The 72,089-nt window shown below is 42.9% G+C and overlaps 1 long non-coding RNA gene across 3 annotated transcripts; it reads right to left on the bottom strand.

Moving 5' to 3' along the window:
• Positions 1–35,606: 35,606 nt before the first annotated feature.
• LOC310682797 lies at positions 35,607–64,327 on the bottom strand. 3 transcript variants are annotated; one of them, XR_014514169.1, is made up of 4 exons: positions 64,171–64,327; positions 41,831–41,894; positions 36,532–36,588; positions 35,607–36,261 (listed from the first exon to the last, which is right to left on the bottom strand). It is a non-coding gene; the product is annotated as an uncharacterized lncRNA (long non-coding RNA). The 3 variants fall into 3 exon arrangements; XR_014514170.1 differs by having other exon boundaries at positions 41,835–41,894; XR_014514168.1 differs by lacking the exon at positions 41,831–41,894 and having other exon boundaries at positions 63,921–64,327.
• Positions 64,328–72,089: the final 7,762 nt, after the last annotated feature.

Below are 72,089 nucleotides of genomic sequence, written 5' to 3'. Positions count from 1 at the left end.
CCAGCCTGTTTTGAGTATTTTACTCTTTTATTTTCAGGACTGGTGTTCAAAGAGGCTCAAGAGACATTGCCGGGAACAGGAAAAGGAGAAAAAATTCCCAGAGACGGAGGCGACATGAGCCACATTCACACCATACTTTAAAAAAGCACTATTATACCACTTTAAACCATCATAGCTAACCCCAAAGAATTCTGGGAGCTGTAGTTTGTGAAGGGTACTGAGAGTTGTTAGGACACCCCTATTGCCCCTCAGAAACTGACAATTCCTAGAATTGCATGTGAAGAAAAATTAATTGTTAAATCGCTCTAGAAATTCTAGCTTTGCTAACGACTCTCAGCACTTGTAACAAACTATGACTCCCATAATTCTTTGGGGTGCTTTTATCATAGTGCTTTAAATGTAGTGAGAATGGGACCATGAGCTACAACACTGTTGTTGTTGTTGTTGTTTTAATGAATATCACCTTCCTTTTAAAAATGCCCTCTGAATCTCTGTTGGGTTGGTTGTTTTTTTTAAGTACTAGTAGTTCCAAATTAGTGTGAATTTATGAACGCAAAGAAGGATGTGCTTGCAACTAAAAGTGGCTCATTGGGTGGGGCAGAGTTACTGCACTAATTTCCCAGCAGGTGGGGAGCTGCAACTTACCAAGAGGGAGAATAGCAAGGCAGCACAGTGCAAACACACCAATGGAGCCAATTCAGTGTTCCTGCCAGTGTGTTTGCACCACACCCACTCAGAGAGAGTGGTGTTATGCCTCTGAAAGTATTGGGAGAACATAGCCTTATCTTCTATGAATTTGTCTCAACTTCTATGCTAGCTGATGACCATCACTACATTTTGCAGGAGCGAATTCTACAGTTTACCTATGTGAATAAGTGCTTCCTTTTGAGCAGTATGATTCTGAAAGCTAGTTATTAGAAATCACAAATGTGGAGAGTGATGTTGCGCTCAGGTCCTGCTTGTGGGCTTCCCATGGGCATGTAGTTAGCCACTGTGAGAACAGGTCCCAGCTTCAGTCTCTGACATCTATGGTTAAGGGTGGGAAGGTCTCCTGTCTGAAGCCCTGGAGAGCCACTGCCAGTCAGAGTAGACAGTATCAAACTAGATGGACCCATGGTCTGATGATATAAGGTAGCTCCCAACCTTTCCTAATGTTGACGTTCTTCAGTGTCTTCCTTCTCCTCAAGGATCTCTAGAAGATAAATATCTTGGTGAGTGGGTGGGTCTTGTCTCTAAACACATGTGGATGAACATTAAGTTCTGACATGCATGGCACCTCTGTGAGATTTGTGACATTTCACACCTTGGTGAGATTAATGTGCATAAGGGATGCCCCTCCACGTGGCCATAGAAGGTTTGTACTGTACTTGCTTCCTAGCCCACACTGGAAGTTCAGTAAATGTTCACTGAAAATACACGTGCAAATAAATAAATCCAGAAGCAGCTAAAGTTCCTGAGACAGATATCGTTCCCTTAGACAATTTGGTTAATTCTTTGATTATATCAGGGAAACATAAGCCGTTCACTTGCTGATTGAATCCAGGCAAAGCTCTCTCCACAAAACCCTTGACTCATTTTTAAATTGCCATTAAGCTTACATTTCAGCACATGCCGCAGAACTCAAAACTCATCCCTCCCCCTTGACAGCTTTCCACCCCCAGTGACATGGCCAGTGACAAGGCCTTTCTTCAGGAAAGAGTGTCTATTCCCAGGCATATGTACCATATTTAGCAACCCCTCATCATCCATTTAGTCGGCACCGGATCCATCATTTCTGCCAAGTTTGGGTTCCCTCACCCTCTCCATTGCATGCAGTTCACAGGGCAAGTGTGCCTCCTGATATTCATGATGGTGACCAGATCCCTTCTTATAAGCTGAGAATCATGTCATTGTGGTTAGTGGTTCCACCGTCAGTGGCAGCATTGGATATGCCAGCTTTTCTCAACAGAACCTTTGTGTCGGAGCTGTCTGCAGCAACTAATGGTGACTCTGAAGTTTTGGTACTTCTGATTCAGGACTGAAGACTGCATTGGACCCCAGATCATTAATTGGGAGTCGTAGTTTGTTTCTAGAGGGGGAGCATGCAGTGGTCTGTTGCAGTGAAAGCAACAAATAGTACCATTTATAGAACAGAGGTAGAGAATCTACTTCAGCCTAAGGGTCAAATTCCCTTCTGAGTAATTTTCAGAGGTCCACATGCAAGTGATACATGCGGCCAAGGCCAAAGTGGACAGAAGAACTGAGGTGGAAATGGGGCGCACTGAATTTTAGATGAAATCAGCGAGAACCTGAAAGCAACCAAAATGCTCAATCATCCATCCATATCCCAGAGTGGCTCCTGACCAACATTAAGTGAAGGAGCATTTAAGGTCTCAAACATAGGGCAAAGGATGCTGAGAAACCATAACGTAAACTCACCAAACAGAATCGCAACAAGTCCCTTGTTGGGGGGGGAAAGGGAACGAAATAATGGTCACCTCCAAACATTTACTTCTGCGAAGCAGGGGATTCCAGTGCCTACTGGGAAATTTAGGTTTCTGCAATAGTCGTCAGCTGCTGTAGCACATTATTACAATTTTTTTTAAAAAAGGAATGGACTAGCAAAGTGATGGGGACATGCACTGGAAAATGTGTGGAACGAACAAATGATTTATGGGAAGATGTCTAAATACCCTGCAAGCAAATCCTGTAATCCCTCTGAGAACAAATAAGAAGAAACACTCAGTAGAAAATGGACACAATATAACCTCCATGTAAACTCTTGAGAGTCCCATGGACTGCAAGAAGATCAAACCTATCAATTCTTAAGGAAATCAGTCCTGAGTGCTCACTGGAAGGACAGATCCTGAAGCTGAGACTCCAATACTTTGGCCACCTCATGAGAAGAGAAGACTCCCTCGAAAAGACCATGATGTTGGGAAAGATGGAGGGCACAAGGAGAAGGGGACGACAGAGGATGAGATGGTTGGACAGTGTTCTCGAAGCTACCAGCATGAGTTTGACTAAACTGTGGGAGGCAGTGGAAGACAGGAGTGCCTGGCGTGCTCTGGTCCATGGGGTCAAGAAGAGTCGGACACAACTAAACGACTAAACAACAACAACAAACTTAGTGCAAGCAATTCAGGGCGAACGCCCAATGAATAGGAGCCCAGAATCTTGCCTATAAAGTGGAGCACAATCCTTACTGAAATGCAGCTGAGGGGAGGTAGAGTTAAGGGGACTCACACAGAACACTTCTCCCTAGAACTCTCCTCCCTCCTGAAATGAGAGCGGCAGATGGATTAAAGGTGAGGGGTGCTCATTGCTGGATGTGTTCCTAATGATACAGGACACAGTGGCGGCAGCCAGAGGGAGCATTAAGGGCTGAACGGCTGAAAGCCTCCGTTGCTGAGGTTAATTTGGTTGACATTCTCCAGAACCTGCCATCTCCAGGAGTAATGGGATGCATAGCAGTAGCGCTGGCTATTAACTTCAAATTTAGAGGTTTCACCTTTTCTTCTTCTTCTTCATTCTGCCCGATGACAAATCCTACATCTACAGAAGGGATTGAAAGGGCTGTTTGTTTTTTCAGCTGACTCGTTGGAACTGAGCACGTCTGTTGGATGCACCATAAATGGCTGAGGTTTATGAACTGCAAAACACTGAGGAAGTTTTCCAGGAAACCATGTTAAAAAAATAATAATAATCCGTAGGCTTGACAATCTACCTGAAAAATAAAATATTACTATTTGGAGGGAGATAGCAACATGCAAAGATTTGCGCTACATTCTGTTAGGGACTTGGTAACCAAAGAACTGGCTATTGGATTCAAACTGATATTTGAAATTAAATGCACCCTTCAGCACACACATACATTGCCCCCTCATTGTCTCTTGTTGAAATCTTTAACAGCAGCCTGATACAGGTGTGGCATTTCCAGGCATAGAGATACATGTTAGGAAAAGCTTCAGCTGCATAACTGATCTCCTTCATCGATCAACTCCGGCTGCTGTTTCTCAGCCTACTCCACATGTACCCCGTTTCATCCAAAAACTTACATGCTACCTGTGGTCTCCCTTTCATATCTTATTCCTTACTGCTGGAAGTTTTACTTCCAGCCAAACTGACAACTTCCCCATGCCTCATTCAAACTGAGCTGTGCATTTTCTGGTACTGTAAGCTTTGTTCCCTGAACTGATGACATCACAGCAGCACAGCCAATCAGAGATTTTGCTGCCAGAAGCAAAGTTATTTAATTAATAATAATAATAATAATAATAATAATAATAATAATTTATTATTTGTGCCCATCTGGCTGGGCCTCCCAGCCACTCTGGGCGGCCTACAACAAAGATGAAAAATACACTAAAATGTCACATATTAAAAACTTCCCTGAACAGGGCTGCCTTCAGATGTCTTCTGAATGTCAGGTAGTTGTTTATCGCTTTGACATCTCATGGGAGGGCGTTCCACAGGGCGGGCGCCACTACCGAGAAGGCCCTCTGCCTGGTTCCCTGTAACTTGGCCTCTCGCAGTGAGGGAACCGCCAGAAGGCCCTCGGAGCTGGACCTCAGTGTCCAGGCAGAACGATGGGGGAGGAGACGCTCCTTCAGATATACTGGACCAAGGCCGTTTAGGGCTTTAAAGGTCAGCACCAACACTTTGAATTGTGCTCGGAAACGTACTGGGAGCCAATGTAGGTCTTTCAAGACCAGTGTTATATGGTCTCGGCGGCCGCTCCCAGTCACCAGTCTAGCTGCTGCATTCTGGATTAGTTGTAGTTTCCGGGTCACCTTCAAAGGTAGCCCCATGTAGAGCGCATTGCAGTAGTCCAAGCGGGAGATAACCAGAGCATGCACCACTCTGGCGAGACAGTCTGCAGGCAGATAGGGTCTCAGCCTACATACCAGATGGAGCTGGTAAACAGCTGCCCTGGATACAGATTTGACCTGTGCCTCCATGGACAGCTGTGAGTCCAAAATGACTCCCAGGCTGCACACCTGGTCCTTCAGGGGCACAGTTACCCCATTCAGGACCAGGGAATCCACCACACCTGCCCTCCTCCTGTCCCCCCAAAACAGTACTTCTGTCTTGTCAGGATTCAACCTCAATCTGTTAGCCGCCATCCATCCTCCAACTGCCTCCAGACACTCACGCAGGACCTTCACCACCTTCACTGGTTCTGATTTAAAAGAGAGGTAGAGCTGGGTATCATCCGCATACTGATGAACACCCAGCCCAAACCTCCTGATGATCTCTCCCAGTGGCTGCATGTAAATGTTGAAAAGCATGGGGGAGAGGACAGAACCCTGAGGCACCCCACAAGTGAGAGCCCAAGGGTCTGAACACTCATCCCCCACCACCACTTTCTGAACTTGGCCCAGGAGGAAGGAGCGGAACCACTGTATGACAGTGCCCCCAGCTCCCAACCCCTCAAGACGGTCCAGAAGGATGTTATGGTCGATGGTATCAAACGCCGCTGAGAGATCCAGCAGAACTAGGAAACTTCCTACTATCTGAATGCCTTGTTTATTTTTTTCTTAGATCCAAAAGAAATTAATTTCACTAATTCATCCTTAGCAGGGGGAAACCCTTTGCACTAAAGTGTCTCGCATAGGCTGGGACAAAGATGTAGCTGAGCAATAGGGCTCAATCAGAATAATGCAGGTGCATTGCATAGGAGTGCAGTGGCCTTTTAATGTTCATATGAAGCATCCATTCTGGGTGGGCAACTTTCCTTTCCTTTTGGCCCCCAGGGATGGGAAAATAAGCCCAGGATGGTTCTCCCTAAGGGTTTGTCTTTAACTGCACACATCTGGCTTTCATAGCTGGAGAAATAAATATCAGACCTAATTAATCCTTTGTGGCTCCCTAGCCCTTGAACAAAGCAGCTTCTAATTACAGTTTCAACCAGGCATGGTGACAGAACAAGCTTGCTACGGCCGTACTCTTGATTTTGAAGTAGTATATTTCATCCCTGGAAACATAAAGGGGGGAAAGAAAAGAAGAGGAAGCTCTGAAGGTGGGATGGAACTGGGCAGAACACGGAATAAAATGTCAGACTAAATGACTAAAGACAATCAACCAAACACTGAAAAATTCGGATCAGGTATTTTAAAGGGAAGGAAATATTTTAGAGTGGCAGGACAAGGTCAAGGGTTGCTTCCAACTAAGTACTACTCAGAGCAGACCCACTAAAATTAATGGACATGTCTAACTCGTATCCATTCATATCAATGGGTTTCCTCCAAGTAGCACTAAAGTCATGTGCACACCATATATTTAAACCACTAAGATACCACTTTAATCAGTCATGGCTTCCCCCAAAGAATTATGGGAGCTGTAGTTTAAGATTCCCTCACACAACTACAGTTCTCAAAGTGGTTAAATAGTCCATTCCTCTTCTAACAGAACCCTGTGACTTTCTTTGTAAATGCATGACACTTCACAATAATTAGTCATGATCAGGGTTGTCACCCAATTACAGGAATTCTGTTTGATGAGTTTTGGTCGATTACATATGCTTACCTTTGCATATAGGTAAACTCAATAGTTCTGAAGCAAGACGTGTGCTGCCTTTGTCTTCAGATAATGCCTTGTTGCAGGCATCATCTTGTCAGTGTGTTGATAAAAGATAAAAGAAAGGACTTCTTCATGCAGTGCGTAGCTGAACTATGGAACTCATTCTCACAGGAGGCAATGGTGGCAACCCAATTGGATAGCCTCAAAAGGAGGATTAGACAACTTCATGGAAAATAAGGATATCAATGGCTACTAGTCATGATGGCTATGCTCTGCCTCCATAGTCAGAGGCAGTAGTGCTTCTGAATACCTGTTCCTGGAAACCACAGGAGGAAAGGGTACTCTTGTGCTTGGGTCCTGCTGGACAGTTTCAACTCAACTCAGCTCTTCTTGTGTACTGCATGCTTCTTGCCTACATGGAGGTCTACCCTACACCTAGGGAAAGAATAATAAGAGACACACGTTCCATTTTTAATGTTCTAAATTTCCTTTGCCTTTGCTACTCTTAACAGAGATTTTTGTGGTTTGGTTTTATTCCTTTGCTGGATTTTTTTTATGGTACCAATAAAGCACCAGGGGGAAAAAAAGTTCATTGGAAATGCCTGAAATGTTTCTCCACTGGAAAAATAATATCCTGTAATATATGGAGAGCCGTGTAAATGCTCTTTTGCCTAACACAACAGAGCCCTTGTCCGCAATGATGGATGGGATGGCGGGGGAGGGGAGGGAGAAGGGAACTGACTTCATGTTCCATACACACACACACACACATCTTGCCTTTGGAGGCCCTGCCCAAAGACCTCCTTTTGGATCTGAGGGACAAGATCTCTTGGATGCAAGAAGGTTCAGGAAGGGTAGCTGTAGAGGACAGGCATAAGGACATAAGAAGAGGCTGTTGGATCAGGCCAAGCGCCCACCTAGGCCAGCATATGAGACTCACAGTGACCCCCCAAATACCTGTGGGAAACCGTTGACAGAATACAAGAGCACACTCCCCTCCCATGGTTTCCAGCAACTAGTAATCAGAAGCATGTGGAAGGGCCATGTACCCATCATAGCTAGTAGCCATTGATAGGCTTCTCCTCCACAAATGTGTCCAGTGCTCTTTCAAAGCCATCCAAGCTGCTGGCCATCATTGCCCCCTGTGGGAGCCACTTCCATTGCTTAGCCATGCACTATGTGAATAGGTACTTTCTATCATCTGTCCTGAATATTCCAACCAGGTGATTCCTTTGTAATTTCTTTTTTTTTACTGACGTTTCATATTTTATTGTACTTGTAAATGTCCTTGTGCACTGCCCTGATATTTTATATAAAGGGTGGTCCATAAATACGTGTTATACATGAATAAATAAAATACGCAAAACACCCACCTTGCAGACGTTCATTCATTCATTTAACAAACTTTAACAAAATGTAAACATCTAAGTGGTCTATAAAAATATAAAAACAAACCATTAAAATGCTTGATTTTTAAAAAGCACTTAAAAAGAGGTCTTTAGAAATATGCAAAATATGATTCAGATCAGCAACAATCTGAAACAAGATTAAAGCACATGTAACTTGTACCTGTCTGGATAGGCTTGTCTCAACAAAAAATGTTTTAAGCAGGTGATTTCTTACAAGTGCAGAACAAGTATTATATGACACCTGTAGCTACTCTGGTTCCTCAGACTGAAGTTGTTGCATGGGCATATATGGGTAAGGTGATGCCATAAGTAAACTGATCCATCTCACCAAGCAAGAGAGATTATTCTAGGCAAAGGCATATATTCCAGCCAGCAAAAGAGCACTCAAGGAAGCAGGGCATGTGAAGAGTGTTGGTGGTTTGGGTTGGCCTGCATAGAGCGTCAAGGGCCAGACAGCAACTCCTGAAGGGCCAACACTCAGCTCCCAAACCTGAAGCCTCCATCTCCTGATCTGCACACCCTCTATGTTCAGCGATGTGCTCCCATTTCCCCCACAAAGAAGATCATTGACTCAAACCATAGTACGATGACACAATCTCACTGAAGCATCAAATCACAGAATTTGATTCCAGTGGAAGTTAGTCAGGCCTCAACCATTTCAGCAGACCTCGATGCATGTCCTCTTCCCTAAGGCCTTGATTCATGGAGAGGGTTATCAGTTAGGGCTGTTATGCTGAGGTCTCACTGAGTGTTGCTCTATTATGTTTCATTTTACTTCTGTCTGAGCTGCTAGGTTTTTAGCATTGCCATGAAATGGATCTTTCAATGGTTAAGAAATTGACATTTTACACACGCACACACACACACACACACACACACACACACACAGAGTATTGTAACTGGACTTAGGTTTTATATACAGTATTGTCGCAAGCCCCTTTTGTGCAGCCTGCTTATCAAATAAAATAAACAAACATTTCCCTATAGAAGATAGTAGCTGAATCTTAGCTACTGGATTCAGATGCTGCACAGATGTAGAGTGTGGGACAAAGTTATATATACAAATCTCTGAGAGGGCCCAAACACAGGCCTGCCTAGAGTTGGTCCTAGACAATGGCCAGCCCCAGAAGTACAAGATTAATGCCATTCTATCCTGGAGATATTGCATTGCCACCCTCTGACTCAGAAGCCATTGCAGAAACCTGAACACAACTAGAGTCTTGCCTTGCCTCAACTCAGAGCCTGACACTCAGTGAGAGCTTTTAAAATTGTAATTTAAGAGAAAATTACAGTAGAAAAGCACCTCTGAAATGGTTCATGGTAGCTACCCTCTCCCCACCCACTCTGGTGTTGAAACGGGGAGGGCCATTTCACATCATGCCTAGTCTGCATTCAACACATTCTCTCTGCAAACAACAACCAAAAAGTGTTGGTAGCCTCAGCACTAACTCTGTTCATGCCAACATCATGGCATGAGATTGCCTTTCTATCCTTTAGGCTTGAAATAGCAGGTATCTGGAACATGTGTGGTCTCCTGAACTTGGACTATTGAAGTGAATTCAGGCTGCATCCAGATGTCAAATATTTAATTCATGTATTAACGATTCTATAAACAGTTTCCCAGCAGGGCTTCTCCTACTCTTAAGGAAGAGAAGGGGAAGGGAAGGTAGAGGCTGGCTTCTCCTTGAGGGACAGTTATTGTGCTTGAACACAACATAGACACAATACCTGCCCTCACTCAGTTCAGTCCAAAGCCCTTCAAGAAGAATTACAGACTACAAAACCCATGATGGAGTACAACTGTGAGTGAAATGCTTATACTGTACACAAAAATGTCAGATCCATGCATGGGAATGCCTGGGGCCTTTAATATTACTAGAATGACAGGATAAACCGAACTGGTTTGAAATTTTAATCAGGAACCAGAGGTTCCCATGGCAATCAGTTCCTCAGGTTGGATAAACATATAATTCAATAAAGGAATTTCTCCAGTGATTCTCATACATGCTCAGAGTCCATCTTTTCATAGAGTTCCATCAATTCCCACTCTTAACAGATTAAATAATTAGAACACAAGGGTCTTTAGGAGAATGCATTGGGGTCACAATTTCCATTAATTTGTGGCATCTTTCAGCATTCAGGAATGAGGGAACCAAGTCTTGTTTGAGTGAAGGAGAATCTTAGGATCCAAGTAGACAAACGAGAGAAATCAGATCTGTTGTTTCTTTAAAATATGGGTGGGAAAGTAGCCATTGACCCTGAATCAGATTGAGACAGAGGCACCATGTGGGGGGCTGTCAACCCTTTCTGCAGTATTAACCTAAAACACACACACCCTGCCCAAACTGCTGTTTTACACTGTTAATATGGGTACAAAAAGTTTTCCTTAAAGGGAGGGAATTTTTCTTCAAAAAATGGCGTGGCAGAAAAGCATGAATCCCGCCCCTCAAGTGCCACAGTACCAGCTTGAATCATCCCACCTCCGCCACAACATCTTTCTACCAAATTGTAAAGACACATGTGAGCCATTGTATTTCCAGACTGTTGCTATTCAATGACATACCAGCAAATTCAGGTTGCACAACTATAGTAAACTGAGAGGTCTTTTGCAACAAATCCAATTCCCCAAAAGATACTTTTTTGTTATGCATAAGGAAAGTGATGGGGAAATGAAGGGGGAAATGTGAAAAAACACTTGCTGTGGTGCAATGCCATCTAACCACCCCACAAACATATCAGAATGCATGCTTCTTTAAATAGCCAACATTGTCTAACCTCCATGGAAACAAATCAGGACGAATGCTCAAAAACAGGTCATCTGGAAATGCCTCTAATTACGGATCTCTGCTGCCTGGTGTGGTTAGACCTTTAGATGCATCATCACCATCATTGACAACAAGTATATTCCACCTTTACCTCCAAGGAGCTCAAGGTGGTGTATATGATTCTCACCAAGTTGTGACTGCTTCGAGGTCACCCAGTGAGCTTTCCTAGCTGAGTGTGGATTTGAACCCTGGTCTCCTGTGCCCTAGTCTGACACTCCAGCCACTACATCACACTGGCTCTCAATACAAGGCAGATTTTAGAGCTCACCCTCTGTATCTGAAAATATACATAATTGTTGCTTATGCTAGGAGTTGCATATGGTGGTGAAAATCTCTTAGGGCTTAGGCCATCCTCTTTAACAGCTTCCTCACTTCAGAAGTGCAAACAGAAAGCTCAGCCACAAAAGGCTACTGCAGAAAAGGTCATTGGCAGGAAATCCATAAAACACCATTAGTTTTCCTTGGGCAATCCTTCTCAGATGATAAGACTCCTATTAGATCCTTAAGTCAAGTTTTGTTTACACTGCTAGCTCTAAGTGGCCACTTAGACACTTTGCTGCTTGTATTTTTCTTCTGTGTTTTTCTTCTTCTTTCTTTCTTTCTTTCTTTCTTTTTTTTAAATCCTGTTCCTCTCTAATTTGGCAAGCAGAGTCTGGCCTGATATTGTAGTGATAGGAAAGCTGGTGGAGAGAATCTATGTTCAGGAGAGAAACACAATTCAGTTTGTGAACCTGCCAAAGTCACACTTCGCAAAACAATGTACAAGCAGAAGAACAGCTGTCCTTCAAAATCTGCACTTTCCCGAATTTTGCCATGCCTTTCTTCAGCCAAGTAATGCACATAATAGGGTTAAACGTGCATAAAATGTGTGCATTGGTAGAAATATACACAAGTGTATAATATTAAGGGACATTGCTTTGCAGAAATGTGTATGTTGGGCAAACTACAAGTAACGCAGAATACAAATAATCAGTGCTCTTTTTTTCTAGAAATAGAGGTGCCGGTACTCACCATGAAGTTGTTACAGTAAATGCCACACTTTTAAGAGAGAGGGGGGGTGCTGGTACTGCGTGCCCTTAAGTACCCCCAGGGGAGAAGGCACTGCAAATAATACAAACTACACAGACATGTGTACATACTGGGAGAAACTGGAACTAAAATGCTGCTGAATTTTCAAGAAGGCTTTTTTTAAAAAAAGAAAAAGGCAATCAAACACAAACTTATGTGAAAATGTGAAGAACTGATTTTTAAAATGAGGTTGTGCAGTGCAGTGAATGTTTTGATTCTGTAGTTGGGAGTAAGTGGGTGGAAGTAGTCCTATACCCTGTAAGATGACAGCCTGCTCTGGTACAGATCTGGGCCCCTCTCAGGTGAGAGATAGGAGAGGCCAGATGGTCCAGTGGGGATAGGGGCATGAGTCTATTAGTGCAAGGATATTAGCAGTGTATCTTAGATGTGCATGCTTGGCAGTGACCCGGTGTATGTGGCGTGCAATCACAAAAACATTAGATCAACTGCAATACAGGAATCACAGCTAAAGAATTCTTTGCATATGGCCACTTAACCTCTGTTTAAAAATCTCCCATGAAGGAGACTCCACCTGAAGGAGCAGGTTGCAGTTGGGCAGTGCTTCTGGATCCAGCTCTCTGATTGGCAGCTCAGGTAGCCTCAGTGGCTGGAAGTGCTTTTTACCACCTGCGATTGGTTTGACAGCTGCAGCTATTCCTGAACTGAGTGAGGAAGCCTTGCCACAGAAGTTCACGCTCTGTGTTAGTTCAAGACTGCATTACTGCCACATCTGCTCTATGTGGGGCTTTCCTCATGCTTGATCTGGAAGCTGCACTTACTGCAGAATGCTGCAGAACAATTGCTGACAGGAGAGATGCCTTGGCAGCATAGAACACCTGTGCGAAGAGATCTGCCATGGTTGTCAATTTGCTACCAGGTCAAGTTCAAGGTGCTAGCATTAGTATATAAAGCCCTTAATCACTTGGAACCAGTTTACCTATAAGATCACCTTAACCACTTTGATTGGTGGAATTGTTATTATTACAGGTGCCACATAATACTGTATTTGTAAGAACTCAGTTGTTTAGTGTGGCAGTGCATATACTTTGTAACTCATTGCCGATTGAGATGAAGCAAGTGCCTTCATTGTAGTCTTTTCAGCATCTGCTAAAAACATTCTTGTTTAGACAAGCCTACCCAGATGCTTAGAAAACTGAGGCAATTTTAATCTGCTTCACTATTTTAACTTTTGTATGCTTTAAAATATGGTTGTGATTTTTTCTTGATTTTCTTGTGCTATCTTTTGCAAACTGAGAGTTCGGAGGTTGTTGTTTTTTTTACATTTAAGCAGTATATCTACTTTTTATGAAATAGATACATAAAATAACTGTACAGCCAGTGATGTGCAGCCTCCCTGCCTGCCTTTGCTTTATGATCTGGCGGTATAGGAGGACCCATGATGTTTCCCCCTGTGCTTTAATTCAAGTGTAGGCATCTAGGTAGGCTGTAATGTGCATAACCACTGCTGAGTCTATTTGCAGAATGAAAGGAAGGACCTTCACAGACACCCCTTGGCACTCTCAAAATTAAGGTAAGATGGACAAACCTTGCCCTCCACCCACAATTTTTTTAATCAAAATCCCCCCTCCCCTTTGATTATTTTCAAATGCAACTGATGCGAAATGGTCGGGGGGAAATGCAGGTGAATTTTTTTTGGCAAAGCACTACTCTCAAGTAAGCATGTATAACATGGCAGCTGTAGGGTTCCCATTCCACCCATTCCTAGAAAAACGTGATTGTCTTTTCTGGGGTGTGTGTGTGGAAAGTGTATCTATTTGGACTTCAAACGGGAAGCCGTTTTCCATGTATTCAAGCTCCTCCTCCTCAAAACTGTGAGGGCAGAGGGTGGATCTAGTGGGGGGAAGAGCAGAGCTTGAGCAGGAGTTTGTGTGGGCAGAGGGTGGGACCATGAGGAAGGGATCCAAGAGTGAAAGAGGTATTGCAGGACGCAGCAGAGGATGGGCTGGGGTTGGGAGGAAGAGTCTGAGAGAGAGATCTTTTGCGCAGGCAGAGGTTGGGTTGCAGAGAGTGAGAGAGGGAGTTTACACAGGCCTGGTCCATCCGGTGGAGAGTGGGGGCGGGGGGGGGAGCTTTTGTGAGAGTAGAGGTGTCTGTGTGTGTGTTGAAGAGTGAGAGGGGAGGTTTACACTTTGCACAGACCTCGTCTGTCCAGTCTGGTGCAGAGTTTGCACAGGCAGCAAAGAGGGAAGAACAAGATCGGAAGAAAAAGAAATGACAGCGCAGTGTAGCAGCTACAATGCAAGGGCACTTGCCCCCCAAAGTCCTTTATTGTAAAGGTGGTGGTGAAGGTGATGAAGGTCAAATTTTTGCTCTCTGATTGTATTTATGACATTTCTTTTGGAAAATGAGATTTTTGTAGAGCATAATAGTTTCATTTCCAGTGTGGCAATGCTTTTAAATACACTCTCGGACCTGTCCCATATTTTGCCCCAACTGTCCTTTATTTTCCCTGACCAGAGGTGGCAACCCTAGATGACCGACCATACAGAAGGTTCCTGGTGGTGAAATCCTACCATGGTTTCGTCCTACCCTGCAGTATCCCGATTCTCCTTGGGCATCACTTCCAAAAGATTTGAGGCCCATCCAACATGGAGAATTCCATCGAAAGCTCCAGCTTGAAATGCATCCATTCCACAGGTCTTCTGGTCCTTGGCAATATTTTCCCCTTAACCTTTTGGCTGCGCTCAAGGACTCAGCAGAGGTGTGCGGCACGCAGCATTTCACAGACTGTGTCCTTTGGCACCAAGGAGCGATTGCTTCAGCGGTCAAAAAAAGACTTCCAAGATCCTCTCTGGCTTTGCTTTCTGGGCCATGTAACATTCAAGTGTGGCTTTTGGATCTCTCTTACCCCGTCCGTCCCCCCCCCCCCTCCACCGCACCTCTGCATGCAGACCAAACTGAGTGCTGCCGCCGTCTTTTATGACTGGCAGAAAATTGATTGTTAAGCTCCAGGGAGTTTCCAGCACAGCTGTAAACTTTCAGAAATACTCGGTGACGGCTGAGAAACCTATAGAGTGCTGTTTCAATTCACAATACCCCCTTTTCATTCCTCAGTGCTAAGGAGAGGGAAGGATGTGAGGAGGTGGGGGGGAGAAATCCCACCAGGATTTCTGCTGTGGTATTAGCCAGGTTTCAGAAAGAAATATGTTGCTCTGTGTTGTGTGTGCTCCCAGAAAGAGATGGCATGTTCTTCCAGGCCTATTAAGAGTGGGACTATAAGAAGACGATGCGTGCCTCAGGAACAGGTGTTTGGAAGCCCTCCTTCTGATGTCCCAAACGGGACAACTGTTGTGTCTCCAGATGACTCTCATGCGGTTGGCCAGTAGTTGGCTCTGTTTCTATGGCTAGGGCTTCTGCCAAAGCTGCCTGCCCCATCAGGTCTCTGGCACACCTGGTTGGAACATCAGCCCAAGTGACATTCCAACCTCGCAGATCAGCATCGGCTAATCGGCCAAACTGTAATCCTACCCCAAGACTCGGGGCAAACAACCCCCCCCCCTTGCCTCAGTGGACTGTGTTAAAAAAACACACCCCAAAACCCACACAGACCTGTCCTTCCAAGGTTTGGCTAGACATTCTCGATTTTAAAATAGGCACGGAAATGTTCAAGTGAGGGCCGTCTGTCTAGGTCTTATGATTGTCTATTTGGAAGCGACAAATAGTAGTTTAAATACACATACACACAGAAAGAGAGAGAGGGAGAGAGGGAGAGAGAGGGGGAGGGAGGTCTTGTACCTAGTCTCTTTTGCTCACTATTTTCTTGGGCTTCCTTTATTCACTGCTACAAGGGCATCTACATGTTAGGAACGAGGCACTGCTTGCTAGGTAGAGCACATGCTACATAGCCGCCAACATAAACCTTGTTCATTACGCTGAACAAGACATCTCTACACACACATATCTTTGGGGGAAAGACACTGCAGCTCATATATTATGTACACAGGGCAAACGGACTATACATTTGTGAGTCGTTGCACATGAATGACCATGCAAGTGTGCAGCTCAACAATTTGAGTGCATAGGGACACATATTGTACACTCTGTGGATACAATGGGTGAGTGTCCCATTTGTGCTCATGTAAATGGTACACACTGAATGTGACACATGGAGTCTCCCCTATGGTGTCATGATTAAAGCAAGGCGGGGGCAACCTGTGGACCATGCTCTCATTTCATGTGGCCCTTGGATCAACTTCAAAAACCCTCTGCAAACAGTTGTATCAGATCTCTGGCAAGAATGCTCTGCCTCCTCCTGGCAGGATGCATTGAAAATGTTAGGATGCAACTCAGCTTATACTGAAAGCTGCTGGATTTCTATGGTAAGAAAGGACAGAGAGGGAGGGAGGGAGGAAGAGCAGGATGTGTTAATGTCAATATTGGAGGCTTTCCTCTAGGTGTCCCCTCCATCTGCAGTGGGACCAGGATTAAGACCTTTAAAGGCCTTAAAACACTGGGGGGGGGGTTCTCCCCCCATATGTTATTAAAAATAAAAGCAGCACCAACCCATAAAATAAAATTTTATTGTTTGAAATGACAAAAAAACCCTTACATGTATGTTGAAATTAAAATAGCTTATTTCCAGATTTTCTAGATGACAACTTCAGTGGGTTAAAATAATAATAATGTGAAATTCTTTTAAAAATCAAATGTGAAATTATTTTTAAAAAACATCTTCCTTCCTTCCTTTTTTGGTACCCTTGCTTTGCTTGTGCTCTAAGAATGTTCTTAGTCTGCCTATTGGGAATGCAGCACTGAGTGGGGCATGGATTAACAGCAGTACCTGACACCATTGGATAGATGCTAGCACCCCAGCACACATCCCATCCAGTGGTGTTGACATCTACCCTGCTCAGTGGACACTTTTTAGGTTTCCCTCCCAGTCTCCAGTCACTGCCACCAGGTTAAAGGTAAAGGTAAAGGGACCCCTGACCGTTAGGTCCAGTTGCGGACAACTCTTAGGTTGCACGCTCATCTTTCTCTATAGGCCAAGGGAGCCAGGCTAGCCCTCAGGAAAAGCAGGCTAAATTGGATTTCCTGGTGTCAATATAATGCTTGCTTGCTTTCCTCTGTATGACTGGTGGCAGCAGTATCAACAATGGGGGGGGGGGAGTACTGAATTTGTATAAGTAATACTGGTGGCAGGAGACAGGTGTACTTATCTAACAGGGCTGGTTTAGTGCAGTTTCTTGGAGTAAGTGAAGTAACTCACAATATCATCTAAAGCAGTGGTCTTCAACTGGTGGGTCAGAACCCACAAGTGAGTCATGGCCTGATTCAAAGTGGGTCACAACAGGAGCACTGCCACCAGGAAAATTATCTGGTAAAAGATTAATAAATTGGGTCCTCACTTAAAGAGGGCACATATTGCGGTGAGACCTGGACAACCGACACCCCTGTGTTGTGGGTGGGTACAATTGGTCAGCCACAACACCCGATTGGTAGGTCCCTCAAAGCTGGGTGCAATCTGGCCAATGGGACGCAGTCCAAACAATTCAAGGGACCTATTTATGCCCATGCCCGTGACCCAGAACTTCCTCTTTTGGCGCATGCATTCAGAACACCCGCCCACCTCTCCCTAATTTTAGGGCTTGCGCTTGACCTTGCTATGCCGTCGTGTGTCATCTGTTGTTGGGACAGGGGCATGGCAGGAATTTTCCCCACTTGGCTGATTGGCTGTTGCCATTTGGGTTTCGCCTGCCGCAGAGCAAATCGTCACAACTTGTAAGGTTGCAGATAGACTCTGGTTCAGGTGATAGGGATGGGAGAACGCTCTCGCCATCCCTATGTGAAGGGTATTCTGTTAAAGGAATCCAGGGACTCAATGGTTTGGTCAACCCCTGAGAGGGGGTTGTGCCCATGCCTGAGTCCAGGGGGACATTTGGGTGGCGGAGTTAGCCCGTTCCCAGCTTTCTGCTTAGCCAGGTGTTCACCCTTGGCTGACCTATGCTGGAACCCTGGGTCAGCACTACCTGCATGGCAGGGAGCTAGTTGAACCAGAGCCTATGCAACCAGTCACTTTCTGTAATCAATAAAGTTATGGCCTAAATTCTGCCAAAAACCAAACCAAAATTTGGGTCATGTGTGAATTTATTTAGGGGGGAGGTTTCTGGCTTTGAACACGCAAATGCATGTTTGGATTAAAAGTGGGTTCTGGGACTGGAAAGGTTGAAGACTGCTGATCTAAAGAGCTCCACACACCTTAAGACCACAAAAACCAGAAGAGGCAGAAGACCAGCAAATCCAGAATCTAAATGCCACCCCAAGTGTTCCACTGTGAGTCTGAGTTGGGTTGCAAATTCAGAGGAAGGCCTACAAGTCTTGGGATTCCTTAAAACACATACACACACACACCAGTTAGCCAGCAAGTCTCTGTAACTCAAGATACTGCCATCCGCCCACGTGCAAAATTCCTGAAACTCTGCACATTTTCATACTTGGATAGTTGAGCATGGCTTTTGCTCTGCCTGAGCTGAAACCAGCTTGGCCGCCACTGAATCCCAGATCATCCAAGTGGAGTGGATTCTGACTCTTTGCCCAGGAACCATATTTGAAACATTTCTCAATTAATCACCCAAAGTAACTAACCTTGTTGCCTTCCCAACAAAAACCACTAGTTTAAAGTCTTGCGCATGTTGCATCTTATGAAAGAGCGATTATATAGCCATCTCTTTCCGGCAGGTGGAGAATACGGCAAAGGACGGGTCAGCTGCAGGTTAATATTATACTTTTTTTTTTTGTTAAGTATATTCATTCTTCTTTTCCTGAGAGAGAATTAATATATTTAACAAAAAGGTATAAAGGGAAGGGGGAAACTTCTCCAACCTTTCAAGTCGCCCGCTTTAAGGCACATGGTAGAAGATGGAGGTGGGAAACCATTAGGATACAATTTCAAATATTAAATTCAAATGTAGGATTAAATGAGATTTATTTCAAAGCCCCAGCGATTGTCTGGAATTGAGACTTTCAGAATTTTGACATCAGGCACAACCAGATGCTGGGCACAATTTGGATCCGTTCAGTACGAAAGTAGCACCTTGAAAGTGAAACATCCCAAGTCTGTTTTGTAGGGTGAACATTTCATCTTTTTCCAAAAAAAGAAAAAGAAAGAGAAGATTTTCTTTCCAAAAGCTGTTTCGTTGCCAGAGAAGCTGAAAGGGAATCATTGTATAATAGAGCGGCTTTTGTTAATAGCAATGTCACGGGAATTCAACGCGCCTGAGTTCTGAAGAATAATAAAAAAATACCATGGTTTTTTCAAGGCAGCAGAAAGCCCACAAGTATTTCACCAGCAGCCCACTCAACCCCCCCTTTGAATATCCATCTTGTTCCGTCAGATCTTGGCTTTTCTTGCTCTCTGAACAGTTTGGCTTATATTGTGCTGCTATGTAGGGCATGTAATTTCATATGAATATGAAAATCTGTGACACAGATTTGCATACCATATGCCTATGCTGATTTAGATATATCGTTTTATACATGCAAAATTGGTTTACTCATAAGATTTCTTACCCACCCTTCAACATAAGGCCCCAGCATGGGTTACAACAACATAATCATGCAATTAAGAAACAAGTCCAATGGTTTATACAATTATAAAGAAGCAAGCAAAAGAGCTCTGAACAAAGATGACAGGGCATAGGTAGAACAAAACAGAAGAAATGGGTCTCACTAAAATATCTTAGCTGTCAAAGGCCAGGGCAATGGTGGTGTGTGGCACATCGTGGTGGGAAATGAATTCTTCATTTTAAGGCAAGGAAGGGGAACCTGTGGCCCTCCAGATGTTGCTGAACTGTAACTCCCATCATCCCTGGCCATTGGCTATGCTTTCTTTCCTAGAGGTAGAAAAGATAAGGTGGACCATGCTGCATCAGTTCAATGTCTCATCTGGTCCAGCATCCTGTTCTCACAGCAGCCAATCAGAGAACAAGCAGGACCTAAACACAACAATCCGCTCCTGAGGTTTACAGCAACTGATATTCAGAAGCATTACTGCCTCCGACAATGGAGATACAACAAAGTCACTGTTAACCATGAATCCATCAATATTTCTCCTACTGCAATGCTGCTTTTCCTCAGCTGTCCAGCTATTCACTGAATACTCTTTGAATAGCACGAACAGGGCTATAGTGTGATGGTGAATGACCAACAGCAGCCTTCACCCGTCTTTCTTTTTGTAGCAATCAGCATAAACGGGATCCTGGGTTTTGGGGTTTTTTTTCCTGAAAGGAGCTAAGACAGAAGACCTTCAGATAATCTACCCAAACCTGCAATCTCAATTTGAAAGATTCCAAGCATAGCTAGGAAATTAAAGGGTGGAGGGGGAAGAGAAACCTGACTTTTTAATTCTCCCGATTTCTGGCTTCCATCAAATAGACCCACCAGCATCCATAAATGGAATGAAAACTTGTGGAATTGCCTTGTTAAATAGCTTGATTGCTTCAACGTTCACATCACCTACATAGACCATTAGCTGAAACCTGAAGAGGGCAATCAGTTGAGTGGGTGACGGGGCAGACCTCAAAAGGTTTGGACATGTGTCTCCATCTCTCACTTAAAAAAAAAAAGCAGAGAATTTAAAGCTTTCATTGGGCAGAAAATCTTGCAAGAAAAGCAAGTGTTTCCCCTCAGAGAGATTTATGTTCTCTTCCAAAAAAATTAAATGTCACAGAAATTGCCTCTCTGTAGTTTCTACTTCTGTTGCTGGCTGTAAGCTTAAGCAGAACATTTCAGGAGTCAACATCAACATTTTCAAAAGTACATTAAAAAAACAAACCGAGTCTCATCTGAGCATCCTGGAGGTGAGAGCATCCATAGATAAGCTGCATTGTCAAACTGTGAAAGACTATTGTGATTTTGAGGAGTTTCAGGTGTTGTCCAGCTATGCTCCTTTGAGGTTAAGAAATCCAGGGGGCTTTAAAGGATCAGTCCCTCTCTCTCTCTCTCTCTCTCTCTCTCTCTCTCTCTCTCTCACACACACACACACACACACACACACACACAATTAGTTTCTCACAGCTAGTTATATGTTGAGATACCATTGCATGGAAATCTTAATATCTGAGATAAGCTCCTGTTGATCTCACACTGGCACCTGGAATAAGGAGTACTGGCTAGTCTTAAAAGTTATCTGTGTGGGTTGCCTGCCAAGCATGAACCAGTCTTTCACTTAAGTTGGATGATACGTGTCACCCAGCACTCAATATGGCTTATGCAACCCCAACAACATCTAAACTTCAAGATCAGCTCTGCTAGACAGGGCCTCAGTGTACACCCTAGACTGCAGAAAATGCTGCACACCAGCCAAGCTCTCCCTGAAGCTTCAGGAGTATATCTGTTACTGATGGGGTCCCCTGCGACCACAGGGATATAAGCATAACTGTACTGATTTGTAGTTTTCTTTTAGTCCACTTAATAGAATCTTTAGCCTGCACCCCATTTCTGTTTTCATTGTGTTCTGCATCCAAAGAGAATATTGGCCCCAAGGCAGAACACAAGCATCAATTTGCCACCATATGGGGGGCAGAACAGAAGAAGGTTTAGCTAGAAGGAGCTACAGCACTTTTATAATACTCATTTATACACTAGGATAATATTGGGGGTTTTTTTTGCACATCATTGTTTACTTATCTAAAAACATTCTTTAAATCACGCTTTTCAGCCAAAAATAGAAAAAGCTCCCAGAGTGACTAACAAGTCATAGAAACATAAAAGTCCCTGCCCTTAGCTTTACAATCTAAAAAGACCCAACATAAAAGGAAAATGGATTGTGAAGGAGGAGGAAACAAGCAAACTTAGATTCAAGTTCTTAGTTGCAAGTTGTTCTAATGACCAGGTGGGAAGGGAAAAGATTGCCTCACCCATTATATGCCCTGTTCTCCACAGCAGATAGCATGTTCTTATTATCTGTGTGGTGTTTGGTTTATTGGAGTTAAGCCAGACTTTTGACAAGGGTGAAAGTGAGGGTTTGAAGGAGGAAAGAGGGGCATTGCTTGTGAAAAGTCTTGAGGACCAAACTAAGAGGCTTGGTTTAGTTTCCAGGCCTAAGGTTCTCTATGCCCAATCTGACCCAATCCAATCCCAGTGGCACCCACAAACCAGTTTGGTTGCATAGTGTTATGACATCATCACATCCAGTATTTGGAGTGGGTTGGATGAAAACGATAGTCACCAAAGCAGCCCTGAAGGGAGAAAAGGTACTGTGAACAGAAGGATTTTGTGGTGGTTTTTTGGGAGTAGGTGTGTGTCTTCGAAACACGGCTTCCTTGCTGAAAAGAAAACTCGGATAACCTTCTGTTAACCCCTAGAACAAACAATCCCTATACGTGTCTGTGGAAGTTTTCTTGCCAGCCAATTTTTCTATCCCCACACAATCTCACCCATGACATCAACTCATTTTACTAGGGTTCTGTCAGTCATGTAAGGCCTTCACCATAACTATACATTGCAAAAGAGCTGTTTTATTATCCTAGGAGGAGCTGACCTGGAAATATCATTGGCACAAATACAGCACTCTCTATAGCCTGCCCAAGAGGTAATTGGGTATTGATGTGTTTGTTCAAGGAGGTCTCATGGTAGCAGAGCCACCATCCATATTCCATAGCTCAATCCACCGGGTCCATCGGAAGCTGAGCAGAGTAGCAATTGTTGTGTTGACAGCTTTATGGCCTCCCTACCTCAGCTATTCAAAGAACCACATTATGTCTATGACGTTACCAAATCTTCCCATTTGGAAGTCATGTCATTGTTATTTGGAAAGGGCTAGGCAGCCTCACTGGAAATGCCTTTTGATGGGGGCTGGAGAGATTTTTATTTTTGCATTGTCAAATAATCTGTTAGGAGTCAGCATTATGTGCAGAGGAGTAAATTGAAAAGGAAATGCTTCTCGGACTTTCAGCATGTGAGGTGAAGAGGAAAGGAGAAGTTATTTAGCTCAACATACCAAAGGGGGAAATCATTTGCTGTTGAGCTCAATTGTGGTTTTCAAAGGTCAGCGGGGAAGACCTTTGCCTGGTGACCTTCCCATTCCAGCTCATCTCTCACTAGGGACGCAACAAACCCAGAGTGCTGCATCCCAGGGGTCTCCAGCCTTTTCAGACCCAGGGACACATTCTGAAATCTGTTGTGGGCACCGCTACAAAATGGCTCAATGATAAGCCTCTTTTCCTGTTGGTTTGAAACAATGGTTTGAATTATATTTATTTAAATCAATCCAGGCTGCCGGACACAAAGGTAGAAGAAAAACAACAACACCCAAAAGTATTTCTTAAAAAATAGGACGGACAAGAGGCCTCAATTTGCACAGGAGGCACCATGGTGCCCACAATCTTCATTTTGAGGACCCCAACACTAGACCATACAAGCACCATTTTTATGTCTTCTCCCAAGGCACTGTGATTGGAGTGCCCTGGGAAAACAATTAACCCTGTTTAAAAGCTAGACCTGCCCATCGAAACAAAAGATCCCCTCCCCTCTCGAGCTCTGAGTGTTTCCCCAGACAGGTTGGTTTCAGTTCTTTTGGTGAGGATCTAACAAATCTGCTTTGTTTGGAGAGCTGAAGTCACAGCACTACTTGGAAGCCTAAGGTCCCTGAGATGCCTTGAAGCACCTTGTAGATGTTACAACCTGATCTGGAAAGGTGAAAAACTTTCCTGAATCATCCTCATTCATCTCATAATTTGGGGTACACCCAGAGCTGATACACCCCCATTATTAGTCCACAACCAATGCTCACCCCTAATAATAAATGAATGTTGTTATTTTAAAACTGAGCTGTTATTTTAAAACAGACCCAGAAAGGTCTCCAAGTGACTTACAATATATTTTAAAAATAAACGTTGCGTAAAAGCACATAATAATGTAAGCACACACAACAACACAGGCAATACATAGAAAAAAAGCCACAAAGCAACTCAGCCCATTACAGCAGCAGAAAGTTTTGGTGCACCAATACAGCAGCAAAAGAACATTATCATAGTTCATCTAAAGCCTGTGGGGAAAGAGAATGTTGGATAAGGCACCAGGCAGAGCTCATGAAATTCTCTTTCATTCCTTGCTGGAGCTAAACAAGACATAGCTATACAAATTAGGAGGCTTTGCTGCCTTGTACTGAAAGAACATTGGTCCATCTAGCTCAGTAGGGACTGGCAATGGCTCTCTGGGGTGTCAGGCAGGCATCCCTCCCAGCCCTACCTGGAGATGTTGAGGATTGAATCGGATGCCTTCTGCATGCAAAGGAGATGCTCTGCTGCTGAGCTATGGTCCTTCCCCACATGAGCCTATGCAAACAGAGTTGTCTCCTTTGCATTTGTGGTAAGCAGCTAAAGTACATAAGAAAGGTTAGCTGCACTAACTATAAGCAATGGGTGAACTTGCTGGACAGAGGCTTGCTGAGCAGAGATCCGAGTGCTGTTTAGCCCCTAGGAGCAGTATGCATCAGAGAAGTCTGGTCCATCACCCCCCCACACAAATACACTCAGTCAACTAGCACTGAGCTGATTAGCTAAGGGGCAGAGCATGTCACAGTCAGACTGCAATTAGCCATGCTAATCTTGCCATTCGCTCCTGTCTCTCCTCTTAGCCCTGGGACATAAGTGGGTCATTCCCTAATTCTGAGCAGATGAGCATAGGATTCCATGGTGATCTTTGCTGCAACAGGAGTGCTACAGGCATGCTCATATTGTTATCTATGGCATGCTGAAGGGGACGCAAAGCGCACTTGCCCAGCCCTTAGGCTGCTCCCTTAGGTCATGGGTAGGCAAACTAAGGCCCGGGAGCTGGATACGGCCTAATCGCCTTCTAAATCTGGCCCACAGACGGTCCGGGAATCAGCATGTTTTTACATGAGTAGAATGTGTTCTTTTATTTAAAATGCATCTCTGGGTTATTTGTGGGGCATAGGAATTTCTTTTTCTTTCTTCCAAAATATAGTCCGAGCCCACAAGGTCTGAGAGATAGTGGACCGGCCTCCTGCTGAAAAAAGTTTGCTGAGCCCTGCCTTACGCGGTGCTTCTCCCCGACACTAGAGCTAGTATTGATCACGTGATCCAACAGATCCTGGAGCTCGGCCCGGTCTCAAATGAAAACCTGGTTTCAGAAAGGTTTCACAAAAGGACAGGCCAAATGACAGAGGATGGAGAGACTCCCCTATGAGGAAAAACGCTGCAGTATTTGGGAGTTTCTAGTTTAAAGAAAAGGCAAGTAAGAGATGAGATGATAGAAGTTTATAAAATTATGCATGGCATGGGAAGAGTGGCTAGAGAATAGTTTTCTCCCCCTCTCCTAACATTAGAGTGGGCACCCAAACGAAGCTGAATGTTGGCAGATTTGGAGAAGATAAAAGAAAGAATTTCTTCACGCAACTCATAGTTAAACTATGGAACTCATTCCCACAGGAGGTCATGATGGACTTCACCTGGGGTGACTTTAAAAGAGGATGGGACAAATACATGGAAGAGGAGACTATCAGTGACTACAAGCCATGATGGCAATGCTCTGTCTCCGCTCTCAGAGGCATTATGCCTCTGATTACCAGTTGCTGGAAATCATGGGTGGGCAGACTGCTGTTGTACTCGGGTCCTGCTTGAGGGCTCCCCACAGACAACTGGGTGGCCACTGTGGGAACAGGAGGGTGGATTAGAGGGTCATTGGTCTGATCCAGAAGGCTCTTCTTATGTTCTGACCTGGAGCCCCCTTCCACTTCCAGCTCTCCCTCTCTCTTTTTCCAAATCTGGCTTAGCTGGCTTCTCAAGCCAGCCGTGGGTGGGACTTGGAGAAAGGAAAAGAGGTTGCTGTGAATGGGAAATGAATTTTCCATGAGAATCCACTTCAACTTCTCAGTAATAAGATATTTGATTCACTCATTGTGTCGCTGCTTGTTTTCGTTTCACAAGTTTTCACTGCCTAGCCATGAAGCTAAGATTGAAAGCCAGGGCGTTTGGTAATTAAAGACGGGCCCAGCAATCCAAAAGTTGCACTCCTTCCCAATGCCAAGTAGTAAATCCTTTAATGCTTCTGGATTTTACACTCCAGTTTGGAATTTCCCAATGGTATTTAGTAATATGCTTATTGTATTGGTTTTAATTCCAGGGTCAATGGAGTTTTCACCAAAAACGCTAACTCCGTACAGTAGCTGACATTGATTGGAAAGAATGCTGGGTTGTATTTACAAAACCTTTCTTTTTCTAGCAGAAGTTCCATGTAGAAGCTGATGGCCCCAGGTTCAGATGACCCCATATTTTCTGTTGATTATAAATGAGTGTCACCCAGAAGAAGGCAAAGTCTTGTCCCCTACTGTCCTAGTAGATTTAGGCTAAGCATTTAGGTGCCTTCACTATATTCCCCCCCTCCCCCCCGCACCTGCTAAAAGCATTCTTGGGAAGACAAGTCTACACAGATGCTTAGAAAGTTTAGGTAATTTCAATCTGTTTTCTTATTTTAACTTTCATATGTTTTAAAGTAAGGTTGTGGTGTCCCCCCCCCCACCTTGGTTTTACTGTTTTATCTTTTGTAAAACACTTTGAGGTGTGTGGTTTTTTTAAGAAAATCAAGTGGTGTATAAATTTTATGAAATAAATAAAAATAATAATTTAACAGTAAGAGCACTTTGACTGCCCAGACTCAACTCGACAACTTCAGTGAGAAGTACTTCACTGAAATGACATGCTCATGTTTAATATCTCACATGATGGCATAGATGCCTTGTGACTCTGTCGGAATGTTAGCCATTCTTTCCCCCAATGAGCAGCAAGCTTTCTTGTTTATTGGGGAAGCAAAAGTTCAAATTTTAATTCAAGATTTGTATAGTGGCAAGTTCCTTACTGGTCCATTAAAGCTTGACTTCGTAAGATGGCAAGATGTACCCAAAAGTTTAGCTGTGGGGGGATGCACACTGGCTTCTAGCTTTCACAAGTGAACTGAAACCTCAGCAGATAGCAACTATAGCCCTCTGGATCATGTTCCATGCATATGGACCATTCGAAGCTGCTGTCTACCATTGGTCCATCAAGCTCAACATTGTCTACACCAGTCATCCCTAAACTGGTGCTCTACAGATGTTGTTGGACAGCATCTCCCAACCATTTAGCTCACGACTTGCTTGCAGGCTTCCAGTTGGGGCAACTGGTTCAACACAATGAGAACAGGATTCTGGATGATGCTGGGCTCTCCTTAACAAGGGAGCTCACACCTATGACTGTATTACACTGAAGTTAGTACCATTTGGTTCTCATGAGGTGGCATGCACCCTAATGAGACCATTTGGCCTTTGTGGGGGGGAGGCAGTCAAGGCAGCAGCAGTGCAATGCTTGTGAAAAGCAACACCCAGAGGTGTTCCATCCCTTAAGCATTTTGAGCTTTTTTTGGTAGTTTCTCTCAGGGGGTATATATGCGTGTGTGCGTGTAGTCCTTCTGAAAGGTTTAACAAGTCAGGCTATTGCAGCCCCCAAGCACTTGTTGTCCCTTAGACAAATTGGCAGAAAAGGAGGCAGGCAAAGAGGTGTTTTTTTTTTGCAAGTGACATTCCATCAAAGCAATATGGAAGTGTTTAAAGGGAAAGGGCTGGCACATGGGGGTGGGGGGAGTCGAGATCTGAACCTTTAAATTACAGCCATTCCCGGCCTAATGATAAGTAAATAAACAGTTCACAGCTGCACAGGGACCAAACAGAGAAACACATCGATCTCTTGGAGGCGTGATTGGCGAGCAAGTAATTAAGTGTGAAATGTGAGCCCTCCATCATGTCAGCAGGAGATGCTGGAGGTCTCCAGTTGGACAACCCCCTAGGATTAACCCTTCGAGCACCCTTGGGTGAACTGCAGAACACTGATCCAGAAGAAAAGAAAGACACTTGGAGCCGCAGAAAGCTCCCTCTGAATAAGGGAGGGAGTTGCTTGTATGAGACCATTGGGAATGGTGTCTGTTTTTAGCTGTAGCTTTTCAAAGATCGTGAGGGCTGGAGAAGGTGGAGTGGTTAAGGCAGAGGGAGTCAACCTGGTGCCCTGCAGATACTGCTGGACTCCAACTCCCATCAGGCCCAGCGAGTGGTCAGTGGTCAGAGATGATGGGATTTGGAGTCCAGCGACATCTGGAGAGTTGCCATATTGGATATCTATGGGCTAAGTGGTGTCCAAACGTTTTTCAAAGAGGGCCAGATTTAATGAAGTGAAGGGCCATGAGGTTGTTGAGCTGTTTTTATTATTTTACTCCAAAGTTGTTGAGCTTTGTTTAGGATTTTACCCCAGGAATTAAACTGCCACAGGGGCCAAATTAAACCAACTGGCGAACCGGATTATGCCCCCAAAATGGACTTTGCCCATGCCTGGAGGGATGAGCTACAAATAAGAAAGACCCAGATTCAAATATTGCCTTTGCCGTGCACTCTCTGGGTGGCCTTAGTCAAATCACTCTCTGTTAGCAACATCTGCAGTATATAGATAATAATAGTGGCCTGCCTTACAGGACTCTTGTAAGAGTGCAACTCTATAATGTAAATGAACCTTCAAAAGCACTGTATTATTATTATTATCATTATGTCCAGACCTGGTTTTTAGGGTCAGTTATTACTGAGCTCCCTCACATCAAATGTATGGTGTGGCAATTAACCTTTGACGTGCTCCCCCACAACCAAAGTGTGGCATGCATCTTAAGCATCCACAAATGGGCAGGTTCCTTTTGTTCATGGTCAGGAAGACTGAGGTCCAGTGGAGGATTCTGCCAGCAGAAAGAGGGGAGGCGATTTTCACTGATTTTCCCTGCAGCCCCTTGCACAGTTTTTCAAGCTGCTCCAGGGGGTCCCCCAGTCCTCAGAACAGATTGGTTGTGGGGTGGTTGTTGTTTTTTGGGAGGGGGTACAAAAGACTGCAGAGGGAAGGGGAAATGGATGGGGAAAAACATACCCCCTTTCCACTCTAGTAAACGTCCTGTGTGGAACCCTGTTCAGGGGGTGCTTCCATAAGTAGAGACCTAGGTAAAATTTATGGTCCTGTGCGTAGAAATCTTGTGTATCAAGGAGCAAACTTGGCTGTTGCCCTTCTCCATAATATTCACCTTTTAAAAAACATGGAGAGTTAAAAAATATATATGTAGGAACATTTAAATGAACACCCTCTATTTGATTCTGCAATCCCAGCATGAATTTGCCATGTGATATTTCTGATTGTGTAGTTCTAGTTGCTGTAGGGGAAATGCTGCAGAGATCACAAAGTGATCGCCATGATTTTTCAGTTCACACATTTTATATGACCAGGTGTACACCTTGAATCCCCTTCCACCCCCACCCACCCGTCTCTCTTAAATGCAGCTGCCTCTGGGGTGAGATCCATCAGCTACTTAAGGAGCTCGCAGCATTACACCCCTGCAGGTCAGGCTCTCACGGAAAATGTCATTGCCAGCTGTAGCTGTCAGGGAAATCAGATCAGTCCAATTAAATTACCCAGATTCCTGGAATTTGGTTGGGAGACAAGATTAACACCAATCCCCTTTCAAATTGGGGTATGACCTCGAAATAGCACCGAGCTACTCAATCTGACGTTCAGCATTCACTCTGCATTTATGGTTGTGTTGGCAAGGCATGAGTGAGAATGTGTTTAAACAAAAACATTGCGAGATGAAACATTTCAGATCATAACATCGGAGAGGGATTTGCATTAACAAGCCAGGAATATTAAAGGATATATATATAAAAACACACACACGTAGGACAAGGCATAAATAATGTCCAAGCTAAAACTGTGCTCTGTTGCAGGCAAGATGGATTTTTATTTTATTTTATTTTATTTGCAGGAAAAGGGTGGAAGCAGGGTTGGGAAGGAGGTGGAACTAACTGGATGAGAGGAACTGCCAGTTTTAGTATCTGGTGAGGAGGAAAGAAAGCAATTACCACAAGTGAAGAATTCCCAAGGCAAGAAGTGCTGACTTTTGGAAAGAAACTCATATCCTCCACAATGTCTCTGTCTAAGTTTTGTCCACTCACTCTGTTCTATTTTAGGTTGAATACACACCATACCTGTAAAGCACGTTCAAAGCACACACCTTTCCCCAGAGAATCCAGGGAACTGCAGTTTACCTTTGAAGAGCTACAATTCTGAGCATCCTTAACAATTTACAGTTCCTAGGATTCTTTGGGGGAGAGGAAATGTGTGTTAAAGGTTTGGTATCTATCCTATCCTATCCTATCCTATCCTATCCTATCCTATCCTATTCTACTCTATTCTATTCTGGTGAGAAATGCTTTTAACAAGCAACAGGTGAAACAAATCTGATGGGTAGAACCTTGTCCTGCAGCTGAAATGATCCAGTGTTAGAGTCATGCTGAATCGGACCAAAGGTACAATATAGCTGAGCATTCTGCCCCCAACTGCTTTGATTTATTGCATTTCTATGCCACGTTTTGGGATGCAGGTGGCGCTGTGGGTTAAACCACAGAGCCTAGGACTTGCCGATCAGAAGGTCAGCGGTTCGAATCCCCGCGACGGGGTGAGCTCCCGTTGCTCGGTCCCTGCTCCTGCCAACCTAGCAGTTTGAAAGCACGTCAAAGTGCAAGTAGATAAATAGGTACCACTCCGGTGGGAAGGTAAATGGCGTTTCCGTGCGCTGCTCTGGTTTGCCAGAAGTGGCTTAGTCATGCTAGCCACATGACCTGGAAGCTGTACGCCAGCTCCCTCGGCCAATAAAGTGAGATGAGCGCCACAGCCCCAGAGTCGCTCATGACTGGACCTAATGGTCAGGGGTCCCTTTACCTTTTACCTTTATGCCACTTTTCATTCAAACGAACCTCAAAGCAGCTTGCAAACAAGAAATAGCAATAACAGAACAAAGCATAACAGAACATTGCAGCTACAGCATAATCACAGAAAATAATTACCAAATCATCAGTAAGACAACCGCAATCTATAAAACACTATTAACAAAACAGCGACTAACAAATGAGCTAAACATTACAATTACAGCAAAAGCCATATTATGTGATTAAGAAATGAACACAGCATTTAGAATCTATGAAACAATATTAACAACATTAACAAAACACCAGATTAAAATTATAAATGGCCAGCCAGAAGCTACCAGGAAGCCCACAGAGCTGGGCATGAAGTCAGCAGTCCCCGTCCCCCCTGCTGCTGTTATTCAGAAGCAGGCCACTGCCTCTTAACATGGAGGTCTGTTTGGCCACCATTCCTTCTAACACTCATGTCCAGAGGTGTGTGCTGGTGCTTGCTTAGCCAAAATGTCATCACTCACACTTAATACATACGTATAGCAACAGGCTTGGGAGGACCTCAACATTTTCATAAGTTATTAGAAATAAAATAAAATACCTCACTCATTAGTCCAGTTAGTAGAGCACGTGACTCTTAATCTCAGGGTTGTGGGTTCAAGTCCCACATGAGGCAAAATAAAAAATAAATGCAGCATTGCAGGGAGTTGGACTAGACACCCTTGGGGTCCCTTCCAACTCTACAATTCTATGATTCTATTATTTTTAGAGAGCGGGGTAATACCTAACTGGGGCTTGCAGTGGGGTCAGGGACTCCTTAAACACTCCAATGAGGAATGATGATGTTTGGTGGTCAAGGACTGCTGCCTACCTGTCGCACGACTGGTGGAAGCATGGAAAGTCCAGGTTGGGAGGAGGTTGGATTGGAATATTTTGAAAGAGAGCATGGCAGACTGAACACTGAACAGGAGGAATTCCATGATGCAACATTCCATTTCAGGTCCAACCTATCAGGACTATTAATCACGGATGGACTATTTGTTAATAGGCTATCCATTGCTAGGCCAATCATCATGAATTTGTCTGACTTAAAATCACCTCGGTTTGTGGCCATCCCTGCATCTTGTGGCGGTGAGTTCCACTGTGTGGTGCGAACTTTGGCCACACCCACCTTGGCATGTGTCCCCCTACGCAAGGGCGGGCCATGGGTCAATGCAGCTTTCAGTCCAGAAATGGTTGCTCACCACCGCTCTACCCGAAAGCAATAAAATCTCAGCATGTGCAATGTCAGGGGTTGGGGGACGGGGGGTTCTACTCAGTGAAGACCAAGCCCCTCTTGTCTCCATTTGTTGTATGCAGCAGTACTAACACCTGAATGGGCTGGTGATGACTTCTGGGGCAGTTCACAGATTTATTTGTTTATTTTTTAAAAATATGCATTTACATTCTGGTTTGTGTTCTGCCAAAAAGAAAGAAGGTACCAGGTCATGCTCAGCTTTTATCTCCGTACTTTCTTAGCTTATGCCAAATTAGGGGCCAGGTGATCCTCTGTCTTGCCACTCGAGGGGTGTGGGGCTCTTAAGTAACATGCCTAACATTTCACTCTGTGGGCTGGATTTAATCACGGACAAATGAATTTAGGCGAGATCGTAAAGGGTCGCGCCCAGCACCTCCAGCCAAAACAGTTTTCGTTGGGTTTGCCCTTGCTCTTTGAAACGTTTGCAAATTCCTCAACATATTAATAACAAAATCTTACTGTAGGCAAAGATTTTGAAGGGGTGGGGGAATCGTTGCAGTTGGGTTATAAAGGGCAGCAGCACAATGGAAAGTGCGTTTCAGTTTCATAGGCTTGGAAGGGGTTCAGCAGCAAATACATGATCAGAAACACATTGAATGTAACTGATATTAGATGCTTACATGAAATGTCACTATTAAGATAATACATATTAATTCCTTATTTGTACAATGGGCTAAAGAATAGGCCATACCTTAAAAAAGAAAAGAAAAAAGAGTTGTGGGACAATGCTACTCCTACTCAGAGTAGACCCATTGAAACGAATATTTCAGTGGTTCTACTCTGTGTAGCATAAGATAGAACACCAAAATTCCTGACCCTGATTGCTGTTTGTGGTTTGGCTTGGGAGCAGTTCCTGTGAAACCTTCTTCTAAAAATGTGGCAGTAGAATCAGAGAGTCAGAGGCGTGGTTGAAAGTCATCAAGCTCACCCCTGGACCTGAAGCAAGTAGCCCAGAGTTAGAGTATCTCCCACAGATGACCCCCCAGCCCTTGTTTGAAGAACTCCAGAGAGGGCTATCTTCCACCCAGTGATAGCTGAGGCCCAATGGGACTGGTAGGGCAGAAGACAAGGAGGTCAACAGTAGGGGGAGCCAGAGCAAATGATAAGCAGAGCCAAGTAATCCCAGTTTTGTCCCCAACCTGCTCCCTGCTGAGTTCTATGAGGACAACATGGATGTAAGCAAGAAGGCACACAGGTCAGGGTTGGCTGAGAATTGTTAGGAGACTCCTATTCCCTTCTATAATTCTCAGAGCAGTTTAACAACCGATCTCTCTTCCCAGGGATCTCTGGGAACTGTAGCTCCATGAGAGGAGTAATGGCCTCTTTACAACTCTTAGCAAACTAAACTTCCCAGGATTCTTGGGGGCTGGGGGGAGGCATGACTGTTTAAAATGGCATGATACTTCTTTAAACCTATAGTGCTGAAGTTTCTGAGGGTGGCCTTTGACACCTGGAAGATATGTTTGTAGCACCCACCCTGCTATTGCAGCTGTAATTTGTTTTAAACTATTTTTAATGCTAAAAATTTTAATGGCTGTAACCTGCCCTGGAATCTTACAGCGAAGGGTGGGTAAGAAATTGAAACAACAACGAGAACTGGCAAGTCTGCCAGGGACCTTCTGTGTGTGCAAAGAGACACTCTGACACTGAGCTATGCCCTTTCCCCTTGACACGGGATCAGATCTTTATTTCTTTTTTAAACAGATCTCTCTTTTTTTAAGCCTGTTTGCTACTAAATCGGAATGCTTGCCGTCAAATTAATAAACGTGTTGTTTTATATGCAGCATATTTCTCAGTGTCTTGTCTGTTGCCATTAAGTTCTGGTCTCCCCCTCCCCTGTTTGTTGTCTAACATTTATGTATATTTCTATGTATTTTCAATGCATCTGATTCTTCTGGATCAGACTTCGGTTCATCTGGTTCAGAGATGGGCAAGGCTGTAAATGATGGTGCCTCTCAGTTTCTCATTTCTCTGCTTTCAGTCTTAAATTCAGTTCTCCATATTTCTGCATCAATTTGTGACACCCCCCCCCCAAAAAAAATTCCTTACAAAACTTTATCAGCATTTTAGTATTTCTCTTAATGCCTTTTTGCCCAATGTACACATTTTTATAAGCAATCTTCTCTGTTATAATGCACTTAGGGATGTCATTTTCACAAAAATATATGTGCATTCCCCTCCCCCGCACCATTTCCCCTAATATGCAGACTTTTGCAAACTATTTTGCTTGGACAACTGAATCTCAAAATTCAGGGCAGTGTGAATTTTGAAGGTGGCCTGTGTTTCCATTTGGGCATTGTTCTGGGAAGTGTGAATAAAACGGGTTCACATGAAAATGCAAACCAAACCAAATTTCTTCCCATCCCTAATTCTGATAGCCTGTTCCCCACAGTGGCCAACTAGAAGCTCTGGGAATCCCACAAGCAAAACTGAAAGGAGTATTTTTCATAAAGTGATTGTTCCCCCCACTGCCCTTTGGTGTTCACGGGTATATTCAATGGTGAATTTATGGTCTGTGTGGCCTTGAACACAGCCCTCTTTTTGTGTGTGCACAAGTAAGCATGAATGTGTCTGAAAATAGGTCAGAGCTAAATGCATAAGAATGAGTTAATAACACAAGTAATCTTTCTTTACTATTATATTATTAAACTGTGCTTTTTGTTTCTCATTAGTGATATGTATACATAGAGAGCTATAAAAAGAAAACACCACCTTCTGTCAGAAAACTAACTTTATTTAAGGGAACAAAATGGTTGAAAATTAAAAGACTTTTGTAAACTATTCACAGGTAGTCACAAAATATACGTGTGTGTTTTTCTGGCATTTCCTTTTGCACAAACCGGTCGAGGAACTTGCCGTAATTTACGTCTTGCAATGCAGAACTTCAGAGGGCTGAAGTTTATTATTTGTTTTATTTATTACATTTACATCCAACCTTTTCTCCAGTGAACTCAGGGTTTACTTACGTGGTGCTCTCCCTCCTCATTTAATTCCCTGCATAATAGGCTAGGCTGGAAAGTGAGTAGCTGACTAGGGTCACCAATGGCAGAGAGTCGATTCAAACCCTGGTCTCCCAGGACTTAGTCCAACACTCTAACTTTTGCAGTACTCTAGCTTTCTAAATGACTTTAAATTGCCGAACTCATGAAATGCTCTTGAAAGATATTATAACACAGGGAGGGGTCTCTCAGCTGCATGGGCCCTTCTACATATACCTATAAGTATATATACATATATGTATATGTATATGTATATATATGTATATGTGTACCTATAAATGTACCATTGGATAAACTGCTTATGAACATGGAGGCTCTATTTAACTGTCAGGGCCAATAAGCACCAATAAACATATTCTCCATTTAATTCCATGTAAAGTAAGTGACCACTGATGCTTCTTTTTGCAGAAAATTCCACACATGAATGATGTGTTATTTGGGGAAATGGTCTCTTTTTGTATATTTGAGAACCCGTTTGTTCTCCCTTATTTAATAAGGGATGGTCAAAAGCAGAAGTCAGAAGTGCCAGTTGCTTCTCGTAAATCTCCTCCACCTTAACCAAACAAAACAGAATGTGCCAACTCACAGACAACCCTATTATTTGACTTGCTGAAGAGCTTCTCCCAAAATTAGTTTTCGCTGAATGGGTTGGGGTGGGGTATGAACTCAAGACACTTCAGAAAGTGCATTGGAAAAACTAGCTGGTTTTTATATATAAATATATATATATATGTATATAAATAACCAGACTTTTGAGAAAATAATGTAAGTCCATGAACGAAGAGGGAAAGTTATATATTGAGAGCTCATCTAAAGGAAAACAACACATGACACAGAATACAGTTAGTTGGTGGTGGCTTTTAACTGATTTAATATTTGATTATGACAATGTTTAATTGCTGTAACCCACCCTGAGGTCTTTGGGCAAACAAGAAGATATAAATAATATAAGCAGATAAATCTTTGCATCTCATGTGGGGGTTTTTTTTTAATTTTAAAAAACCCCTGCCGCCTCAGTGCAAATACGAGATTTAACGTTAGGGCTAATTTGCCCCTAAGACGTCAATCATGAACAGAAACTCTCCATTCCGCAGAATGGCACTAGGATAAATAAAAGACAGCAAGACTTTGATTTAAGTTGGCTGCGACCTTTGAAACAACGTAAATTAGAAATCTTTACAGGTCTATGAATAATAATCCAGCAACTGAAAATGCCACAAGATTTGACATTTTTGGCAGAGCCCAGCAATATACACCTTGGATAAAACACTAGGCTGAATTTGTTCCTTTTTAATATTTCAGTTGTTGTTTGTAGTCGGGTTCATATAGCAACACAGTGTAAGTTTGTTGGCGTTTCTGCCGCTCATTTGACTTGTTATTCCCCCTGCTGACACCAGCGATCCCAAACATGTCAGGAAATAGGAAGGGAAATCTGTGGTGAATGAAGAGGAATAGGTCATGATTAGTGGAGAGAAGACAATGTATCAGTTAAAGATCAAGTTGTGAAGCTGAATTAGCCAGAGAATAATTAACTGCTTTTTAAAATGTAAATCTGAACAAGTTTAATCTGACAGTCTCATTTGTTGCTTATTTAAGCAATCTAACACCAACCAAAGAAGAAATCTGGACTTTAAAAAAACCCCAAATAAATTTAAAAGTTAATGCAGCAAATACGTGCATATGAAAAGAAATTGTATCATACCTATGAAAATCACTCTGGGAATTTAGTTATGCAGCCCACAAGACTTAACTCTCCCTGCTGCAGAAAGAACAAAACACAAAATGAATACATTTCACATTCATAGGTATATATGTTTGCTAATCTGGCATGGGGGTAGAAAGATGTCTTTTATTACCATTACATGCAGCAAATTTTATGTTTCTTTCATTTTAATATGCTCTGTTATGATTGTGCAGTATTGACATGAGTCTAAGTCGCTTTTATTTCAAGGGAACTAGCTTCCGAGTGAACATGCTTAGGGTTTATGGGGCTGCTGCAAGTTTAAACATTTTCCCTAAGGGAAAAATGTTGAACATATTTAGAAGAATTATTTACAGTCTGGGGTGATATACTTGGGCTGCAATCCTACACTCCCTTCCTCTGGGAAGAAATGCCGTGGAACTTAATGAGGCTTACTTCTGAGTAGACATGTCTAGGATCACACAACTGATCAATCTATTGTTGCAGTGCTGAACTGATTTAATAAGTGAGTAATGATCCCTGTTTTCCTCCAGTAATACGTTCAATATTCTTTTTATCTGATGTAATATTGATAGGGAATCGAATGAAATTCCTATGGGTTGCATCAGTCTAAATACCGTTCAGAGTAAACTCATTTGAATTAATGAACCTGTTAGTCAAGAGCATTGATTTTGGCGGGTCTACTCCTGAGCAGGCCTAACACTGGACACAACCCCAAATTTTGGTTGTTTTACAAACTGTGTTAAGCTTCCATTAGAGATGGGAAGTCTAGCTGTTTGACACTTGCATTGCTTCCCTGAGCAATGAGTGGTGTGCCTGGTGCTTTGGTTGTTAAATTCAAGCCTAATAAATTTACAAACTCTTTTTTTCAGAAAACATTCTTGACAAAGTCCTATGCAGTATTATTTTTTGACTGCACTTTTTCCTCCAAGGAGCTCAAGGTGGCATACAGGGTTCTCTATCTCTCCCCCCCCCCCCCAATTTAATCCTTACAACCTTGTAAGGAAGCATCGGCTGAAAGGCAGTGACTGGCCCCAGGTCACCCGATGAGCTTGATGTCCAAGTGGGGATCTGAACCCTGGTCACTCAGGTCCTAATCCAACCCTCTAACCACTACAGCACATTGGCTCTCGGTAATAAAAATGACCAATGCAAATACCATTGAAATGCACTGAAAGAAGAGTAAGCCAGCACAGTCCTGTTAGCCAGATGTTGCTGGACTACATCTCCCAGCAGCCCTGAACATTGTCCATCTTGCCTGGGACTGATGGGTTCTAGAGTCCTGCAGGATCTGGAGGGCCCTGTTACCACAGCTCTAAAACAGCCACGCTTTGTAATGATCTAAAAAAATCAGCTCCAAAACAGTCAAAAAGCCCAGGATAAATTCAGTAACCTATCAGCAATTTAAAACATCTCCACAGCCGAGATTACATCAAGGACTGAAAGCTCAGAGGGGGGCAGAAATTTCTTTTTTCTTTCTTGGATTTTATTTCCAGTTTCTAAACTACCTTGCTCACCTCTGTGGAAGGTGCATATACAATGGCCAAGAGAATCACGTTGATATATAAAGGATGACCAAAATGACCACCCTTCCTCTTTAAAATATGTTCAGAGTCGTTTATCATCATAATCGTCATCAATTTATTCATCTCCTCAGCCACCATCTCAAGGTGATTTACATAACAGGTAAAAAAAAAAAAAGGTAAAAGCACAGCAACAAATACATTTAAAACAAGACTGAAACCCTAACAAGTGGACAATTTGAAATAAAATATTCATTTTCATTTTATTATCAAATATATGTAGTCTCCAGGTGGCATACAAGGTTATCCCCCTCCTTAATCTATCCTCACAACAACCCTGTGAGGTAGGTTAGGATGAGAAACTAGTTTTCAAAATCACTCAGTAAATTTTTTAACCCCAAGTCTCTTGGGTACTGGTTCTACGCTCTAACCACTACACCAGACTGGCTCTTTCCAGAAATCTATTCAGAAGGGTGTCCCATTGAATTCAATAACACCTACTCCAAGGTAAGTGGGTATAAGATTGTAGCCTCTCTAGCTGGCATTTGCTGGCATTTTATTCTAGTAGGCTTTTGCCTGCTAAGGTTTAAAAAAGGAGGTTCTTTTTATCGTGATCCTGCCATTGTTGCTTTTGAATAGATTTCTTTCTAAAAAAGTTGTGTACTTTATATTTTGTGAATTTTACCTTGTTTTATTCTTTGTATTGTAATGTATATTGAATATACTGTGATTTTAAAATGCTGTCATCTGACCTGAGTGATGCATTGACACTAGACGGATGTGGTAGAAATTTTTACAAAAATAAAAATAAAATATTTCATTAGTAAGAATTTGGAATAACAGTGTTTGCCATTCATTGGTCCACAATACGCTCCTTGAACAAACTGATGTTGCTCCATTAACTTCATCCCTGAGAGCCAGTGCTTCCCACTTCCCCTAGAAATCTAATCATTAAACACCTTAACCTTTTAATATGGGATAAATGCTGTATTAAATGAATCACCGGAGGAAAATGTGGATCAGTCAAAAAGAAAGGAACAAGCAAAAACCTTGAATTGCGCCCTGCTAGACTAATTAATTATGGTTTGCAAATAGACAGCCAGTTTTCCTCTCTCCATACTGGAAGTCTGAACAACCTTTGATGCACCAACGCTTGAAGTCACAAATAGCAACAAGAATGGCTCTTTTAACTATTAAACGATGGTTTTACACCAAATTAGTGTTCTGAGCAGCTAAACAGAGATGATGAGGTCGAATCTGCTTTAAATTGTCAGGTTCTCGGAATCTTGAAGGTTTTTTTCCTCCCCTGGTTTGATCTGCAGAAGTAGCAATGCCCCCTAATGGATGAAGATGGAACTCCTTTCCTAACCAGCTCAGCAGGCTTCCTCCTGATAAAGATCTTTACCCAGACTTTAAATCCTTTAAAACAGATTTACAAAGCAAAAGTTTATCTGGAAGAATAACAAAATGCTGAGGTGGAGGCTTGAAAAATATTTGGATTTCTTTGCTGCACGCCAGTACTTGAAAGAGGGTGGCTCCCGAATTTCAGCAACACCAAAATTCAAGTTGAATTCTGCGGTTTTCAGTTTTGATCTGAAAATTCATGCCCATTCATTTGGGAAGTATTTAAGCACTTTCAAAGCAGCACTTACAAGCACCCAGACAATAGGTTAACCCTTTTTTGTCAATTATGCACGGTGTATTTTTTAAAAACTGGGAACTCTTTTAAAACTGTGAACCTTTGTTCTCCAGATTAACACCTGTTCCATTTCATCCACAGAACAAAACATTTAAAGACTACATAATCAATGAGGCAATGCAACTGCAAGTGAAATACACACTTAATGAGAAGGGCTAAGGTTTGTGTAGCTTGAGGAGTACGCACACAGTGGGATGATAGTGTAACTTGGAGTGGCAATGGATGTATTGGGTTGCCATTCGTGGACTAACACTAACCAGAGTAATTCCAAAAACAGAAAATGATGGGCACACATCCTGATCTGGACAAATTCCAGATTGCTAAATGAATTTTCCATGGAAATCTGTTGCTTGTGACTGGGAAAATTGAATTGTTGCCAGAATCCTTCCTGAATATACAAGTAACATTTTATAAAAGTGATACATGGTTTGCACTCAGAAAATTTTGCTTTTGTTTGTCAAAATCTTTCAATTTTGTAATGTTTATCAAAATTGTGGGTTGTTGTTGTTTTTTTTAAAAAAAACCTTCCTATTTGTTGTAGCTATCTCTGCTTCGACATGAGTATTATAAATGTGTCTCCATAGTCTCTTTTCTTTTCTTTTTGGTGCCATGACTGGGATCTTAGTCTTATTAAGACATGTGGACTCTAAACCTGCTCTGATGTGCTCACAGGTCTATCTCCCCCTTCCACTCCAGTTGTGGAAGCCTCTGCACACAAAGAAATTCTCCCTTTGCCTGAATTTGAACTCGCATAACCACAGTGGCCTCGATTCAAAGAAAGTTTATTGTGCTGAAATCCCGGGTATAATACATTTACCTGCGTGCAAGTCCTGTCGAGCTCAATGGGGCTTGCTTCTGAGTAGGCTTGCGCTGCATTATCAAGTGTCATTGGTTTCATTTATATTTAAAGAACAACTCATTGACTTTGATGTGGGGCCATTGATGTTCTGCAGCATGGCTTAAGAAATAATAATCTGTGAATTTGGGGGCTGTGGCTCTGTTGTCTGTACTTTGGAAAACTTTCCAGGATTTGAGATTTCATTATGTCAGCACATATAAACTGCACATCCCACTCCCTGCATGTATGTTACCTGTCAACAGATTCTGAAATAATTCCTATGACTCTTCACAAAATAGTAATGCACACCGAGGTCACCCCACCCTCCAGCTCCATTATGCAAAATCTTTCTTTCTGTATTTCATACAGAGGGTGAAACTTGTTGTTTCCCCAATCATTTCAACCATCTGCAAACAAGACATACTGTCCTATAGATTTTTATCATATCGCTAGTGGTGTCTTTTAAAATCTGTTGTTAAAGCTGGTGCCTACCTGCCTTTCTATTTATCCAGTGTTATTGGGATTAAGGTAAACATATTTATAACGCAGAAATAAAATTGAAATCCTAAGGATTTAATGCAGCAAGCTACATTTTGACAAAATACTAATGTACAAATGTCTACAATCCTGCTCGCAAGAAGAAAATACGGATAGAACAATTGCATTGAAAGAGTAAAATAAAACCAAGTTAAATAGTGTGAGCCATGTGAACTTTTTAAAAGCTGCTTTTTCTTTGTATAAACCTCCCCAGATTCTGAATGTGTGGTTTTTAAAAAATATTGTTGCCTGCCCAAAATCTTCCGGGAGCGAGACAAATTAAAAACTGACTGACAGATGTAGAGATGTACGCATTCAGTGGAGAGATGCATAAGATGGAATGCTATATCTGTTAATGAAACCTCTAATCGGCTTGCAATAAATCTGCAGCGAGGAAAAAGAGCTAGCAGCTTTTGAAAAGAAAATCTGAAGCATGTAGGGCAAAATATGTTATAAAAACAAAAGTTACAGTGAATAGAGGGCATGCAGACATCTGAAGTAACTTTCAACAGCAACCGGTATTTACCCAACAAGTTTTCTTAATAGAGTGATAGATTACTGAGGTTTCTCCAGAAGGGTTCCAAACACACTGAAACTGGAAGGTCTTATATGATTCCTGAGAAAGTGTGTGCATTTCAGTCTTGGGAAAGTGGAGGAGGGGTGGGAAGATGGGCAAAGCATTGAAAGAGAAAGATCCGGTACCTACAGATTGAAGAGTCCACCTCTCTCCCAAGCCGGTTGCTTCTCGTCTGCCCGTCTCCCTTTCCTTAAGTAAAAAAAAGGAAGCATGTCTCTCTACCACAGCTTCAGAAATAACCCATCAGGAAGTTGGCAACATCTCCCGACTAAACAATCATTTAAGGAAACACAACAAATGCATAAAGGCTACTCGTTTTCCTGAGGCTGCCTTGGAAGGCGGAATTGCACAGAAACTCTGAAACAAACAGATTGCAAATCTGACGGCCGGACATGTCAGTAGGAGAGACAGGCCTTTCCCTCCCCACCTCCCTGGCCTGAAAGGCAGTAAAATTAAAAGAAACTGTACTTCATAAAAGACCGGAGCAATTTTCCATGAACTTAAAGCAATCCATGCTCCTAAAACATTTACACAGCATTTCATAATTTCCTTGCTCCTCCAGAAATTTAGACTGGAGTATTTCCTCGCACAAAGTAAGAGACTACAAGACAGAATTATGTCACTTACAATGTATTTTCATGTGGATTTGTAGACATTGTATTGTTAGCATCTCAGACCAATTTTAAGAAACCAGAAACCAAATTACACTCAAGAATAACAGCTAAGCGGAATTCATTTTAATCTGTTTGCTTCCAGACCATGTACACAAGCTCGCGTCAACGCTAATAAATTCTGGATTCTTGTCACTATTTAGTTCCACAGTCACTAGCACAGGGATGGGGGGTGCATTTGATTGGTTTGCATTTTGATAGGAACCTCCCTCATTTGCATTTTCCAAATCAGAATGCAGACTGCCACACTAGCTGTCTTTTGAAAGCTGCACATCCTCAGGTTTTGCAAGGCACTTCTCCAGCTTAACCATAATGCATTCTATTCGCAAAATTCCCTGGGAAAATGGTAAATATTGGGCCACGTTACATCAAAAGTATGTGCATTAGTATAAATGCACACACACAAAAGCTCTGCACAATTTTAAAATTGCAATCTGGTGCAGAAAAGGGGGTGACTGATTTTATGATTAGAATTTTAGAAACTGAAATTGATATATTTGACCATCCCCACAATCAGCCATAATCAGTCATTGAGAAATTGGTTAAAGCTTGATATGGGGCTAGCCCATAGTGCAGGATTAAATGGTGCAAGTTTCAATTTATGCAGATAAATGTAAGACAGATTTCCTCTTGAGATAAATTCTGGCCCCACAAGTGAAATCTGTGTCAGTGGTTTGGTTTTAGAGGGCACGATTCTGAATTTCCTTTCACTTCTCAGATGTTGAGTAAGGTTGTCCAAAACCTTTTGTATTGCCAGTAGAAACAAATCTTGCCTCTTTTATCGTTTCTCCAAACTGAAGGCAAAACTTTGTTTATTTTTAATTTGCTCATCGGAACACCAGGAAGCCACTATGACAAAGAGCTCACTGTCTAGGAATACAGGCAGATTTGCCAACTTTTAAAAATGATAAAGAGACCAGAAAAGAAAGGTTGTTTGCAGCAGTTAAAAACATAGCAAAATCCTTTTAAACTGAGTTACTTTTCTCCATTTCATGCAAACATTTTTGAAAAACTGCAATTTTAAGTCACCAAATCCAATAGTCATTGTATATACTTTCTATAAACAAAGTGTATATACTTTCTAGCAAATCCTGTGTACTAATTTTACACAAATACGTTTGGGGTTACATTGAGTGGATACGGCCAACTGCCTTGACACCACTCAATGTGTGTAGCAAAGAAAATTGGGGCATCTAAAAGATCAAGATGTATATCACAGCAAAAGATAATAATGAAATGCACCTCATAAAATTAAAAGTTCCGCAACTCAACATGAGATCAAAAGACATCATGGTGGAATGCATCTAATTGCATATAAGAAAAATATATCTACTATGATTTCATTAAAGTTTGAGTTATGGTAGCCTAAAAAACAACAACTCCTAAGCAGTAACAAAATAGTCTTAAAAGCTTTATTCCTTAATAAAAAGCACCTCTCACCATTTCTACTGGTGACAATCACTTTTTCAGAAAAATGGAGGCAGTTTGAAAGGGGGAGGAATGCTTGTGAGTGATATACTAAACTCACTTTGGTTTCTGTTGAACAGCTTTTGCAATGTTTCAAGACCCCTTTTTCCCCAAGTGACAGTGGCACAAAAGCACTATGTGTGCACACCATAAGAAGCAAAACTTTCAAATCACTTAAAAAAATAAAAACAAAAAGTCATCCGATAACAAAATTAGAAGTAAGCTTTGCCCTTGCAGTTGATTTTTTTTTTTTAAAAAAAAAAAATTAATAGCTCTGGGAGGCTGGGGTGAACAGACTGGAACTGTGACATGGGGAAGGTGAGCTTTAATCCTTGCCTCTGCTGTGATCTTATTCAAATCCCCACATACCCACTGTTTGCAATGGAAGGAAAGCTCCCATTGTCTCCAAATGGAAGGAAAACTCATTGGCTCCAGGTGGGAAGAAAGCTCCCATTGACTTCAACTGGAAGGAAGGAAGGATGCCCAAAAGCTCCCCCCACACAATTTATATAGTTGTCATGCTAATTCTTACCTTAGTGTGACACTGGGGATAGTTATCTAAAGTGAAGGGGTGTGTGTACACACACACCAGTCAGAAGCAGCTTACTAGGTGTCGTAAAATCACTACAATAGCTTCCTGGCAGGTGGGTCACTGTTGCTTACCAGGAGGAAGAGGGGGAGAGGCAAAGTGGTAGGAAGGTCAGCGCTATGTAAATCTAGGATGGTATATAGCAGCCTCAGCCAGCATGACCAATGACCAGGGATGATATGAGTATGGTCCAAGCTAATGAAGAGAGCAGTTCCTTTTTAGTACAGCTGGTGTATGGATAACACTTGGGCATCAAGCACCACTGCTTCTGGGTTACATTCAGTCATATTCCGCCAAGCTAAGCAGTTGGCTCCTTACCTCTCTCACCCTGACCTAGCCACTGTGATCCACACGACAGTCACCTCCAGACTGGATTACCTCTCTCGCTCTATGTGGGGCTGCCCTTGAGACTGACCCAGAAACTCCAGCGGGTGCAGAATGCCGCGGCGAGACTCCTTACGGGGTACTCGTTGCGAGATCACATTCACCCGGTGCTATACCAGCTGCACTGGCTCCCGGTGGAGTATAGGATCAGGTTTAAGGTGCTGGTTTTAACCTCCAAAGCCCTATATGGCCTAGGACCCTCGTACCTATGGGACCGCCTCTCCTGGTATGTCCCACAGAGGAACTTACGGTCTTCAAACAAAAACATCTTGAAGGTCCCAGGCCACAGAGAGGTTAGGCTGGCCTCAACCAGAGCCAGGGCTTTTTCGGCTGTGGCCCCAATCTGGTAGAAAGCTCTGTCACAAGAGACTAGGGCCCTGCGGGACTTGAAATCTTTCCGCAGGGCCTGCAAGACAGAGCTGTTCCACCAGGCCTTTGGCCAGGGCACAGCCTGACTCCCTCCTTTGGCAATCCTCACAGAACTTCTAGCCCAATGGTTGCCATTAATTTGATTGGAAGTAATTTTATAATGAAATGATTTTAGAATGTTTTATCATTTTACTGTTGTTAGCCGCTCTGAGCCCGGCTTCGGCTGGGGAGGGCGGGATATTATTATTATTATTATTATTATTATTATTATTATTATTAATCTTATCTTATTTCTCCACAATCAACCATGCAATGTTGGCGTATAGATTTGCAACAGAGATGAAGAACCTGTGGCCCTCCAGATATTGTTGGGACTCCAACTCCACATTGTTGACAGCCAGCATAGTCAATGGGAGGGGATGATGGGAGGTGAAGTCTACAACATCTGGAGGGTCACAGGTTCTCCACTCAAGTAAGACTTTTGGTCAATCTTCCCAGCACTTTCTTCTGGGGATTGAAACTGGGCCCTTTGGCAGGCAAAGCATATGCTCTAACATTGCACTTACATCCCTTCCTCAAGCGATGGTGCTGTCTCTGTGGTACCGACTGAGTCCCAGCTCAGAAGGTCATGCGCATGCACAGGGGTCTTCTCAGTGGCTTCCCAGCAAATGTGAAATGCATTTCTCTTGGAGATCCATTGCGTCCTGGGCATCTTTAGGGAAATGTAGAAGTCAAAACACGTGGGCTTATGGCAGGTGCCTGATGTTTCTTGCAAAAGCAATGGACCTTTCTGCAAAAACATACACTTCTGATTCAGCGGTGAAATGGTTAGAACTCTCTTGCTGCTTTTTCTGGTACTCAGCACTGAAATTGGGTGAAATGATGCAGCAAGAGCTCTCAATATTTTGCCAGCACACTGTTGCTGCCTGCTTTCACCACTGATACAGTTCAGAATATGAGAGAGAGAGAGAGAGAGAGAGAGAGAGAGAGAGAAGAGTAACATGATTTGAAATGAGCCAACTTTTCATACATGCTATTTTCTGGTTTGCAGAAATTTCAGCGTAGAATTCAACCTTCTCTGACATATAATTTTTGGATTTCCACAGTGCTGAACTCAGATGCTTTGGGGTTGCAGGGTGTGAACTGACCTTGTGCCAGGATTATCTTCAGATTGGTTCATAGATTTCTAACGATGGGTTATGCCGAGAGTTTGAATGTCACTGTTGACAGTAGCGCGCATATATATATATATATATATATATGAAATAATGAATGTTTTCTTGCAACTTGGCTGCCTTCCATTCCCTCCCAGTGATGAGAAGGCTCTATAAACACTGGATAGATTAGCACTGCTGTTCTAACCTCATATAGAGATCTGGGCCTTGGAGATGGTTTGGCCACTGGCAATCTGATGTGGTTCACAATGCCCTTTTTGGTGTGTTTTTTTTCTTTTTTTTAGGGAAGGACTGAACCACTGGAATTGCAGATCCGAGCTGACCCTGTTGTCTCCCACTGTGATTTACCCTTGAAATGTGCTGGGTAAAAAAGCTTGTCACCTATTCCTATCCTCCCCACTCTCTCCCTCCCCCTTGTGTGGGGGAGTTAACAAGTCAGAGATGGGTGTCAAAGCTATCTGGAGGAACCATTCCAAAAATCCAGCCAACTTTTTAATGGATGATGCCTTTGTGCTTGGCAGTTAGGCTGGGCAGCCTAACAAATGTGAGCTGGGGACTGCCAAGGAGGATTTCCTAGCAGACACTGTGTATTTGTGTGTGAGAGAGAAAGAGAGAGACCCACTAGCATTGAAACTTGCAAGTTTCTATTTCTTTAAAAGCGGGGAGTGGGGGAATCAAAAGACAGAACAATTCATTATTTAGATCTGGTTCTAAAAGGCTATTGATTTATGAATCAGAGGCAGCACCCCACCCCTTATCTCTTTGACCTCATCTCCTGATGCCTCCCCCCTCCAGGAAGTTTTACTCCTCCACTTCTGCCACTCTTAACTGCCTGATGATCTCACACGAGGGATGAGGGTGGTGGAATGTGTTTCAGTTTGCATTTAAAGGTGAGCCCACCTAAATTCGCAGGCTCTGAAATAATACACGAACTGAAAAACAGCCATCCTTTGGAAGTGGCACTTTTCTGAATTTTGCAACGCAGTTCTGCCACCAAGTGATGTGTCTAAAAATGCATATGCCAGGGTAAAGCATAAATAAAAAGGCATGTGTTGTTGAAAATGCCATGCAGTAATGCATTGGGTTGTATCCCGCATTAGTCCTACTTAGAGGAGACCTGTTGAAATTGATGGGCATGACATGGGTGCATTGAATTCAATGGGCCTCCGTTGAGCGGGATGCTACCTGTTATATTAGGGAAAGTTGGCTGGCAAAAAATGAGACTATTAGGGGAAATTACATAGGAAAACGTGTACATTAGGAGAAAGGTGTGCTCAAGTGCTGATGAATTTTCATGTGGACTTTTTATAAGTGTAAACTGATCTGGAAATGTGAAGATTAGCACTTAAGCTTGGAAAAATGACAAACTGAGAAAAATCAATACTGACAGATTTGTCTCTCTCCTAAACTAGTCTGCTGCTTCTCCCTAAGTGCCCCCTTAAGATTGGATTTTTCTCCCAGAACAAATTGTCACCTTTCTCTCTAACCTCTTCAAAGCCTGAAATCCACAGAAGATAAAGCTCCAAAAAAACTCCTCCGCCAGCCATACTCTGTGAATCAGAGTTTGGTTGCAGCCCATCAGTGTGAGGTTAGAGCTCTAGACAGCAGAAGCAGGTCCTTTATAGTGGTGGCTTCCAGGCTGAAGAATATATTCAATTACCTCCAGAAAATGCGGACCAATAGTGAACGACTTTTGGTCTAGCAGGTTGTGCTTTATGTATTTTAGTCAGGCAGTTTTTGTGAATTTGTAAATGACGCCTATTCTATTTCTATTATTTGATTTGACTTCTCGGTTTCAGTGTGTGTGCACGTGTTCTGAACTTTCTTTTTCTTCTTCTTTTAGCTTCTTGGAAAAGTGGCATTAAAATGCTTTAAATAAATAACAGCCAAAATCCACCAGTCACAACTCTGCCTGAGAATGGCAAACTGCACTGCCCACCATTTAAATTTAAATTTTATCTATTCTCTTAATATTTAGTTAGTTAAAATTTACCCAACCTTTCCACTTACATTTTCCATGGCAGCCTACTAAAACAGTCGTGAAAAACAGCAAATCAAAGCAAATTAAAAATGGCAGGAACAAATAGAATAGTATTACAGACAGTTAATACAGTACAAGAGAATTCAGCTAATGTTTACAAAGGCCTAGCTATAGGGGGGAGGAGGGGAGGATATTTGCCAAAAACATTGGTTTTAACAACCGCGGGCAGACTATGCAACCAATTCCTTTCCTTGGCTAATTCTGTGTTCTTTTCCCGTTCTCTCTAAATTTAGCAGGCAAGCTTCTTGGGGCAAAGACCTAAGTTTTTTTTATTGCTCATGAGAGGCAGAGTCATTTAAAGCACATTTACCAATCATCAGCAGGCAGGTGATGCCACCATTGGGGGCTGCCTGGTTGGTGTTGACCCATGACAGGGCCTTTTCAGTGGTGGTTGCCCACTGGCAGAATGCCCTCCCTAGTAAGGTGTGCCTGTGTCCATCATTATTCACTTTCAGGAAAAATCTGAAAGGATTCCTGTTTACCAAGGCATTTGGTAGGATACTGTCCCTAGATTAGATGAGCTGTTTTTTAAAAAACTTCTTTTTAGGTGTTTTGAACCATAAATGTTCTTTAGATACCTTTAACTGTTTCACAGTGTTTTCTTTTTGTTTTTAAATTGTGGGTCACTTTGCCGTCCAGCTCCTTTGTGAGTACGCATAGGATGTAAATGAAAATGAAAATCATCACCATCATCATAATTTAAAGCACATGGCTTCCCTCAAAGAATTGTGGGAACTGCAGTTTGTATGGGTGCTGGGAATTATAGCTCTGTGTGGAGAAAACTACATTTCTCAAGTTTTTTGGGGGGGAAGTCATGGGCTTTAAATGTGTGCCTAATGTGCTGTAAATGGACAGTGCGGCTCTGCACCTTTGTAAAGTCTAGTAACCTGCATGATGCTGATGCTAGCTGAATCTAATTCGGATCCATCATTTCGATTCGCTTATTTTAACTTGTAATGCACATAGTAACGCTGCCCATGATATACATGTCGACAAGAAAAGTTGTATATATAGTGAATCAGATTTGCTTTTTTTGATGGCAACTTTTGCAGATTTGGATCATTTATCTCAACAGGATCAAACCCCTCTTTGGGGTGAAGGCACAATTATCAGATTTTTTAAAAAAAAATGTGCAGAGAATTTAGGAAGCTCCAGGGATTCGATACCCACTGGCTAAAATCCTTTCATATGCTGGACCTACCACAGACTAATTCACATTCTTCACCGTCACCTTTCTTGCACCACAGAAAACCTGAAACTCCAGAACGGAGTATTTACTTTATCCCAAAATACATTCAAATCAAAACAACCCTCCAATATATAACGCCCCCCAAAGTCCCCAAGATCTTTAAATAGAAAGCTTCCTTGGTTAACAATTCTTTCCCGCACCGCTCCTTTGGATCATTTTACTTACCCTCAGTCCCTATAGGGCTCATTGTTTTCCCTTTAGGGTATGAATTTCTTCTATGCATGTGAACTGTTTCCAAATCTCTTTTAGAAGTCTGCATTCTAAAGTGCCACTGCTAATATATATTTGTTCATGTAGAAGGAGGAGAAGGAAAGAGTGGGGTGGTTGGAAGAAGGGCCATTTGCCTCTAGGATCCTCTCCAACTAAGAAAACAGATTGCAGTTAAAATGGGAGGCAATTACCTTTATGAGACACAGCAAATTGCTCCTTTGAACCCTTGAGAAAGTTCCCTGGTTCCTTCATTGTCTGTTTGATGCATCTGATGGTCAAACTCCTAGGGCCCCCAAGACAGCACCCAAGTATGAAAACAGGGGTTTATTATTCCTAATAAAATACCCACATGCACTGCATGACTGGGAAATGGTGATGGCACTTAAGAATCCTAGTCTGAGAGGCAGAAAGAGGTGGAAATCCAGTGTGTGGATGTTTGTTCAAATGCCATTTAAGCCTTCGTTCATTTGGGTGTTGTCGTTTTTTTAATTCCCAGTATGTTGCTCAATTTCAAAGAGATCTTTCCATTCTCGCAAGATCTGCTTTACCCCCCTCCATAATTGCTGTTCGCTATTTTTATCATCTGCCTTTTCCATCAGGACGCAAGCAATATAACCTTTTTTTATGGACACAATGTTAGCATGAGTTTGTCTCCTTCCATAAAACGGTTATTACAAGCAGATAATTTCCCAATGAAAACATACACTTTCTAAAGAAGGGGGGGGGGAGAGAAAGGCATTCTGACATGCTTTGTTTTGCCATGTTCAGTTTATGTTTATTATTTTAAAATGATCAAATGTTGTAATACAAATACACACCCAAGAGTTGCTTTGGTTTGATGTACCGAAAGCAAAACATTTCTAATTGTCTCCCAGGACATATTTTGAAAAGTAAAGCTTAAAATGAACATTGAATTTCTTAAGCATCGCAAGAATTAAGGTTGTGATGCTGCTTTTTATGACTTTTTTAAAAAGGCTATTTGGATAAAACATATGATCCAAGGGTGGGAATGAATTAGTATTTATTTTATTAACAGTGGCAAAGATGTCATTGGCCAGGACAAAGGAAAAGGAGCATCTTAATCTTCAATATGGCAATGGAAATCACTGACCAGTGGAAGCTAAACTGGGAAGCACTGGGAAGCACTGGCAGCACTATGGGTTCTGTGAGATTAAGGTATTGTTGCGTTCAGTTGAAAGAGAAGAAAAACGTAGAAAGACAGAGAAAATAAGTGCAGGTGTTTGTCTGAGATTGTTAGAGGAATTATAGGGCGTGTTATTTTGGTCTCACAAATATTACATAAATAAAACTGTTGCTTTATTTTGGAGTGTGTATGTCATAGATGGTGGTGGCTGCAATTTCATATGAGGTGTTTTCTCTTTTTTAAAGCATGCTAGTAATTCCTAAAGGATTTGGTTAAATTTGACAATCAGATTTTGTTGCTTTTGCTGACCTGGAAAGTGAAGAAAAAAGTAGTATTCCATAAGTTCATGATGCAAACCTGAACTCAGTTATTCTCGCATAAGTGCCATGGAACTCAGTGAGGCTTATGCCCTGCACAGTGGGAATTAGCAGGATTGCCCCCCGAAAATCTTAAAATAGACCAGCTTGTATTTTTAAACAGAAGGTGTAACTGTCAACAGCTTGATAGCTTTTGGGGGGTGCACGATTTTTAGCAGTTTAGTACAGATTCCCTGAATTACATTTGTGTGATTCAATTAACTACCAAAGCAAATTTCCATATATTTGTATGGTGCTGCTAGAATAGGATAATTGGGATGTCTGTTCCGTATGATGTTGGAAATGTACTTTTTTGTCTTTTGGGGACCCTATCAAAGACATTTCTTTTTCAACAAGCCTTTAAGCAGAAATTTTTATACCGGTCTGCCGTTGCACTGGGGAAGGAATTGTGGGTGTGTAGCTTTTAATTGTCTTTATATATGGAGTTGTTTTCAATTGTTTTGCAATACAGAATTCTTTTGCATAGGTTTTCTTGTTAGTGTTTTTATTGTTACATCATTTTGAGATCTTTCATAGGAAGCGGTTTTGTAAATGAAATCCAATAAATAAAATTGCCAAAGAATACACACTCAGATAAATGCATGGATTTCATGAGCTTCAGTATGCCCCCCCCCAAAAAAACCCTCTGTTTATTGTACCTATTCATCCCAGTGCTGATTATCTCTCTACATGCGCAGTGTGCTGTTACTTCATTGTCAGATTCTGATGCCCATATTCTGAACAGCCTTCTGAAGCAGGCTGATAGTTCCTTGTCCACTTCCCGTAAATTATTTTCTTTTATGCAGTCGTTCCATTGTGTTGTGTCTGTCATTTCTCCTTAATGTTCTGAGAAATGGCAAAACAAAATGAAACACTTAAAAACCAATTCATCCCAAGCAATCACATTTTTAATGTGAAACATTGTCAGTCATGATGGGATAATCTGAGTATTTGATCTCATATATTTCTCTGCCTCCCATTTTGCCCAGCTCATAGTTCGGTTTTTCTGCCTATCTTGGACAAACTTTTTTAAAAAATTAAAAAATATTCAGGAATGTTTGTCCTGCAAATGCACCACAACAGGTAAAATTACAACAAAATGACAACATTAACAAGGCAGGATAGAGAGGAATTCACTTGGTCTGCTTTTCACAGCTGACAAATCCAATCTAAAGCTCCTAAACTTGCTTGCAGATCATAAAGCAGTTCTCGGTCAAATTAAGCACTTCTTTGGATTTTTGCAACGCAATTCTTGTGTACAAACAGCACACACAAAGATACATGCTTTTTACATAATAAATGCATACAAAATATACTGAAAAACATTGAGAAAATGTTTATTTTTACATCAAAAAGTGCACATAAAATGCACACAAATTAAGCGCAGACTTTTCATGCATTCTCTCAAAATATCTGCATGGAACAGGACAAAATGGAAATGGGGCAGAAGTCAACTCTTATGTTCATCCCTACAGTGGAGGCTGGCATAACAGATAAATTATTTGATAAAAAAACATTGTAACTAGCAAGGCAAAAGCCTGCAGCAGCAGCAGCAGCATAGTTACAGTGGTACCTCGGGTTAAGAACTTAATTCATTCTGGAGGTCTGTTCTTAAGCTGAAACTGTTCTTAACCTGAGGTACCACTTTAGCTAACGGGGCCTCCCGCTGCCGCCATGCCACCACCGCGCGATTTCTGTTCTCAACCTGAGGTAAAGTTCTTAACCCAAGGTACTATTTCTGGGTTAGTGGAGTCTGTAACCTGAAGCGTCTGTAACCCGAGGTACCACTGTACTAACTAATGGAAGATGGTTAAGGAGGGGATCATCCAAACTTCATGGAGCAAGGTATTCCAAAGTTTAGGTGTGGCTTTAACTCCTGCCTAAGCCACCAGGTTTCCTCCATAGGTGGGATACAGAGAGGGAGCCATCCATCAGACACATTCTTGAGGGATAAGGCTATCAATGGCTTCTGCTGCAATGTGTTATGTGACTTCCAGTCACTGGGAATCAGAAGTGGCGCAAGTCCTGCTGCACTCACTGAGGTCTGGTTTGTGGACGTCCTAGAGGCATCTAGACAACAGGATCCTGGCTGAGATAGGCGTTTTAGTCTGGTTCAGTGTGGATCCTCTTCTTGAGATGGGACAGTTTTCTCAGCATCAGTGAAAGCAGAGATTTGCAAGACACTACATGACCTGATAGAGTTAGTGTTTCAGGAGTCCCCCCAAATCACACTCACCCACCCTTGATTACAGCCCTTGGATCCAATTTGCTTGCACTAGCAAACTGCCCTAAGACTATTCCAAAGTTCCAGGTATAAGGAAGGTCCATAGCTCATCCTTTGTATGCAGAAAGTCACCAGTTTGAACCCCAGCATGTTGAGGTAGGGCTGGGGAAAGATCTCTATCTAAAACCCCAGAGATTCGGAGCCAGTCAGTCTAGCTGGTACTGAAAGTTAGATGAACCGATACTTGATCAACCCAAGGCAGCCATTTATTTATAGTGCTCAATGGGGCTTAGTTCTGGGTAGACACACATAGAAATGGCACTGTGAGAATATTTATATTCCCCCCCTCTTCAACAGAACATTGCTCTAAGCAGCTGAGAAAGAAAAGGAAATTCATCAGCAGAATAGAAATTTGAAGAAACGGGATCTGAAATGCTCCCTGGAAAATCACACAAAAAAGAAATAAACAGCCCTAAATAATAATAATAAAGATGGCACTAATGGCAAGAACATAAGGAGAGCTTGGCTGGATCAGGCCATTGGCCCACCCAGTCCAACATCCTGCTCTCACAGTGGCCAACCAGACGCCTGTCTAAAACCCCAAGCATATCTCCATGAGGCATATTTTATGTCTACAATGCCTCTGATGTTATAGTTGCTTCTTCCTTAGCCAGTGAATTTTACACCCTCCGCTGGGCTATCCTGCACAGACTGAGCAATGGTGAATTAGAGCTGCATTTTGCCTGGAAACAGGCAGTCTGTCTGCATCTACGCGGTTGGTTAATTAGTGGCTTTGCCAGTCTGTTAGTTGCGCTGTTATGTTGGGTTATGGAAATTCTTCTTCAGCCAAGGAGAAACCCTTCTGGATGCAGGGCTTCAACCTCTACTTCCGCAACACTTTGAACCAAATAAAAAGAAGGAAAGAAAAATCTTTACCAAACAAGTCTCTGGTTTGCTATCCTGCTATTAATGGCTATGACTATTTTTTTAATTATTATAATCGTCTAATAGGCCCTTTCCAAACATTGCAGAGGGCTTTGCAACTGTCTGTTCTCTCTGTTTCCATTTTACAGAGCGAGATTGAGGATATGCAGGTTACACAACAAGTCAGTGGCAGAGAGCTGAGTGATTTGAACCCAGGTTTCCTAGGTGTAGGTCCAAATTCTGACCAGACATGTACAAAATACTGTGTGCTGGCTTTTTGCTGGCAAATGGGGTGGGGTGGGGGGAAATCCAGCAGTTCCCCCTCGTTTCTTGTTAAAATGCTTTCCCCTAGGCAGGTTATAAAGCTGAATTTGGAGAAAATGTATTAAAAAGCACAGACTGGGTTGATGACAACCCCACAACCTAGTTACTCGCATAATTTCTACCCTCTACATTTGTTGGCTGCAAAGCAGGCCTGAAAAGTGGGGAGAGTTGGAGAGATGAAGAATGCACATTACTAGGCTTGGCCAATCCCTTCGTTTTAAGGAGTTTAGCAATGATCCCTAAGAACACATTTGGTTCTAATCAGGCTACATTCACTGGAGTACATCCTGTTTGTCTTCACTTATTATTACTGACAAATTATCCTCCTCTCAAATCTCAGGGAGCGCTCACTTTATCCTCGCATTAAACCTGATTGGAAACAGTAGGTTTAATTGTGCTCAGCGTGAGGCCTTGTTATAAAAAGGCACTGGGGCCTATTGTTATTATTGCTATTGCTAAAAAAAAAAAATACTAGATGCATGAAGACAATGTATTTGGTATTTGTATGTCAAAATATACACCACAGACACAGATTTTAAAAACCACTGTATTATGGGTGCAATCCGGTGGCTAGAGAATACGGATGGGTGGGTATGTCCATTTCAGTTTCTCTTCATTTCTGATTCTTCCTATCTTAAATTTAGTTATCCAGATCAGTTTGATATTTATTTACTGGAGGAGGGGAGTCTTCATGAAAACCCACCAGCATTTTAGTTCAATTTTTTTTCCTCCTGACAATGCGCATTATTTTGCATGCAATTTCCCCTCATTTGAACACTGCTACATTTCTCTGAAATTTATACATTTATTGGCTCCCTCGGCCAATAAAGCGAGATGAGTGCCGCAACCCCAGAGTCGGTCACAACTGGACCTAATGGTCAGGGGTCCCTTTACCTTTTACATTTCCCTGATATAAATGTGTTTTGTATGTTATTTTCACTAACATATCCACACTTGACCAAGCAGATGTATTTCTGCACATTTAGGGGAGAACCACATTGCAACATTTGGAAAAGTGTGAATTTCAAAGTTACCGTATTTTTTCGTGTATAACATGCCCGCATGTATAATTTGGGGGGACTCCAAATTAAGAAACTGGGGGGAGATTGCCTAGAGTTGTTGAGCTCTTTTGGGGGGGTGTCCCTACCTGCCCAATTGCTGCAGCAACACACAATCAACACAAGCCCTTGCCGCAGTCACAAAAAACACGACCAATAGCTGCTGACAATCTCCAGCTCCAGGCAGCAAACAATCCCTCGCCCCCCCCCATGCACTCTCCATATATAAGATGGCCCCAAATTTTTACCTCCTTTTTTATGAAAAAAAAACTTGTCTTGTACACAGAAAAGTACAGTAATTTCGCGGCTACTTGGCACCTATTGTGGCTGTCCGGATTCTGTGGAATTGCTTTCCTGTTGAGAGATGGGTGGTGCCCCACTATCTCCACTTTCCAGAAATAGCTGGGGGCATTTTTGTTTCCATGGGTTTTCCCAGCTATATGAATACGTCTTTGCTGTGGGGGCCATTTCATTTGTTGTTTGTTTGTTTTCTAAAAAAAATCATTTGTTATTTCTGTACTGTTTTTAGTGTATCCTGTATATTGCCTTAAGATCATAGAATCATAGAATTAGAAGGGGCCATGCGGGTCATCTAGCCCAACCCCGTGGAATGCAAGAATCTTTTGCCCAACGGAGGGCACAAATCCACAACCCTGAGATTAAGAGTCTCATGCGCCACTAAATGATATATGTGTGTTAATTAATTAACAATGTCTCAGTTTGTCTATTGTTTTAGAAAGTGCAAATTAAATACTTTCCACTTGATAGGCAAACTAAATCAAATTTCTCTCTCATCCCTAGTGAAGAATAGCAATTATATTGTCTTCAACACCAAATAAGTATTGCACACACACGTGTGTGTATATATATTTGTGTGTGTGCACACATGAAGAAAAGCTAATAATGGAATGAACAGCCTAACTTTATCCCACTTCAGTTCCACTGGTGGTTATCCTAGGTCTGTTGCATCCTCTTCCATGCACTTTTCTTGAGAGAATGTATGAAAGGTCCATATTTCATTACGTATGCACCTTACACACATTTTGAATTACCTAAAAAATTATGTTTCAGTGCTTCTCTATGCATTTTCCCTTATTTATGAAATATGCATTTCATCTGCATCTTTTCCTGTAAATTGCATACTTTTGTGAGTGCTGTCTGTGCACTGGAATCCAGAGAAATGCATAATCCAACCAAGAGCACTGAATTTGTTAAATCTGCTGCGACAAGCAGAATGAAAGACTTCCTCCATCCCTAGAAAGGGCACCATTTTCTGAAACCAGCTTCATAGCACTGTGTGGTCCTGAAGCAGAATGATGCATGGCCGTTTTACGGGTCTCAATCTTGCTTTCAAAGGACTCAGCCAACACCACGTCTGCCTCAGGCAGGGCCTACCCCATCCTCCCAGATTGCAAGCCGCCCTTGCCGGGCCATTGCCAAGACTCTCCCTTGGAAATGAAATACACATCTCCAGGGTTTTCAGTGAAAACCTTGCAACAACAATGCTATGAAAGAAACCTGCAAAAGGTTAGCAATAAGTATGAGCTGGAGACTTTGAAAAATGTTGCAGCAGCCCAGGCGCAACCACAAAATACCTGTTAAAATTTCAGAAATCTCTCTTTTTACAGCTAGCTGCAATTGCCTGGCGAGCAACATGCAGACTCTGGTAAAGAAGAAAGAGTCAAAGGCCAGCATTCTAGCTCTTTGGAATGTAATGGCCAAGTTCTCCAAAGATGCCAAGAGATGTTAGTACTCAAAGCATTTCAAACATTTTAGTTAAAGTGTGTTTTTTAAAAAATATATCAAAAAACCCAGCCCTTCAGTTTGGTAATGAAAAAAAGGCAGTCCCAGTCCTCAGCTTTACAGTCTAAAATACATGGCAGAAAAAGGGAAAGTGATGAGGATGGTGGACAAAGCACACGGACAAGTATCAGTTCTTCAAACATTTTTATAATCACCATCTGGAGACAGATGAAGCCGCCTGATGTGAATGGCTGCTGATAGGAAAAGAGCAAATGGCAGCTGGTCTCTCAAGCAGAGGTATTGGAATAGCCCTACTTCCACTCTTTCCTTCTGTTGCAGCCTGAGGGTATGCAACTCCAAGATCTCTTGGATAAAACAGATTGTTATTATTAGGTCTCAAACTTGAAGCCACTGGACCTTTCCTTTACTACCCTTTGTGCCAAACTGTTTATGGTTGCAGAGGGAAAGGTTCCTTGAGCTATGACGTCTTTGCAGGTTCCTGTGTAACCTCACCTACTATGACCTGGTCAGGTAGGACTGCAATGGGCTGGTCAATGCCTTGACCAAGCCTGCCTGTTTAAGGTTTAAAAAACAACTTTATCCAGATCTACTTCTTGCAGAAGCAGAAGCAAGATATCAAGACTCAAGTTGACAGATTGGGAATCTTGGTCTTGATTTGCCGGGAGTTGAAAGTTTCCACAAATGGAGGTCAGTCGGACTAGGTCCATTTAGGGATGCTGCAAGTTCTCCATCTGTAATCCAGAAGTTATTTATTCCCCATTCTCCTGACACCAGCATTATGGATGTGGAAAGTTCTCCTTAGTAAACAAATGAAGCTGCCTCAATACCCATCTGCACCATACGTTTAAAGCAGATGGTCAATATGACGGTCAACAGTCATGGCTTCCTCCAAAGAATCCTGGGAAATGTAGTTTGTCAATGGTTCTGAGGGTTGTTAGAAGACCCCCTGCCGAATGACAATGAAAAAAATGGGCCATTTCAGTGGCTCCCCCTGTTTGTGGAATGTACTACCCTGAAAGGCTCACCTGGTGCTGATATTGACGTGTTTTTGGTTTCTAAGAAGAGCACACAGGAGACCAGCATTCAGCTCTCTGCTCATCCAGATACAGCTCACTCAGTGACTGTGTGCGCTTTACGGTCTCTCAGTCAAACCCGCCTCACAGGGGTGTTGTGAGGATAAAAACTGGGGAATGTATGCTACCCTGAGCTCCTTGGAGGAAAAGTGGAATATAAATGTAATAACAAAATAAAAATAGAATAAACCCAGACATGTGCTAACAGTGTTGTGACTCTTGTGTTCATATTAGCTGGCAACCATGCCTTCATAGTGCGGGAAGAGATTTTTAAAAAAATAATAATTATTAGTGGTCGGTCCTTTTTAGTGTGTCGATATTGCTTTTAAATGTTGTGTTTGTATGAATTGTATTTGTGTGGCTTTCCTTCCTTTGATATATATATATATTTCTTTAGAGGAAAGCAGCAAATAAATTGAATAAACCATAATAAATATCAAAGCCTGACCAACTGGCCCTTCCCCATCATTCATTCTCCGATGCCATGTTGAAAACAGGTCCCAAGTGAACTACTCTTGTGCTATATTTTGTCCTGATTTGGCTTGGGTACAGCACTTCTACGTTTTCAAGTGGTCACAGCCAATGGAATCCAAGGGCCATGATTCAATGGAGAGGCGGATACAGTTGACCACTTCCTCCAACTGGTCAGCCACAAATTCCTGACGTCGTCGTGATTCAAAACAGAGAGCAGGTTTTTTTGGAAAGACCCCTATGGTGACATTTGGCATCACAGAGGAAGCTTTTCAAACAAGACCCAAAATAGGGCTTATAATTAACATTTGAGCCCCCCTCCTAGCTTTTTAATTATAGAGGTTGACATAAAAAGCTGGTTGTGCCCAGTGACCCAGCTAGGCAATATTACAAGAAAAATGTTCCTAACCCACATCACGCCACAGTAAACATATTTCACCTCAGCGAAACAAAACAAAAACAGGAGGCCCATCAATCAATTGGAGGTCCAAATAATAACTCAACACTCCTTCTCAAAACATCTGCGGGCGACAAAATAGGCCAGGAAAGGTTTTCATGACGTCACTTGCTGGGCTTTGGGGCATTTTTTTTGCACCAAAATTGTTCCATCTTCCAAAAGGCGTTGTCACATTATAGAGTCAGAACTACATGGATTACAGACTTCAAAGAGCCAGTGTAAAACCACTGATGAATATAGTGATGAACACCATCATATACAATATATAATCATAATAGCATATAATAATATCCTTTCCCAATTTGGAGCCTTTCCACACATTGCAGCTAATTCATAGAGCAGTTGTCACAAATGGGGGCACTTTCAAAGGACTTCTTTGAAGAGAGATGATCCATAGGAAAATCATAGCGTACAGACCAGACCCACGGGCATCTCCAGAGGATGCCCTTAAACAGGAAACAAAAGTACTAGAATTGTGCATGCAGGCCTCACTCACATCTGCTTGACATCTCCTCCAAACTATCATAGTTCCCATAGTACCCCCTAATGCTAGTTCCCATAAGTAAAGGTAAAGTTAAAGGGACCCCTGACCATTAGGTCCAGTCGTGACTGACTCTGGGGTTGCGGCACTCATCTTGCTTTATTGGCCGAGGGAGCCAGCGTACAGCTTCTGGGTCATGTGGCCAGCATGACTAACCTGCTTCTGGCAAACCAGAGCAACGCACGGAAATGCTGTTTACCTTCCCGCTGGAGCAGTACCTATTTATCTACTTGCACTTTGACATGCTTTCAAACTGCTAGGTTGGCAGGAGCAGGGACCGAGCAACGGGAGCGCACCCTGTCATGGGGATTCGAACCACTGACCTTCTGACCGGCAAGTCCTAGACTCTGTGGTTTAACCCACAGCGCCACCCGCATCCCTTTTGCTAGTTCCCATAGTACCCCCTTATGTCTATAGCAAGCACCTGATCCACTTGGAATGAGGAGTCTATACAGCCATAGGAGTGGGTGTAATTGCGACCTTAGGATGTGATACATTTTCTGCTCCATTACAGGAGACCCTGGGTTCCTGACCACCGTCTTTAAAGCCAACAATGGGTTCTGGGTGTGCAAAATCTATTCTTCCATCCGTTCTTTTCTAGCTGAAAGTAATGGCTCCAGGTGAGCTAATATTAGAGATGAGAGAATATGGAGATTTCTATTTCTTCCCATTTCGTATTTTCCCCACTTTTAATTTGAATTCTCCAGATTTCTGCAACAATCTTGGTTGTTGTTGTTGTTTTAAAAAAGTCCTCATGAAAATTCACCAGCATTTTAGTGAGGATTTTGCCTAATATATACAGTTTTGCAAAGCAGTTTTCCTGAACATAATGCATTTAAATTGGTTATTTCCACCAATACATGCAATAAGAGGCATGCTTCACACTAGTTCTATGCATTTTTGTACTCATTACTTGACTGGAGAACTGCATTGCAAAATTCAGAGAAGTGCAAATTTCACAAGAATGACTGTTTTGGCTTGCATCAGAAAAAAATCCATGAAGATGATAGATAGATAGATAGATAGATAGAGTGGAAGCCAGTGTGGAAATGTGAAGAATGAAACTTAAGATTAAAGAAATGAGAACAGAGAAAATAAAATTGACATGTTCACCCATCCCTACTGGGGACCATAAGAAGGAGGGTCATTTTTTAAAAATCACTCACATAAGTGATCTCAATCAGTGATTTCAGTTAATAATTAAACATTCAAGATCCAGAGGCCTAATTTTTTAATTCCTGTCCTTATTGAATTGAGGGTGGTTGTCTAAAGCCAAATGATAACCCGTAAAAGGGCATCCAAATGGAATCTGAACCTGCTTCCAAAGCCAGCTCACCACAGAGGCAATTGCCAAGCCAAAAAATTCAAGAGGGGTAGCCCATCTTCCGTTTCTTGCGGTTAAAACAACAAAGAGTCTTCTTGCTGGGAATCACAAGTGGGGAAAGTACTGTTGCGCTCAGGTCCTGCTTGTGTGCAGGGGTGTCAACTTGAATAAAATATGGGGGGCAGGTAAGCCTTGACCCACATAATTGATCAAAAGACACGGCACACACATGCCGTATGAATGGCAATGGTCATCATCTTGGGGGCAGCCCCCTCAAATATTTTAATGGGGGGGCTAAGGGACCTTGGCCCCTAGGAGTTGGCTCCTGTGCTTGTTGGAATCCCATAGGCATCTGGTTGGTCACTGTGAGAACAGGACCCTGGACTAGATGAGCCTTTGATCTGATGCAGCAGGCTTGCATTCTTGTACCATATAACACCGGTCTTGAAAGACCTACATTGGCTCCCAGTACATTTCCGAGCACAATTCAAAGTGTTGGTGCTGACCTTTAAAGCCCTAAACGGCCTCGGTCCAGTATATCTGAAGGAACGTCTCAACCCCCATCATTCTGCCTGGACACTGAGGTCCAGCTCCGAGGGCCTTCTGGCAGTTCCCTCACTGCGAGAGGCCAAGTTACAGGGAACCAGGCAGAAGGCCTTCTTGGTAGTGGCGCCCGCCCTGTGGAACGCCCTCCCATCAGATGTCAAAGCAATAAACAACTACCTGACATTCAGAAGACATCTGAAGGCAGCCCTGTTCAGGGAAGTTTTTAATATGTGACATTTTAGTGTATTTTTCATCTTTGTTGGAAGCTGCCCAGAGTGGTTGGGGAAACCCAGCCAGATGGGCGGGGTACAAATAATAAATTATTATTATTATTATTATTATTATTATTATTATTATTATTATTATTATTATTATTATTATTATCTTGTGATACCTTAAAGACGGACAAAAATATTTTCTTCAAACAAAAGCATTCATGGACTCAATGCCACTTTGCCAGCTGAAGGGAAATCTTCATTGGATATTTTAAAATGTCCAAAACAGAGTAATATTTGGACACTTCCCCGATGATCATGACTTGTGTCCCCTTTGGCCCAAATCTGCAGCCTAACTTGAAAGTGAGACCCTTGTTGCTAAAGGTTTGTTTAGTAATAAGCTGGGTACAAAGACAGACATCCAAACTCTCTCTCTCTCTCTGCTTTCTATCTCCAGAATCCGTATTAATTCAGAGATATACTGCTCCCTTGTGACTCATGATTCAAGACTGTGGCAAACAGGCTTTGGGGTCTTGGTTTTTTATTTTTCTTTCTTTTTCTGTAGAATTTGCAAGATGGGAAAACCACAAAGGATGGAAACTGCCCCATGAGACAGTACAAAGAAAAGAACCATTCTGATGGAAACACTGTATGGTTCATCTTCTAAAAGGGAAAGAATTATCTCCTTGACCATTGGCCACATCTAACCTCTGGTCCCCTGCTAATATGCATATATCTACATCTGCACCACAGTTTGACAATTTCCTTGGAACGTCATGCCCTCAAAGGGATGGCATTGAAGTAGCCAGCAACCAGCAGGATGGCGTTCAACTGGCTGTGGCCGGCAGCCATTTATAGTTTCTTTTAGAGAGCTGCAACCACAGTCAGTATATGAACCTGCCTTGTGGCGCTGAGTCAGACAACTGGCCCACCTAATTCAGTGTTGTTCGCACTGGCTGGCAGTAGCTCTCCAGGGCTTCAGGCAGGGCTCTTTTAAAGTCCTACCTAGCGATACCAGGGACTGAACCTTCTGCATACAACACATAAGAAGAGTCCTGCTGGATCAGGCCCATCCAATGCATCACCCTGTTTTCCCACAGTGGCCAGTCAGATGCCTCTGGGGAAGTTCAAAAGCAGAACTCAGATGGAAATATTGATATTAATGAACCTTAGCTACTGGTGCCTATTAACTTCAGCAAGTTAAATAGCACTAGAATTGGATATCACCTAACAACAACAACCACTACCTATACTGGTGCCTGATATAGTATTGTGTGTAGCTAAAACTGAACATGAAGCTCATCCATTTGTTTTTAAAAATAAATATACTGGGCATTATTTTCTGCGTCTCCGAAATCCATCGGAACATCTTCCCTGTTCTTTCTTTTATGAGGCTGGAGAGGTGGCCATGAGTTCCCCTCCTATCTCATTCACCCTTTCATGAAGCCTTAATCCACAGCAATCTTGGACTCAGCTGGGTGGGTCTTGGCCTTGGCCCTCGCAGTGACAGATCATTGTGTGCGAGCTCTGTGAAGCTCTGGATGGGAATAGCCAAGGCTCCAGCTGAAACCCATAAATCTCCCCTTGAAACCACTGGGAGCTGGAACATAACCTATCTTGGCGTGTTACATGAGCTTACCTCCTCCCCTAGTGAAAGCAGCCGGCATAGAATTTCCTCCCATTCTCAACATCGCCTTGTCTTGTTTTTCAGATGGCCTGCGGTGCGATGCCCTCTCACAAACCTTCCATTTTGTCATCTGTCCCGCTTGCAGCTATTAAGTCAGAGCCGCATTCCAAAGCCATGATTCAGAACCATATTCCTTTAAATTTCTACAAAGTGGAGGTCTGATATCTTCATTGTGCCTGTGCGTGCACTTCTGAACTTTTACCTTTTCGACAGCTGTAGCATTACGCAGCTCCCTTTCATCCTCCTCGAGGTTGGTCAGATATGGGTGGATTAAGAGTCTCCAAAAGGAACGAGGAGAAGAGCTTAAAATGTTCCGTGTTGCGTTCCTCACGCTGCTGCTTCTGAATTACGTCACCAAGACCTCCCAGTTTACTTATATGAGGACGCTTCCTTGTACTGACTCAGACCATTTGTCCACCCGGCTTAGTAGATTTCTCCACTGCAAAAGAAGTCTCTTCTTTTGAAGTGGGTATGGTTTGCAGTTCAAAAAGGGCTCAGCTAAACAAGGCACAAAGCACTTTCCAGTATATCTTTAATAACCTACCTCAAGGTCAGTGAAGGTCACCTATGCATGGCCCTGGAACCTGAACGGTTGCTCTCTTGAGAATCCTGATTTCTCTCAGAGGACTGCACCATGGAGTGTGAACTGCAGGACAATGACCGTATCCTGAAGAGGCTGACAAATAGGGTTGCCAACTAATCAGCAGCAGAAAAAGAAAAAGAAAACCCACAGGCATTGGTCTCTTGCTTTTAATAACAGCTTGAGCTGCAGGAATTGGCAGGGGAAGCTTTCACATTATGGAGGTAAACATGATCACCTGCCCTTGTTTGTACATTGTGTCACAATTCAAGGAACAGCTACAGAGGCCAGCTCAAAAGTTGGCAACCTTTCTGGTAAAACTGATTGGTTTGGTCAACAGATGTTGCCAGAAATCAGGAGTTATGTATTCTTTGCACAAAGAGTATCGGGGCTAGAACCACTCCCATCACCCTACATGCTAGATTTCCATGTTCTTGGCATCTTCTTATGTGAAAGATCCTTAAAACATGCAATCCCTGACCAGTAGATTGAATATAGGAATGTTAGAATCATACAATTGTAGAGTTGGAAGGGACCCTGAGGATCATCTAGTCCAACCCCCTGCAATGCAGGAATATGCAGCTGTCCCATGTGGGAATCAAACTTGCAACCTTGGTGTTGTCAGTACCATGCTCCAACCAACTGAGCTATCCAAGCTCAGTTAAACTGTCTTGTATTGAGTCAGACCATAGGTATTATCTAGCTCAGTATTGTCTGCTCTGACTGGCAGTGGCTTTCCAGGCTTTCAGACAGGGGGCATTCCCAGCCTAACCTGGAGATGCCAGGGATCAAACCTGGGACTTTCTGCATGTAAGACAGAGGTTCTACCACTGAGCTATGACCCATCCAGAATAAAATATATGAGCCCGGGTTGTTAATAGTGGGTCTGAGCTCGAAGACCCAGTGAGCTGGAGAGAGATGCATGGCCTTCAGCAATAAGAGGAGGGGCAGTGAGTGATCCACAGCTGAGTGTGGAGATGCCCAAGGGGAAGTGGCACTTTCCTTTTCCCAGGCTGGGAGTGTGGGAAGCGACTGTCTCATGCAAACTCAGTTCCTTTGCAGCTTGGCCATTCCATGTCCCTGAATCGTCTGTTTTCCAGAAACACGCCTGGGCAAATCAAGCCTGCTTTGGAATCTGGCAGCCCATCTTTTATCGCCTCCCCTACAGAAGTGTCAAAAGAACATGATCCTTGCTTTGGCCTCTGAGAATGTCAGAAGCAAAACAGGTTAGCGGAGTCCAGGTTGAAACGCTGGTCAGTGCCCCTTGCTTAATAACATGATCCTCAATCGAGGAGAATACTGAGGCTTGTGGAAAAATTAAACCCTCTAGTACAGGCAGAGGAAATTCCAGAGCAAATGCATTGACAGACGTGTCTTGGAAGTCGGCTAGTTACTTTGGCAAAATCCCAATTCCAACCCCCCCTCCTTCATTTCCCTGTGGTCCTCATACTTTCTCTTTTGAAAGGTTCCTGTGACCTTCACAATGAAATTGTCTAGTCTCCATATCTCTCTCCCTATTTGTCACTGTCATGATATCTTAACTTTTTAAAAAAATCCTTCTTCCAAGGAGCTTAAGGCAGCATGCATCATTCTCTTCTCTTCTTCCTCACATTGTCTTCACAACGTTCCTGTGAGGTAGGCTAAGCTGAGAAGTATGCAGTGAGCCACCAGGCTGGATTGGGATATAAATCTATTCCCAGTCCTGGTCTGACACTCTAATTATTATGCCACACTAGTTAGAATCCTTCTGCCTCATGGTGGCTGAGGAGGGTCCTTCAAGGGGCTGCATGGTCTATATATGGTCTAAAGTTCACAGGTTGCCCACATGTACACTAGATAGTCTTGGTGTTGGGAGTGCAATGGCAGGAATAATTAAGTTCGTACCTTAAGGGTTAATCCTGTTATCAAAAAGTCATCTAATGGAGAGAGAGTGGTGGCAGTGTTGCCTACCAAGCAAGCAGAGTGTCATGATGCATGCTGAGGTAGCACATGCTCTGATTGGCTGTGTAGTTCTGAGGAAGATTTTTCTCTGTATCTGTGATTCAATATCTCCCTGCTATGTACAAAGCTTGAAGTAAGAAGTCTCTCTTTTCCATTCTCCACAAATTGTATACTGCTTTTGTTCAATTTCCTCAGTAAAGTGTGGTCAGGAATTCTGTGTTATTTAAGCAACTTAACTAACCCTCATGTCTTTTGCAGCCTGAATGTACTTTGGTGTGGGCTGGAAATGTTTGATATTGCACTATCGAGTTGTTAGGGGACCCCTTATTTCCCTCACAGAACTACAATTTCCAGAGTTCCCTGTGAAGAAGGAATGATTGCTCAACCACTCTGGGAAGTGTAGCTCTGTGAGAGGAATGCAATCTCCTTACACACCTGGAACAAACTACAGCTCCCATGATTATTCGGGGAAAGCCAGGACTCTTTAAAGTGGTATCATAGTGCTTTAAATGTAAGATGTGAGTGTGACCAGAGAAATACAGGGGAAAGAAATCCAGACTTTCTCTAGGCTTCCCACATTCACAGAATCCTGCCCTAAGTTGTGGGCTTTTCTGAATCACCCTGTAAAAGCTGGTCTCCTGGCAAAGGCAGGATGACGTACACAGCCGCATGCAGAAAGGGCTTGTTTTGACAGAGCGTCTTCACAGCTAGAAATGATCCGAGAACAGTGGTCACTGCTGAGCCATCAAAGGCCCCTAACATCTCTGGCAGCTGCAGGGAGGGTCCCGAATGAATTCCTATCACTCTGACACCTCATCTTCGGACAAAGCCGATCATACGCTCATCCCAGTCGCCGTTGCAAAGGACCACCTTCAACGCTTTGGCTGCGAGGAGAGGCCTCCCCCCTCCTCTCCACGAACCAGTTCATTGACACTGGGGGATATATATCTCAAAACTTGGCTGAGAAAGCCAGCACACATGCTTTGAGGATTACATAAAGGGTGAACTTTGTAGGCACAAGCTCGCGTCAATAGCGGGAACGAAACAGAAAGGCCTCTATTGTTCCAGCCAGCCTTCTTAAGGAAGCTGATTGGCAGTAAAATGTCTTGAGTGACAGATGTAAGGTGACTATTGCTGGGGCCAAGGTCTCTCTGCCACTTTGATTACCTGCCATCCATCAGTTTGCTCTTTGCCTTTAAACAATGAGAGCTGCTGTTATCCCAGAATCATTGGGGCGGTCGCCTTCCGGGGGGGGGGAGTAAATCACTTAACAAACTGCAAAGAAAGGTTACAATAATGGTATTGAAATGCCCAAAGCTTTTTTTTAAGAGGGGGGAGAGGGAGAAGGGGATAGAAGGATGCCATTTATGCACAGTTACCTTAGGGGCATGTACACATAGGAATGAACACAAAACATATACCGATACATATATGTCTATGTATGTGTAGAAATCATAGAATCATGGGGTTGGAAGGGACCCAAAGAGCCATCTACTCCAATCCCCTTCAGTAGAGGAATATGTGTGGGAATGTTCAGGGATGCAGGAGAGGATATATTGTTTGATTATATCCTTTCCAACTTATGTTAACAAGTTCTACAATTTAGCAGAGTAACATTCTCCTTTTAAACCTGCACAGAGGATGCATTTGCTCAAGCTCGCTAAATCCTCTAAAATAAGTTTCATTGGTAATTTCCTCTTTAAGGTAAAGGGACCCCTGACCATTTGGTCCAGTCGTGGCCGACTCTGGGGTTGCGCCGCACATCTTGCATTATTGGCCGAGGGAGCCGGCGTACAGCTTCCGGGTCATGTGGCCAGCATGACTAAGCCACTTCTGGCGAACCAGAGCAGCGCACGGAAACGCCGTTTACCTTCCAGCCGGAGCGGTACCTATTTCTCTACTTGCACTTTGACGTGCTTTTGAACTGCTAGGTTGGCAGGAGCAGGGACTGAGCCACAGGAGCTCACCCCATTGCGGGGATTCGAACTGCCAACCTTCTGATCGGCAAGCCCTAGGTTCAGTGGTTTAACCCACAGCGCCACCCGCGTCCCCAATTTCCCCTTAAGTCCCTCATAAAAAGATAGACACGACACAGTTTTCTATAAAAGTATAAAAAGAGTTTACTAATTCACATTCTGTTTCCAGATGGATCCTGGAAGGCAGACTTAAGATGCAAAAGTAATATACACCTGGAAATGATCCCATAAGTAGATAGCCCCTTTGTCCTCTCTTGGCTGCTAGCCAAGAGAGCATCTTAAGCTGAGCTGATGTTACTTCTTTGACGAATGTGGTCAGAGAGAGAGAGATGGCTGACCAGTCCTGCTCTTTTGTTACCTGGGCAGGTGAGATCACGCCCACCTCTAGTCACATGCAGAGGAAATCTGTCCCAGCCTAGGAGAAACAGGAAGTTCCAACTGGTAGGTCCAGACATCCCCTTTTATGTCCACTCTAGGGATGTTGTACTTGACTGCTCTTGTGTTTCACATCCCACAATATGTTCACATACATATATGTACATATGCACCTATGCATGTACACAAAACCTGAGGGGGACACTATGGAATCCTGCTTTCAGTGTGATATCCAGAAGAACTTCTGCTTGAAGGAGACAGTACTTCTGGGGAAGCCAACACAGCGTTCTATAGAGGCTGCTGGACTACAACTCCCATCATCCCTTACAATTGGCCATGCTGGTTGGAGCTGTTGTCCAGCAACATCTGGAGGCCTGTCACATCAGCTACTCCTGCACTGAGTCAAAGGAACAAGCCATCTGACTTGTTGCAAAGCTGTTGCCCATGTTCTTATAGCTATAATATTTCTGTTTAAGAGTAGAAGGTCTGAGAACTGACTCTGACTTATGCCTGCGTCCACAACATTCCTAGCCCTTTTTTCCACAAGAAAAAGGGAGCATAGGATTCTGGACTCCCAAGAAGCTGGGTGGGTTCCAGGACCACCACTCTATCAGTGGCACAATGACTACCTTTGCAACATTGTTCCCTAAGCCGCTAACAACTCCGTGGTTAGCTGTCTGTTTGTTCATATGCAACAAATTTAACTATTCCCAATTAACTAGGGCAATCCACTGGGCCTCTCTCTCTCTCTCTTTTTTGGTTACGATGGCTATAATGGTAAAATCATTAAGGCCACCCACCCAAGCAACACTTGATATTCTTATTGGTTTGGCTTGGACGAAAACGAGGAATAACCAATAAGAACCGGCAAATGTTCAGATGCTCCTAAAAATATCTTGTTGCTTCTTGGTGGTCTTCAAAAAGCCGCCATAACTCGTGTCTTTGAAAGAAGCCACATGCTGTAACTCTGCACCAGCGACTCTTGAAGACGATTTGTTCATGCCAAGCTGCCATATACTGAGTCAGACCCTTGACCCATCTCATGGCTCGTGTTGTCTACTCATGGACTGAGAGAAGCTCACCAAGATTTCAAGAAGAAAGAACTGATGATCCTCAGGATCTTTTTAAATGATCAGGGCCGGCTCTACCATTAGATAGAGTGAGGTGGCTGCATCAGGCAGCAGATGTTGAGGGATTGTAAGGGGCTGCAGTGGCAGTGATCATAGAATCATACAGTTGGGAGGAACTGCAAGGATCATCTAGTCCAACTCCTTGCAATGCATGAATCTTTCACCTAATGTGGAGCTTGAAACCACAACCCTGAGATTAAGAGTATCATGCTCTACCAAGTGAGCTACCTCTCCATGAGGGATGTCAGAAGATTCCAGTGAAAATGGAAACGGGAGCAGAAATTGCTGACATTTGCTTATTTGTCCCATGTCCAGAATGGAAATCAATCCAGCGAACACAATTGGTATTCACTGTTGTTGCTGCTTACAGTTCGCAAACAATATGTCCCCCTGCTCCATTTCCGTTGCGTCTCCTCCTGAAATGAATGGGGTGGGATAGAAGAATGACAACATAATCATCAAAGTTACGTCATTCTGCCACAGTGTACCGTGATATGACTAATGCCGTTTTGGGTGGAAGATGAACTGCAGCAGAACTGATGCAGTGCTGCATGAGATGAATACAGGGCAGGACAGAAGATGATGCCTTCTTACTCGCCAGGTGGCAGCCCTTGCAGCTGTTGTAGGACAGAGCTGTGTCTGCACCACCTGGCTTGCACTCTGAAAGCTAGCTAACAGCTTTCAGGTATGTTGCACAATGCTGCCTCTCAGCCAGCATTGATCCAACTACTGATCTCATTGACTTTAGGGTTGCCATATTTCAAGAGGTAAAAATCTGGAGCTTTTTAAAAAAGCTATCACCCCTCCGCTAGAGCTTCCTGCACACATTTTTTTTTAAAAAAAAAACCAACCCAAAATCTAGGACATTTGCTTTAAAATGTAAAATCCCCCCTCCACACACATGGGCATGTAGGACCCCCAAAAGAGGACATGTCCAGGAATTCCCGGATGTATGGCAACCCTAGACTTCTGAACATGAAATGTGAAGGTGGAGATGAATTTGTCCTCTGCCTCCAGTAGCAAAATGTCCTGGGCTGCCTCCAGTGATTGGAATGAGATAGTTCTGATGTAGTGTGTGTGTGTGTGTGTGTGTGTGTGTGTGTATTCACGCTTAATTCTGACTCTACAAACTTCTTCAAGCAGATCATGTGCTGTGTTGCAGACCTGTGGCCACTCCTACACTATTCAAACATGTAGAGAAAGCATTACATGGTTGAATGATTCCACAAAAGAAATGAAACACAATAACTTACCTGTGTTGTGGGGAGGGGGTTAACATGATAAAAATGTGTTTGAGGGCCAATTTGCCGCTGAAGCAAAAGGGTTTCCTCGCTGCCAATGCAGTTGTAGGGTGCATGATCTGGACCAGGACCACAGTGGGGACACATGGTTAACTGATCAGGTTCCCTATGTCTGAGATTTATTTTTAAAAAGCATCTCATGCATTTGCTAGCCACATTTTTGCCATTTCATCTAGTCTGGTTGTTAACCTTGCTATCTCCCTGGTGTGCTAGCTTTCCATCTGCAGGGAGTGTTGGTGTTTCAACAGCATTATGGCTCTCGTGGCTTGTGTCTGATTGTGCACAGTCTCCCTTTTATCTGCTGATGGTTAAAAAAATGTGCAGAGAAACAGGTATGCGTCCAACGTTTGTTCTACTCAGAGTAGACCCATTGAAATTAATGGGAACGGCTAACCTAGGTCCATTAATTTTAATGACTCTACTGTGCTTATAACAGCTGGCTACAATCCACTTTTTTTTTAAACCCAGTGGGTGCTCTTGGACAGATCCTGAGCAATGTTTCACAGCAGCCTGGGCGGGTGGGCGGGTTCCCATTGTGTGGGTGGCTGCATTTTTTCACATGCCCCATATATTCCCAAGGTAAATTGCAAGGGGGGGGGGAGCAGGAGGAGGAGAGGAAGTGTGACAGTTTTCATTGAAGCTGAGACAGATCTCCTTCTGAAATGTTCCCTCCAGAGGTTGGCCCCGCAGAGCGAGAAATGGCTACAAGTTCATATAAGTGAGGGGGCACTGTGCCAAGAGAAACAGGGCTGCCTTGCTCCCTTTCTGACATGGAATTTGCTATCCTTTAGATTCCTGCAAGCCTCTGCCTACAAGCC

This window comes from Podarcis tiliguerta (genome assembly GCF_965153285.1).
Source record: "Podarcis tiliguerta genome assembly, chromosome: 8".
NCBI lineage: Eukaryota > Metazoa > Chordata > Lepidosauria > Squamata > Lacertidae > Podarcis > Podarcis tiliguerta.
Note: the sequence above shows the minus strand (reverse complement) of the source record. Positions and strands in the feature narration are given on the sequence as shown.